Consider the following 72089-nt stretch of genomic DNA (forward strand, 5'->3'; position numbering starts at 1 on the left):
AATTGATTTGAATATAATTAGTAACAATGCAATATAGCTTGGCATAGATCTCAATGTAAGGATTAGATCCAAGTAGGCAATCCCAAATAGTAAACATGGTTGGCTGATGATGGTCATCATCATCATCAGGGGAAAAAAAAACTTCTCAAGCATAATTAGATTCTACTGGCTTAGACCATCCAAATTTACTTTCAGTTGTTTATCTTAACAAATTCCCCTAATTGGAAATGAATCCATAAGATACAATTTTCAGCAAACTATTGCAATTGGCAGGACAAAGCAGTATTGTTTTAGCAACTCAAAAGTTACAGTCGAGAACAGCCCAATCAGATATACTAAAGGAGAAATTAATCAGACAACTCAAATCTGACAGTGCACTTTACCAGAAAACTAAGAATGGAGGTGGAGAAGTATTAAGTATGAAGTAAATGTGTCTGACCTACTTAACTGTTGAAGTTTCAAGTCAGTTGACCATTTTAAAGCATATGCTTATTCTTTCTAGAATACAAAAAACTACCATGTAGAAGAAGTGCATGTGACTGAGGTGTTTTAGAGTAGTTGAATTACTCAGTTGTCTGCCCTAAGATTGGGTTGTGTTGTCAACCTTTAGGCCGGGCAAGTTTAGAATCACATTGGTGGAGCCAAGGCATTTGAGACTAGTCTGTCAGGTTCTCAAAACTTGGAGGGGAGCATATTAAGGTAGTTCAGCTCAGGTACACAGAACAATGGGACTTAGTATAAAATAATGATTTTTATTAAGGATAGCCAACAGTAAGTGCCATTGTTAAGTGATGATAGTAAGCCCATTAGAACGTTAACACAATATGTGGGGTTTCACATTTTCACTTATATCATGTGTGATTTAGTGTTCATAGCAGTGTTGATGTAAGATAATACAAGGATATATGAACATCAAGAGAATTATAAGGACGTTATGTGAACATGATAGAAAGTGAGCATCTTCGACATTATAGTGAGTCATTGTACTCTGTCTTTTTCAGCTCGTGCATAATTAGATCTTCTCCTTCCTACCCATGGTTTTCCCCCAAGTGGCATCTTTGATGATCGTGTTACATTTAGTAGCAATTGGCATTAAAGTTATATCAGCTCCAAACTAATGTGTATTAAAGAGATTATGTGATTTGGCAACAAATTGGTAATTGAGTTATATAAGGTCCAAACAAATTGGTTTTAACATGATTATGAAGTTTGAATCTTTAACAAATTAAATAGTATCATAGTATTACAGCAGCCCTGAGCTATTAAGATCCGTAACACATAATTTTCAAGGCAGCCCATTCTTGTCAAAATGAAATGATCTTTAAAAGCACAAGATTATGAACTAGATTAAGTAAATAGAATAATGCTCTCCAATAATATACACCCTGGAAACGATTCCAATAGTAACTAACTGGTATTGATGTCACAGAGAGCAGTACCAAAAATAACTTACAGCCAGAACGCCAGGGATCATTAAGATCAAGTAAGCAAACAAGAAATCTGGAGCAAAAATACACTTACTCTTTTCTCTTCCCAGCTTAAATCCTCACGCTCGATCCCTTCCTGAGAACCGCGAAGCCATAAAATTGGCTTCTCAAGCCCCAACATAACATAGGCACAGACAAGTGGAGCTCGAACAAATTCTACCAACTAACTTCGTACTGATGCCACAGAAAGCAGTACCAAAAACAACCTGCAACCAGAACGCCTAGGACCATTAAGATCAGGTAACCTAGCAAGAATCTGCAGCAAAAATCCACTTACTCTTTCCTTTTCGCTTTAAACTTTACTCGGAACCCGAGCCCTTCCCGGCTTCGCTCCTCAGGCTCGATCCCTTACTAAGAACGGCGGAGCCAACAAAACATCTACAGAAACCAGCGGAGAGGATCTGGCTGGCGGGCGGGCGGCGAGGGCGTGTCGCAGCGAGCAAGGTTTCAGCTCGGGAGGTGGCGGAGGAAGCGATTGGAGAGGCGACGTCGGATGAGGAGAGCGCAGAAGAGGCGAGATCTGGTCTCGAGGGGACGGCCGGCAGCGAGTCGGCGGCGATCGGGGAGAGAGAGGGAAGGGAGCCGGATCGGAGGGTTAAAAAAAGTGACGTGCTTGTTGGTGAGTAGGAAACTGCGTTGGTTAGTTGGAAGATGAGATGAGACCGGAGGAAGTAACTCGAGTTAGTCGGCAAACTTTTTCGAGTAATTATTTTATAGGCGATGTGGGGGGCGTCCCGAGCACTATACCACACTACGTGTCAAACGCCCATTTCGTAAGGCCCACCATCCGAATAGCGCCAAAGCGTCCCGGTTTTCTTTCTTTGCTGTTTTTAGTAACTAGTAAATAAGGAAAATGGAAAGGGGGGAAGAGAGAATTGGGAACCGGTGGTGGGGAAGATTGGGCAATTTCCTAAATTATTCAGGGCGTTTCTGAATTTGCATAAAATACTTTTGTTTTTTTTTTTTTAATTAAAATGGGACTGCGTCTGCCACCCGATCTACGAAGAGGTTAGGGGAGCTGGGGAGGGGGGCAAAGGGTAGTAACTAGTAAATAAGGAAAATTGTAAGGGGGAAAGGGAGAATTGGGAGAAAGCAGGGAATTATGTAATCATAATTAGTCTTAGCATCGTGACATCAATATATCTACTCCTTTGTGATGCCAGGTGCGGTATCGTTAACTTATATAATTATAAACTGCCACATCAAATTGGCTTTCGGACAGGGGGGCTCGACACTCGGACTCGAGCAACGGCTGGGCACTCGAGGTGCTCGGCCACTCGGCACTTGGAGTGCTCTGGAGTCCAGCACTAAGGTGATCAGGTGCTGGGGGCTGCAGTACTGTTCATGCACTAGCCGTTCGCGCGGGCTATTAGCCACTCAAGCGTTCACCCCAAATCCTTTCAGCTCCTCGGTGCTTAGCTCGGACAATTCAGTAACTCATCATGATATCTCAAGGCGGAATCACGTAGATATATCTTGCTGACTTGAAATGGATTGGATACCGACCGGATCATTCGGAGCTTATGACACTAGATCTAACACAATATGCTATCAAAAATTGCTCATTGAGTGCAACTAAAGTTTGATTACAAATAATGCTTCTTCTTCAGTTACCTATATATCATTCTTGTAAAGCCAGCCAACAGTTGCGTGACCTGGTTAATCTTTATTTGTTTAAAGCCAACCAACTACAAACCAAGAGTACTCTCGCTTTTTAACCTATATGAGTTGTTGTATGGTATAGTGACCCCCCCATTCTATTTTTTGGCTTCCACGCGGCGGATAAGGAATAATTAAACCTTTGGCACTATACCCTACATACATTGCACCCATAAAACAAATAGCTACAATCGAAAGCATAAATCATGGAGATGGAAGGAGATGCATTGTCCACACCCTCTTTTAAAATGGGATGGGTATTATGTTGCTATCTACTAAAGCAACATACCAAATTCACTTGCCTTTTAGTGTTGTATCTCATACATGTTATTATTAGGAAGGGCTTTCGAATTCGAACTATTCCTTAGCTTGTCGAATTCGAACTCTTGATGGGTCCCATCCCTACTTTTGTTACGTCTAAATTCTATTCATTCTTCCTAAAGAAACAAGAAACAAAATAAAATAAAGTTTGTATGAGTTTGTGGAGAAAAAAATAAGTGATAAACCAGCTAGTTTTGGGATTGATCGATCCGACTTTATAGAATTTTTTTACTGGCCAACAAGATAAATCAGAAGTATTCCTGACAATCTTAGTATTTAAAATTTTATATTATAAGTATTTAATTTTTCGAACTCAAAGCGACCAATCTAATTCTATAAGAGTTTCATATATCAGAATAAATAAAAAAATACTCATGGAAATGTATTCAAACTGATAACATTCTTAAAATTATAATCCCACTTAAATAAAATTTCTATAAATACCTAAAATTCAACTCTTAAATGTCAATTAAGCATTTAAAAGATTTTATCATGGGGTCGGAGGCTCATTCCTTTCCTTCTTGTCGATTGTTCAGGTAAGTGGGGTTTTAATTTCATATTTGATTTGGTCAAATTATAAAATCTAAATTTAAAAATTTTGGGATAGTAATTGATTTTGTCAAATTCACACAATGAGAATTCTGGAAGCTTCCTTTTAAAGTTATGTCACGTATATATAAAATAATAATTCTATTAATTTTTTTTTTTATAAATACGTCAATTTATGTCAATCCACACATATTAATATTAGATGCAAATTTTATTAATTTATATTACTTCTATTTCAAATTGAGTCAAATGGAATTATATACGATATTGTTCACTCAAAACACATGTAGATTACTTGAACAAACCAACTGCTACTTTTTTATTCCATTTAATAGTATAAAAATGTCTCAATTGAATAACATTAAAAGAAAATTTTTATTTTACTCCTAACATTTCTACACATTTTAAAAATGTCTTTTTTTAAAAAAAAATTTGAAATCATCGAAATATCAAAAGGACATCATATGCACCTGAGACGTTCGAAAATGATCTGAATGTCCCGAATACATTCATTTCATAGCACCTAGATTACTCTGCCACATATATATATATATATCGTCGACTGCGATTAGCATTAAATAAAAATAAATTGAATCCAGGGGTGTGATAAAATACTTACAGGGAAAAAAAATTAATCTCAAATAAAATAGATATTCTCAAAATCAATTTCTATAAATTGTATTTTAAACTTATGCAATAGTCAAATTAGATAGTAAATTCTCTATATCTGAAATTAACCAAGTAAAATCCAAATACTTAAATTATAAAAAATACACCACTAATCAAAAGCTACACGAATCATTTTAGGTCATTAGACTCTACCCTTTTATATCATTATTCATATTTAAATAAATTTTTATATTATTTATTTTTTTAAAAAAATCTCTATTTAGTTTAATATGCCACTAGAATATTTTTTTTTTTTTGTAATCTGTGTATCTAATTTTTTAATCAATTAATAGTCTAATTATTATACCATTATCCTAGAAACACTATAACATTAATTAATTGATTACTTATATAAAATAGATAACGCTATCTTTTGGCTTACAATCAACCATGGTGGCTGTGTCCAAATGTGCCTCTCCAACTTATTGATTGGTGGACCACAATTGAACAACTGGTCCCTTTTTGCGTTTGATAAAATTGACAAGAGCACCCATTCAGAATTTCCAGCTCGCCGCTTTGGTGTTCTAAATTATTAATTTATAAATAGAGAAAAAAAAACATTTTAGGAAGCAAAATAAAAGGCATTTTAATATTTAATAAATATTTTAGTGGCTATGTTAATAATTATCCATTCGCGCACATCGGAGGACTGGATATATGAGCGGCTCGAACGCGGACCCACCGTCTGTTCATGGAGGGAGCTGCGGGCCCCAGACTCCACTTGGTCACCTGGTGCCTTATCCAATGCATTTACGTATTAAAGGACAAGCAGATAATACCAAACAAATTAATATTACTGAATATACACATCCGTTGGATCTTTTAAAATAAATATAACATTTATTCCAAAATTAAATAGTTTTGACCGAAACAATTATATAATACAATATTTTGATCAGAATTAATACAATGCAAAAAATAGTATAATAATAATATAAGTACGTGATGCATATTCAGTATTATATGATATAATAATTTTAATTAAAATAACTCCAGTATTAAAGGAGGGATCAATGATAAAATTATTATTATGTGATAAAAGATAACGGATTCAAATCTTGAAAATAATATCTGAAATAATATCTGATAAAAAATAAGATAAGATTACCTATAATAAATTTTTCTCTAAGATATGATCGGATCGTATGATGAGAATTTTTTTTACCGAACTATTTTTTATTATTATTATATGATATAGTGTCCAGCATACAGATTAGTTTAAATATATAATCGTTTCTACTAAAATTAGTGTATACTGCACAGGCATGTTGTCAAACAAAATGACAATTCTAGTCAAAGCATTGATAAATAATAAAATGAGAGAAATGAGAATGTAGCTCTCATAAATAACAAAATGAGAGAAAATTAATATGACAGAGAGAGGAAGGTAAAAAAAAATGAAACTTTAGCTTACAAAAAGCTCAATGGAGAGGCAATATTCATGTACACGATCCTAATAGTTGGGATTTATGTGGTTCATGGTGATTATATTAAAGGATGCTAAGTGATCTGAAGATGGTCTGAAAACATAAACTAGTAAATATTTTGACGATAGACATTAGAAAATTTGAGATCAAATTTAAAGAGAAGATTGTTACGCATGTCGATAAAGAAGTATAGTAAAAGAGAGAGATATAAATCATTTTCCCAACCTGGTACTAACAACTCCATGGATATCACTTTGGTATAGCAAGGGTCAGCGTTCTAATAGAAATCGGAAGGATACAGAAACCTACTAGATGAATGGCGAACTATAAGTTCTGCGACTCGGGAGCAAGATTCTCTAAAAAGGCAAGCTCACACGTGCCCAAGAAAGCCTAGTTGGAGACTTTTTATCTCAGCCGGAAATGCAAGTAACAATAACGAATAAGTGAAAGAGAATCAATTGAATTCTAATCTTAGTAGGATCTTAATAGGGAAGGTTCTTACCGTGCAGAAGGAATTGACATCCTATGCAACTTTCACCCTCAACTTAATAGAGAGAACTCCCTTAGCCACCCATAGTTTGATTCAACATGATGAAGATAGTTGTAAGAAGTAATAAGAGAACAAGATCAAGTTGTAGGTTAGAATATTAGAACATTTCAAAATTTAGCACAACAATATTATAGATTAATGATACAATAGTAATGTTGATATTCACATGCATTTACTTTAAGTGATAATGTCATATTACTTCATGAATTCAATTGTAGCAAAAGATGATTATGTTCATTTCAGACGCCCCTTATAGTCAAGGGCGGATCCTCTAGTCCGCAAAGGCGAATCCTCTGGTCGCAATGGCCCCCCACCTGTTAACAGGTGGGGGTCATTGCCTCCCACCAATCTCCTTGTCTTGGTCCAGGAGCGGATCAAGACAAGGGGACCAGAGGATCCAGTCCCCTTATAGTCCGTCCTCAGGTTATGTAAAGAAAGGTAAATCAAATAGTCAACTTATAGCCGACCACCAAGATTACATATTGATAAGATAAGGATTATTATTGATATGAGGAATATGAGGAGGACTCCATGTGGAGGAGAGTGGATCTTTTAGGGTTTTCCCACTTCTCCCCTTTTTAGGGCTTTTTTCTTTCTCAAAAAATAAGGGAATTATGGTCACCAATTGAATCATGCCACGTGTGCCCTTCCATGCATGTGACAGTCTCGCCCTCCCCCTCCCTCTACACGCTTGATCGCCAGCCGCTTCATGGTCCGCGCGAGCAATTGACACCGAGTTCCTCTCCTTCTGTGACGCTATCGTCGGTCGTCACCCTGTCCGAGCAACCCTCAAATTGTCGTGCTTGTTGCCGCCGCAAGCACTAGCGAATTAGCGACGCGCACTACCTTCAAGTAGATCGTTAGTGTTGTCTCTTCCATGCGTTGCATCGCTCGTTCCCTGTTCATTCACCCCATGCATTCGTTGTGAGATGTTGCCACAAGCAACTCCGACCCCGTCGGCAGCTGCTGGTCATCTCTGTTTTCCCCACCCGTACACTGCCAATCCAGTACTCCTCTTAGCCTCGTCGATCTAGATCTCCATTCGGCTCCATCAATCCTGATCCAATGTCCTACTTATTTCCGTTTGACTCCTCCAACACAATGTCTCTCCCAAGCCCAAATATCCAATTGTTCAATAGCATATGAACAAGCATGACACATGGAACAATATGGTTGATATAGCGTGATCCCACGTGATCTTCCACAATACTAGATATGGATGATGTGACCCTCTTATATGGATATGACATGCTATCAAAAGCACATCATTCCTTCTTATAGCCGCAAGATATAAAAGAACGTCTACTCCTGTGAGCCAACATACGTGTATATATTCGTATACATCCATTTCCATTAACCTACTATTATTCATGTACTTTATTCCTCCCCATCGGAGACTGACTTGAGTGTCAAAATAGCTAAGGCAGGGCACCCTTGGCCTTCATTCTAACTCTCCTTCTCTCAAGCTTTGTAGACGCCTTTGGTGGTCCGGTTGCCCCTCTCTTCATCCTCCTTGGTGCATAGTAACTTTGTCAACATAGAAAATAGTTCACTGATGGCTCACCCGATGATCTTAGACAAGAACAATGATCATAAAGTAATATTGGTCGTGTGGATCTCATCCCTTGATCGAAATAATATACTCACACAATTATTTGATCTAGAACCCTGATATGAAAAACACCAAATACACATTCAGTAAGGTTGCATTCATGGTTCGTCAGAACAGAGGTGGAACGCTCGGAACGGGTGTTCTGGCACGGGAACGGCATGAGCCGTGCCAAATTTCTGGTATATAATATTCCAGGCCTCATGGCATCGTCTTCTCCGACGATAGGTCATGGCGGCGGCGTCGTCTTCTCCTACGACATGTCACGGTGGCAGTGGCGATGGCGTTGTATGCCGGAGAGGTGAAAACCAACAGGAGAGAAGTGGTTTGGGCCTTTGGGGTGATGGTGCAGACGTGTGAGGAGAAGGCGGTAAGAAACAAAAACATATGAAATTAATTGAAACCCTAACCTAAGCCAATTAATTCCCAATTTAAATTGACTTAATTATATTTTAACTGAATTATCCTTTAAAAATATTATATAAAATCTATTTTAAATTTTAAAATTTTCTAAACAAATTTTATATATTTAAATTTATTTATTTTACCTTTCATTAACTAATTATTAATCAAATTATTATTCATTTGATTACTAAATTTATTCTAACAAAAATTCCAAATGATAAGATTTAATTATTTTTTTATAAATCCGTGTCGTAACCGCTCCGTGAAATGACATTGGAACTGAAATGACATAGCCCGTGACGACCGTCGCAACCGTTCTGACGAACCATGGTTACATTGCTGGATTAATAATCATGAAAAATGTCTTAATCAACCAAGGTATATTATTGCAGTACCTATAAGAATGAAATGAACAAAAACAAAAATTTTAGGGTTCCGAGAAATTTAATTCAAGGCAGAGCATGGGAATCAACAAGGACGCAACTCACCTGTCTCAGAAGCAAAGGAAGAGAGGCGAGTTGGAGATGATCAATAACAGTACGAGCCATTAAGGAACTGCATCCCAGATTGCTCGTCGCCACTGGAATCATCAATCGGGAGGCAGACTGCAACAAGACGGCGTTGAATCGGGAGATCAGAACAGGAACCTTACAGATGGGAAGAGATGTCGTGAGAAGGCAGTGGATGTGATATGGAACAAGGAAAACGTCACAGGGTGTTAGGTTTGATGAGCTCTAAGCAATCAAACGGTTTAAATATATATATATATATAATACAGATGTTCAAAAATTAATTTTAGAGTGAGACAATCTCTTCTTAATTCGGGTAAGTTTGAAGTATAATTTATGCACAATTAGAGTGAGACAATCTTTTCTAAATTCGGGTAAGTTTGAAGTATTAATTTATGCACAATTAGAGATTGAATATATATATATATATATATAAATCTTGATTTAAGTATATTTGAATCAACACGAGATATTCATGAACATTCAAACAGAATATGATCTGAATTCAATTACTTAGGAAATTTAAATAGGCATTTTCACATAGCACTCTTTGCACTCACTACTACCACATGGTCGAACCTTTGCTTGAGTATTGACATCACTACAAAGAGAAGAAAAGAATCCAATTCTTGAACTTCAACCACTTCATCCTTTCCTTCTCTCCTCTCCTAAACCCTAACAATATAACCAAACCTCCTCCTCCCCAAGAACTTCGACCAAGTTATAATTCAATGGCCACCTTTTGGGCTTTGCTTAAGCACCTCCACTCGCTTGCAGGGTAATCGATCAATGCATGGTCTCCTCAATTTTCTTGGCCTTCTAATCAATATTATCTTCTTCTTGTATAATTCTTTGATCATTTACCATATCGCAGGCCTGCAATTACTCTTCTCTTCCCCTTGTAAGTCCTCTCTCTGTATCTTTGTCGCGTACATTCCTCCCCTCTTTAATTTGCCTACGTGCAGATATTCTTCGATATGCGCCATCGAAAACAAGTCCAACCGTGAGGAAGATGAACAATGGTTGGCCTATTGGATCCTTTACTCCTTCTTGACACTCTTCGAGATGGTAGCTGAACCAATTCTGTACTGGTATAGCATATTTGTCTTCAATATCATATATGCATATCGGTTATCGTTACGAGCATCATCGAATTGACTTCTTTGATCGGGGGATGAAAACTAGGATACCCTTTTGGCACACGGTGAAGATGGTGTTTGTGGCTTGGTTGGTGCTCCCGCAATTAAGGGGTGCATCCTTTGTTTACGAGGAGCTCGTGAAGGGTAAGCTCAAAAAGTATTTCCGTAACTTGGGCTCCGACCGTCTCCATGAACAAAAGGTTACTCAGTTTCTTTACCATTAAGTAATATCAAGCATTCGTATTAGTTTTTAAGATGGTTTTAACGCTCGGAAAGCATCTTTTGTAGGCGGAAGACTAGAACTGAAGTCTAGAAGAAAGGAATCGAAGGACACGAAGATGATTAATTATCTTAATGTCACGAAATAAAGTTGTAAATTAGACTCTTTATGTTCATGAGAAGAGGAACAGGAATACCAAAGAGTTTGGTTTGAGATGTTTAGCAATCAATGTGATCAATTAGTTTAGTGTTGTAAGTGACGGAGTAGTCCTAATTTGTTCAGTTTGGTGAGAATTCAAAGTACTAGGTCACTAACTCGTTAAATTAAATAAATAAATAAATTTAAATTTCTATATATTCAATTTGTTAATGTTTATAAATAAAGATTATGGACTGCTCAATAAATAAATAAATTTTAAATGAATCGCCAGGCGCTTCGCAACCGAGAGCGTTAGAGGAGAAAGGAAAATCTGATCGAGTATGGGAAGCATTTCACCGCTCAATCAAAAAACAAAAGAGAGCATACAGACGATCTTCGAGACAGATCGATCAAGAAAAAAAGGCGCAAGGGACAGATTCGTCAGAACAGATTGATCGAAGACAGAAAACAGGAGAGAGAGAGAGCGCGCGCTCTTCAGAAGATAGAACAGATTAATTTGAAAAACACGCGCGCACGCTGTTCATATATATTTAATTTCGTCTCCTTGTATAGATTAATAACTAGCGCATGAGGTATTGTCATCATGAGATCTGAGGTTCGAATCTTGATAAAATCGAGATAAATGCCTTCTTTATGTGTTAGTCACTGTTCCAAAGGCTAATAGTCATCCGTGATTTACCTCCTCGGTGTTGACTCTGAGACGGATTGACGAGGATGCTGAGGACGAACGTACTTACCTTTTACCACGATGTATATTTAATTTCATTCAAGTTTTAAAAAAGCTTTCTTTGTCTGTTGACGGTTGATTATTGATGTGGTGGGAACAAGAGAGGCCCACGTGACGATTAATGTAAATCTGAATCAGCCCGATTCAAGACATAGCTCAGGTCATGTTGGCCTAGCTCACGGTGAGTTCGAGTCAGGTTGGACGAATTCTTTTGAGTTCAACTTCAGTCAGTCCTATACCAGTCCAACTTAAGTCAAATCAACTAGTCAAGTTAGTCTGAGTGAAGTTCGACTAGCCAGACTTACGATGCAGTCACATAGAAGGCATCAGTTACGAAGAAGGCTGACGAATAAGGCAATAATTACAAAGAAGTCTGTTATAAAAAGAGTGCATGTTACATGTAAATACCGACAATTATAGCTAGAGTCGGAGGTCTTCGCCAGCGTCCTTTAATCACTTTGCTAGATCAGAGCCGACGATGTCTCTGTCCGACTAGAACCAACCCAATGATCGCTTTGCTTGATAGAAGTTGACCCGGCTAAAACCAACCCGATAGAAACTGACCTTAGAAGAACCGTCGAGACGTGCATCCGACTACCTGAAAAACCTCGATTGTGGATATATTGAAGAATCAGCTCATCCTGATTTCGAACCAAATCAATAGTGATAATCATGTACGATAGAATAAAAGTATATAAAATTTGATTCATTCAAGTTTGACTACGATTGAGTCGTGAATAATTAAATAAAATTTTATAAATTTAAATTCAACTCAAAAAAATTATTAAATATATTTAAATTAGACTCAAATTCAATAATTTTGAATATAATTTTTTTAGTCAACCGTAAAAGCTCATCAGTTGATGTGTGCTTCATACATCGTTTTTGGTATGATTTTACCTGCATTTTATTTCGTTGCATGAACATATTTAACATACATTTATTATCCCGTTATTATTTTCATCTTTTTTTAAAAAAAAAAAATATGTTCACGGCATGTTTTGTTGGCAGGACGCGAATTCAAAGCTTAATTAGATTTTTTTTACTACGTTTAATTGAATGTAATGTAATTGAACTAAGACTGCGTTTGGTAGCTTGTAATCTACCTTGTAATGTAATCCAGATTACATTACAAAGTCGATTATTTTGTTTGGTTTGATTTAAAAGTTGTAATGTAATGTAATCTGGATTACAAAAGGTAGTGAAGATTTGTAATCTGGATTACAAAGCAAATGCTATGTAATCCGATTACATTACGAGGTCATTGTTTCACCAAAGTTTAAATGCCGAATATACCCCTAGTCTGTTGTCGACCGCCGGCCGCCACCGGTCGGCGACCTTCGTCGCCGGCCGCCGGTCGCGGGCCGCTGCCGGTCGTTGGTTGCCGATGGTTACCGCAAACTCTGGCAGAGGTGTGGCGACCGCCGATAGAGGTCACAGGATATTTTTGTCATTTTTTAATAATATGAATTACATTCCTTATAAAAAATAATGGACACCAAACAAAAGAATGTAATCACCTTTGTAATCAAAGATTACATACATTACATTACCAAACGTAGTAATGTAATCTTGATTACATTACATTACATTACAAATTTGATTACATTACAAGCTAGATTACATTACACCCAACCAAACGTAGCCTAATTAAATTTGTAATATAATGTAATGTAATCCTGATTATATTATTATATTTGGTAATGTAATATATGTAATCTTTGATTACAAGAGTGATTATATTCTTTTGTTTGGTGTCCATTATTTTTTTATAAGGAATGTAATTCGTATTATTATAAAATGATAAAAATACCGCCGCCGCTGGTGGGCGGCGGCGGCGGGCGACGATGGGCGGCGACAAATTAGGGATATATTTGACATTTAAATTTTTGTTAAACGATGACCTTGTAATGTAATTGGATTACAATGTGTTTGTTTTATAATCCAGATTACAAAACTTCATTACATTTTGTAATCCAGATTACATTACATTACAAGTTAAAAATAAAACCAAACAAATTAATCAGCATTGTAATGTAATTTGGATTACATTATAAGACAGATTACCCCCTACCAAACGCAGCCTTTATGTCTTTTCATTGCATAAGGATATTTGGCATACATTCATTATCTCAGTATTGTTTTAATCTTTTTTGTTTGAAAATATGTTCTTTGTATGTTTTGTTGACCGTACGCGAATTCAGAATTTTATTAGAGCTAAAGATTAAGAAGTCATGAAACAAGAGTCCTCGGCAAGAAACATACTCTGGTCGTGTCCCATGATACACATATTTTTCTCTAGTCGAAATTAGACGTGAAACGGAGTAGCTACAGAGACCACAACCATTAACACGGGCTAGTTATGCCTACAAGCATGATCGTGCCCTTTTATACCAAAGAACTCTTTTGGTCTATCGTCGACATGCCCAGGTCGTGCCCACAGGCACAACCATGTTCGTCGACTTAGCCAGGGACATGCCCAGGCCATGCCTACAAATACTGTCATATTTTGTTGTCGCGCCCCGACAATTCTGGAAAGTTATGATGAATTTGGAATACTTTGGAGGCTATAAAAGGACCAAGGATCATCTATTAGAGGCATCTAGCAATCAAGGGTCCACCCCTCCCTATCAGGGGGTTTCTTGTGATAAGGAATCCTAGGAGAGCATTGTTTCCAATGAACCATTGAGATTCTATTCTCCCGAGAGCTTGAAGTTGATCCTAAGACAATTATCAACACTATGACTAAGCTTTTCTTCTCTCTTCTCTTCGATTTAAGTTGTAAAATGCGTTCCTTCATGTCTTTTTTGTTGTAACTCCATTTCCATGAAGTAATTCTCCTGATTCTATAATGAGGGAGTAGCCTGATGAATTGTTAATATTGGATATAATTATCCCTATTAGATGAGTTTATTTGTAAGTTGTATATGTGAATACGATCTGAACCTTTTAAAGTGATCTAACTTAGACTTATTGGATTCAGTTGTTGGATGTAGACCTTGTATATGTAAAACCTTTAGTCCCGCATCTATTATATGTTGATAATAAATGTTCAGTATATATGGACTTATAGTCTCATATCTATTATTATCTATGGGCTGATAATAGATGTCCATTATATATAGGGTTGGTCCCCAAGGACTTAGGGAATCATCTTGATATAGTTTCTTATTCCCTTAAGTCCCTTGGAAGACCTTCCTTTCCACTGCATCTTCTTCCACAAAAATCAAGCCGACATCACTAAAAATAAAGTTATGACTCTTCAATTAGGTTCCTTGTCTATTATGTTTATGTATTTATTTTTCTTATGTCATATTTAATTGATGAAGCAAATATCCATGTTCATATGTTCTTGCATTTTCTATATGTGAATTTTTATATGATTCTCAGAATCCATGCGGCTTAGGTTTTACAAGAACTATCAATTGGTATCAGAATCAAGGTTCTATTTCATCGCTTTCATTGACAATAAAGTTTAAAATTTTCGATGATTTATTGTTTGTATGGTAGATTAAGTTTTTCTAGCTAGTTAGTATAAATTTTTTATCATCGAAAATCATATAAGAGAAAACTAGAATAGATTTATTTTTTGAGTTTTTCGTGTTTCTACGAACAATACGAAGAATAGCAAAAATCATCACTGTTTAATATAATTTTAGATAAAATTGTGATGGTTCAATCGATTATTTTGATCGAGCAATCGATTGTCGAATTTAAAATTTTGAATAGAAATAATTAAAATTCAAACAATTAACCATCTTAAACTCATTAGTCAACTAATTATTTTTTTTAATACCGTTTCATACTTAAAAAAAAGTTGAAACACTATTAGGGAAAAACGGAAAACTTTGTTGAAACACTAAAAGAATAAAAAATCTTAATTATTCCATGTATAAAAAAACATTACATTAAATATATATAACTTTTTTAATGAAGAAATAATTAAGAAATTAAATAGTATTAAATAATACTATTTAATTGTAAAACTTAAAGAAATTTTTAACTTCATAAGCGAAGGTTTTATATATGATTATATAATCGTATACAATAAATTTTTAAATTGATTCTAATTATCAATCGACTGTCATATATGGCATCAATCGATTGATAAATCTAATTTAGAGTTGTTAAGACTGATTAAGTAATTTATATTCGAATTAAGTTTCTAAAATTTTTTTGAGTCTATTCATACAATGTGCTACTAAGTTGAACTAATATGTTGACCCAAATGAAGACACTTTAGGTAGATTTAGTACATTTTGGGTTGATAAACGTATATCTATGCTAAAAGTAATTGACCCAAAGAAAGGTTACTTTTATGTCAGATATATGCATAAGGTAGCTTACAACTATGGAACAAAATATTATTTTGTTCAGATCATGCACAAAATATATCTCGACCCAAAAGAAGACATATTATATGGCCGATTAAGGTTGTTGTGAGCTATAGTCCAAAATATAACTCATATAAAGTATCATATTATGCGCATAATGGGTCAACCCAAAGGAAGACACATTATGTGATCAATTAAAGTTTGAATTATATTAGAGAGTATCACTAACAAATAATATGTCGTTCCAAAGGAAGACATATTATGTCGTACTTGGTATCTCATAAAGAGCTCATTTATATGCATTTAAAAGTTTATTTTATTTGCATAATTTTATATTACTTATATGTTCTTGGCTTTAGTTAAATCGTGAACTAAAATAAATTTCCCTTTTTAATTTCAGTGCAATTTATAACTGCCAGCATTAATAACATCCCAACACTAACTAATTTGAATTTTATTGAATGGAAAGAATACATAATCGTAGTCTTAGGCCGCATGGACTTAGACTATGCATTAAGAAATGATCGTCCCACACCTCTGACCAGTGCTAGCACTATAGAAAAAAGGGTTGAATTCCAGCTGTGAGAGAAATCAAATCGTATGTATCTGAGTATCATGAAACTTTCCATACCGACACCAATAAAGGGCTCAATAACAGAGGGAGGAGATGCTAGGAGTTTCCTGGACCAATTAGTAGGCCGATTCACCTCAAATGAAAAGGTCGAGACTACCACACTTCTTACGAAGTTGGTAACCATGCAGTACAATTGTAAAAGAAACATAAGGGAGTACATTATGGAGATATCCAATATAGCGACAAGTCTGAAAACATTAAAACTCGATATGTCTGAGGGTATGTTAGTGCATTTCGTCTTGATGTCTCTGCCTGCACGGTTCACTCCTTTTAAGATATCATATAATACTTAAAAAGAAAAGTGGACATTGAAGAGCTCATTGCTTAATGCGTTCAAGAGGAAGGAAGACTAAAGATTGAGACATCTGAGAGCACTCACTTAGCATCTGGTTCTCAAAGTACGAGCAAGAAACGAAAGAGAATCAATAATAAAGGAAAAGGAAAATAAACTGTAGATTCTGGAGATAATGGCCATAAGGAGCACAAGAAGCAGGAGAAGGAATGTGCTTGTTTCTTTTGCAAGAAGAAAGGCCATATAAAGAAAGGTTGCCTCAAGTACGCCAACTGACATGTAAAGAAAGGTAAACTTCTCAACTTTGTTAGTTCGGAAGTCAATTTAGCTATTGTACCCATTGACATTTGGTGGATAGATATGCAGGGTTATTTCAGGAGCCAACTTACGCTTGATGGTGAAAGATACATCTATACAGGAAATGGAAAGAAGGCTAAAATCGAGTCAATTGGTGTTTTTATGCTTTGTTTAGGAACCAATGTCTTTCTGGGTTTAGAAAATACATTTATTGTACCGTCTTTTCGATGAAATTTAATTTCAATTTCTTGTTTGGATAAATTAGGTTATTCTTGTTCATTTAGAAATGAAATTTTCAATATTTTCTTTAATTCAGTGTTGATTAGCAATGGTTCCTTGGTTGATAAGGTTTATAAATTGAACACCTTTACTCCTACAGTTGACAACGTGATAATACATAGCATAGGTATGAACCGTAAATTGACTAACGAGAATTTTTTCATGTTGTGGCATAGACGTTTAGGACATATATCCAAACAACTCCTAGAAAGGTTAATGTCACATGAGATTCTCGATTCCCTTAACATGTCAGACTTTGATGTCTGCATAGAGTGTATCAAGGGGAGGACCACTAACAAAAGGAATAAGGTGGCTAGCCATTGTAGTGATGTTTTAGAGCTAATATATACAAATATTTATTGATCATTCCCTAAGACATCTTAGAATGGAGATTTATTAGCTTCATAGACGACTATTCCAGATTTGGTTATCTGTAACTTATTCATGAAAAATCATAATTTTGGGACATATTCAAAATTTTCAAAGCCGAAGTTGAACTTCAACTAGGTAAGAAAATTAAAGCTGTCCGATCTAACCGGAGGTGAATGTTACGGTCGATATGATGGATTAGGTGAACAACGTCCAGGACCTTTTGTGAATTACTTTACTGAGTGTGGAATTGTGCCTCAGTATACCATGCCTGGTTTACCCAGTCAGAATGTTGTACTTGAGCGTCGCAATCGAACCCTAAAGGACATGATAAGAAGTATGATGACTTTCACTTCTCTACTAGAGTCTTTGTAGAGTGAAACACTCAAGGTTGTAGTTTACTTACTCAATAGAGTACCTAGTAAGACAATAACTAAAATCTCATTTGAGATGTGGACAGGTAGAAAGCCTATCATTAGGTATTTACATGTTTGGGGTTGTTCAGTTGAAGCTAGGCCTTATAGACATAATGAAAGGAAACTTGACTCAAGAACAGTTAGCTGTAATTTTATAGGTTACTCAGAGAAGTCAAGAGGGTATAAATTTTATGATCCCTCTAATAGATCCTTCTTCGAAACAGGAAATGCCAAGTTCATTAAGGACGGTGGGAGTGATAAGGTAAGGGAAATATCTTTTGAGGAATGCATTGGAAATTCTCCTATGGTCATTATTAGTGCGATCAATAGCGACGTGGTTACCATACCGCACATTATGAGCATTACACATCTAGTGAGCGTAGTGAACCATGATATTTCTATGACATCTCCAATGCAATTAGAGGAGTCTACCACTGAAATTGAAATATTACCTCATATTGATGAGCAAGTACCTCAACCACCTCAAACACAAGTGCCTTTAAGGCGATCCACAAGGGAATAGAGAACCACAAATTCTTGTGATTATGTTTATCTCTAAGAGTATGATTTTGGCATTGGGTTTGAGAGTGATCATACATCTTTCTAAGAAGTCAAACAATGCTCTAACCCTAAAAGGTGGATTAACGCCATGCAAGAAGAGTTGAAGTCTATGGTGGACAATGACATTTGGGAACTTGTCGAATTGCCTGAAGGAAAGAAGTCCGTTGGCTGTAAATGGATATTTAAAACGAAGCGAGATTCAAGGGGTAATGTCGAAAAGTATAAGACTCGTCTTGTTCCCGAGGGATTCACTCAGAAATAATACATTGATTACAAGGAGACTTTCTCACTCCCTTAGGGTAATCATGGCACTTATAGCTTATTATGATTTGGAGGTACATCAAATGGACGTAAAGACTGCATTCCTCAATGGAGACATAGAGGAGTCTATATATATGTTGTAACCAGAGAACTTTAAGTCTAAAGACTCCAAGCACCTAGTATGTAGATTAAAGAAATTCATTTATGATTTAAAACAGACATCTCGTCAGTGGTACCGGAAATTTGATCAAGTAGTTACCTTATTTGGATTTAAAGAGAACCCCGTTGATCAGTGCATATATGTCAAGTTCAGTGGGAGCAAGTTTATTATACTTGTTTTGTATGTGGACGATATATTGCTTGTGAGCAATAATAAGGGTATGCTGCATCAAACCAAGTCATTTCTATCTGATAATTTTGAAATGAAAGATCTTGGTAAAACATCCTTTGTTTTATGTATACAGATCTATCATGATCGTTCAAGAGGCATTCTTGGGCTTTCACAACATGCCTATATTGAAAAGGTGCTTATAATGTATGGTATGCAGAACTGTACACCTGGTGACACACCTGTGTAAAGAGGTGACAAGTTCAGCTTGCAGCAGTGTTCACGACTTGAACTTGAAATAAAGGAGATGGAGCAATTCCCATATGCGTCAGCAGTGGGAAGTCTCATGTATGCACAAGTTTGTACTCGACTAAATATAACATTTATAGTTGGAATGTTAACCAGATATGTTAGTAACCCAGAACTGTCACATTGGAAAACGGTAAAGAAAGTGATGCGGTATTTGCAAAGAACTAAAGGACATATGCTCACGTATCGGAGATCAGATCACTTGGAGGTGATTGGATATTCAGACTCTGATTTTGCTAGATGCTTGGATAGCAGAAGGTCCACTTCGGACTATATCTTCATGCTTGCTGAAGGGGCTATATCTTGGAAGAGTGTAAAGTAAACACTAATAGCCACTTCTACTATGAAGGCAGAGTTGATAACATGCTATGAAGCATCCAATCACGGAATTTGACTGTTGAACTTCATCACAATATTGCATATCGTTGATGACATTGATAGGTCATTGAGGATTTACTGTGATAATAAAGTCGCAGAACTTTATGTCAAAAACTACCACAGTTCGTCGAAGCCTAAATACATCGATATTAAGTTTCTAGCGGTTAAAGAAAGAGTTCAGAGTTGTTAGATTATAGTAGAGCACATTAGCACAGATTCCATATTGGCCGATTCACTCACCAAAGGTCTAGTACCTAAGGTGCTTCATGCGCATGTTGTGGATATGGGAGTCCTTCTTATGGAAGAAGAACTCATCTAGTAGGAGTCTGTATTTATTGCTCTATGTTAATTAATGAAAACAAACATTTGTTTTGATTATTGTACGTACTTAAAGTTCAAAACAGTAATAGGAATTTATATATTTGTTTGGCACTCTGACTATGATATCATTATTTACTGTTGCTATTTAATATTTGGTGTTTGTAAATAAGATATAGATTCCTTTTGGAATCATATAGTTTGGATCATGATTTGCTATTGCAGTTTAGCATAAAGTATTTTGCAAATATGATCTAACCTCTTTTGAGGTCATCTTAGGACCAGTTGAAAATTGACATGTATTGATCACATTTCATGTAATTTTCACTCACACATCTACATCTTGATTTATGTCATTAATGTAATTGATATTGTGATTACTGTTGGGGTTTGTTACGATCATATACAGGAGCTATGATCTCTTTAGTCCTATACTAATGAAGTTAATCGATTAGATTGTTTCCAGGGGTATCTTGTATCCATAAAGTTTGATATCAACTAAAGTTTTACTTGTATTCCACATATAACTCACATATAGCACAAGTGAGAGATTATTGGATATCATAATCCCTATTAGGTGGGATAATTTATAAGTTGCATATGTAAATACAATCTAAATCCTTTAAAGTGATCTATTTAGGCTTATTGGGTTTAGTTGTTGGATGTAGACCTTGTATGTATAGAACCTTTAGTCTCGTATCTATTATCATCTATATGTTGATAATAGATGTTCAATATATATATAGACTTATAATCCGCATCTATTATTATCTATGGGCTGATAATAAATGCCCACTATATATAGGGTTGGTCCCCAAGGTTTAGGGAATCATCTTGACATAGTTTCTTGTTCCCCATTAACAAGAAGCTTTACGACGCCGTCATCCCTTAAGCCCCTTGAAGACCTTCCTTTCCGCTGCATTTTCTTCCACAGAAATTAAGCCGACGACGCTAAAGACAAGGATATGACTCTTCAATCAGGTTCCTTGTCTATTATGTTTATGTATTTATTTTTCTTATGTCATGTTTAATTGATAAAACGAAGATCCATGCTCATATGTTCTTATATTTCCTATATATGAATTTTTATACGGTTCTTAGAATCCATGCAGCTTAGGTTTTATAAGAACTATCAGTTAACACTTATTTCATGTTTATTCATATCTTTTTATAGCATGACATATTTGATTTATGATCCGGTTTTAGTATGCATATATGACTGACACTTGTGTGCATTTTCATATTCCACGGGATGTAGGGAAGAACGAAAGGTGAATCTAATTCTCCAACTCTTAAAGTCCGAGACACAAGAGGTTGTTCATGAAAGTAGTTCAAAACATCACGAGGGTACCTTTAGCTATCACAGAGTTTAATGGATTTATCCCGATTCAACATCACAAAGTAATGGAGCACTTAGAAGATTGTGAGATATCATGACAGGTGTCTCCCTGAGGAAGCATAGTAAGGTTATCTTGAAAGTATGCACCGTGTTTGGATAGACACACTAGTATAATTCCAAAAGTCTATATCAGGTACTTCATAATAGACCACCTTCATAATTATTAAATACAAAGGTAAAAGAGTGGATAATATTTAAGGTATCAATAATCATCGTGGAGAAATTGAAATCCTAGAATTGATTCTCAAAATCAATTTTCTCTCACAAACTCTTCTCGATTTCTTAGTTTATTTTCTTTCTTTGACGATTCTCTTGACTTTGATTTGTTTAGATAGTCTATTTTATGATTCTGATTAGTACTCAATTTACAGTCCTATGAGATCGATCATTTATTATTTCACGACAACCGTACACTTGTAAATTTCTCACATCACTAGCCAATTCAATTCTTTTACACTCCAACATCAAACCCCCAGCTTGCACACTATAAAAAGCATTAATATATAAATGTAAATCTACCATAAAGTTAAACAAGCTCATTAATAGATCTTGTTGGATTATTGAAAATGGACACTCTGAACAAACTACCGATGACCTACATGAAGGAACGCATCCTTGGTCTCACAATGGATTGAGCTCCATCCACAAAGATGGTGGTGCCAGTCATGTATCGCGAGTCATCTCCCACCAAGTACATCACCGTGGAAGCAAGGTCATTCTTCGGATCGAGCCATCTCAACAGTGGCATTACATCTGCAGTAGACTTCTCGGCCTTGTCTTTCCCAACTGAACGAGGGTACTCATCGTCCAAGTGCAAACCGCGCGCAACAGCATTGACCCGGATATTGTATTTGCCAACCTCTAAGGCTGATAACTGTAGTGAGATAGATTTAGGAAAAGAAAAACAGAAATAGGAACGAAGACTTTCAGTTTATCCAATTCTTATGTTTGGAGCATATATCACATTTATCACTAGAATATTCAATAGTCATGCACTTGGTTGACAATACAAGCTTCATATGCATTGTACTCTAACAACCATACCCTTCAACACTTCCCAATCTCCTTCCAACCTCCTGTACTACTTTCTAACCTCTTACTACTACAAAGTTATAAAACCATGAGCTGAGTTCATTGCTTGTTTCCATATCAGTTAGTCACGTCGAAGTCATCAAAGGGATAACATTGGTTGCTTCACTTTAACTGATTGCACAACATGAATCATTAAAAGTATTTTGTACAAATTCTCTTGTTCTTATGCCTTATAAAGGACATAAACAAACATGTGTGATACATTGAACAAGATTATAAGTCATAATTCGTATAAGTTGAGATGAGTGTTATGATGAAAACAATTTCATGTTTTTCATGGTAAATACTCAGTTTCAAAGTTGTTCATCTTGATAAATGTTGCACTTTGAGAAGAATGTGGAGCTAAAATATACTTACTCGAACCAATTGTTGCACTGCAGCCAAGCTTGAGCCATAGGCAGCAGCACCTGGATACAAGCCTCTTTCTGCCCCGAGGATCTGGGATATGAAAACAATAGATCCACCTGCTTTCTGATCCCGCATCAGCTTTGCGACTGCTTTTTGTAGAAACCATGGTGCCATAAAATTAATTACGACCGTCTTTTTAAATTCCTGTTCAGTCACATGTAGATATTCTTGCATTTTCCCTGTTCAAAGAGGAAGAATGCATATTTAGCTACAAAAAAGCTCATCTAGTGATCAACCAAAAACAAACCAAACAATAGCTGAAAGTACCCAAAAGAATGAACTTGAGTGGCATCAAGACATCAATTAAAGATAAGAATATTTGTGTAGGGTTCTAAAATAGGATTTCAGCAAACATTTTTTTATTTCATTTGGCTAAAAGAATTTAATGGGTAGATTTGGTTAAAGATTGTGTTGATTTCACAAAGTAAAGATCTGATATAGTTACACCTTAGTTTTTTCTCACACAATAAGTTCCTAGGTTAGCTAAGAAAAGTTATATTAGGTGACTGAGTTACTATTGCCTTCCACTTAAGCTTTTGGGGTAGTGGTTGGGCGCCTTATGAGAGAACTTGCCCATTCTGGCCCAAAATAATTCAATCCAAGCAAAAGAGTAGGCCACTCATCTATGCTTATACACACTCTTAATTAACTCACAACTCGACATGTAAGACTTACGTATATTGCTGCCTAAAATTGGTGTAGAGGACATATGCAAGTGTAGTATTCAACAGTTTGTTCAATTTTCCTCTTTCATTGTTGTTCAGTTCATAGATCTATGTAGGAATGTGACTAAGATTGATAAATTTACCTACAACCTACACTACTAAATTCATCAAAGTAAGCAAGATGAGGATTTTCAAACATCAAGAAAACAAAAAAAATTACAATTTACCAAAGGATGCACTCAAGTTTCTTGAGTGCCCAAAGGGCGTGCCACATTTTGGATTTTATCAAAGGTTGCCTATGTTTGACCCATTTCAGATCTGATACTGCCCAAGCCATTAGCGGACCGACTAGTTAACTTGAAGTGACTTTAGTTGACTAGACACGGCTAAACATATAAAAGAATTTGATAGATATAGAGAGCTGAAAATCAAGAAAAATGAATATGGACAAACTGAGGGGAACCTCAGGAGTGCAAGGGTGCCAATCTAAAACGAATCCTAGTTTTTTAGTGTCATCTAACATTTTTATGTTTTTAGCAAAGAGTGTTTGATAACCCTATAGGGTTTATAATATATAAAATGAGAATAACAAATAGACTCGAGAGAACCCAAGAGTGCAATAATACTCATTTGCCATGGGCTCGAGACCTCTTGTGCCATCAAACACTTTTGACCAAAAGTTTAACAACCCAATATAATTCAAAATCTAGAAAAATGAAAATAAACAAACTTAGGGGAACTCCAAGAGTGCAAAAATGCCCAGGTTGTCTCTTTGAGATGATGAAGAGTCTTGGGTACAGATTTCCTTATACTCATATCTCTTATGGATTAAATGATTTTTTATGTGCAGTGAATTACAACTAAGTTATCATTTTCTCCAGATAAAACAATGATTAGTTCTCTATCTTCAATGCTCAAGCCAAGATGACTTTTGGAGCATTTTCTATGATAGAATGCATTTCAACTACACGCTCTATTTTAGGTTTTCCAAGAAAAAAGTTATATCCTAAAGTTTCATTCCAATAAACTTACACACTTACAATTGACTTGAATTTTAAAATCATAAAATTGGTTTAAAACTTACTTAAAACTTATGGTAGAAACAAGACACTTATAATAGTTTCTCACACATCAGAAATTTCATGGTATAAAAAGAGTGAAAAGGAACATGATATAAAAAGATTCACAATTGTTTTCCATCAATACAAGAGCATTTACTTACCTTCATAGGAATAACAGTTGACAAAGGCATCCAGCTTTCCCAAAATCTTCCACGCAGTACCCACTGCCTTATCAAAGTTATCCTCATGATCTTCGTCTACATTTAAACCAACCACTTTGACATAAGTGGGTTCATTTAAGGATATCATTATATCCTCTGCCATTGTTTGCAATTGACTCTCATTACCCAGCAAAACCAAGCTATTGTCACAGAGCAACAAGTAGGATCAGAAGACATTATTAAGCAGCAAAGTTAGGACTTGAGAAAAATAATCAAGTAGACTTTCTTTACAAAGACTCACCACAAAAAAATTGTCATTTAGCGACGGACTTAGAGACGGAATTATCGTTCCATCTCTAATATAGAGATGGAATTATACTTCCGCCTCTAATTAGAGGCGGAACTATATTTCCATCTCTATTTTGGCCTTTTAGAATTAAAAAATAAATTAATCAGTAAAGGTTAGCGACGGAAATAAATTATCCGTCTCTAAATAGAGATGGACATTTTAATTCCGTCTCTAACTAGAGATGGAATATTTATTCCGTCGCTAATTAGAGACAGAATTAAACGTCCATCGCTAATTAGACATGTGGCCAACAGGATGAGAACTCCGCGATATGACCTAAATCGTGATATTAGCGAATAGTTCCGTCGCTAAGAAGAGACGGAACTATTACTTCTGTAGCTAATTAGAGACGGACCTCTTAGTTCTGTTGCTAATATTGCGATTTAGGGCATATCGTGCCTCCGTCTTCCTCTCCACCGCTCGTGTTTGTGAAACCCTTTAGCGACCGTATCCTCCAGCATGCTCTCTTTAGTGACCTTCCCATCTCCGACATCCGTCTCCTTCGGCGTCCTCTCCTCCGGTGACCTTCCCACCTATCGGCATGATTTCTCTTTTCCTCTTCGATCTCCATTTTACCAATTAAACCCTAATGGCGGCAATCTTGGTCGGCTGCAACCTCGTGGCCACGACTTGCTTGGCCCCGAGCTCATGGCGGCGACCTCCGCCGGCCTGAACCTTTGGCGGCCCTAACCTTAGCTGGCCCCAGGCTTGGCCGACCCCAAGGTTGCGGCAGGGAGCTTGGGTGGCCCTGAGCCGTGTCAGTGACTCTGGCCGGCCTTGAGATCATGGCAACGTGCTTGGGCCAACTCAGGACTCTCTGCCGCTTCATCTTGGCCAGCGCTGCCACTGGATTGGCCGACCCTCTTGGCCACCCTTAGCTGACGACCAAGAATTTGTCGTTTCTAGGTTGTAGAATTATATTCTGGTTGATTTTAATCTAGTTTATCAAGTTGTAAAATTTTAATCTAGTATCATTGCTTTGAAAGGACAACTTCTTAATTGTATACCCAATTTTTTGTATTCATGGTATGGTTTGTGAATACATTGAATCATGTGTGTAGTACCTCTATTGTATTAATTGCATACTTACTAAATAATCAATCTTATGTTTATTAGGATATAATGTACATGAACAAAGATTAGATGTACAATAGATTGGAAAATGAATTTATCCGAAATGAATATTTTGCTAGAGTTGAGAAGTTTGTGAACTTTGCAAAGAGTCATCTAGAATGTATGGATGGTGCCACGTTACGATGTCCGTGTAATCATTCCAAATGTAGAAAGAAAACTTTTCGTGATGAGGATACTGTAAAAGTACATCTTTGTAAAAAAGGATTTCTTCCAAATTACTACAACTGGTATTGTCATGGAGAGCCTTATTTGTCTCACCATATTGGAACTTCGGTTGCTTCTTCATCTGGCACAACTCCTTTAGGGGAATCATTATTTAATGGGAATGCAATGCAATCAATGATTTATGACGCTATGAATGTTATTGATCATTCAAATATAGATGAAAAATCAACAATTGAAGTTCAGCAAATGTATGACATGTTAGCTAGTGAAAGAGAAGTGTGGGAAGGGATTCCGTCTGGTTATTCCCAATTATTAACTAGTGCAAGGTTATTGAATATTAAGGAAGAGCATCATTTTTCAGAAAGATGTTATAATAACATATATCAATTGATGTCTGAGTTACTTCCAGCTAATAATATAATGCCTTATAGTTTCTACAATACAAAAAAATTGGTGAGAGGTTTAGGTTTGTCTGTAGAGAAGATTGATTGTCGCATTAACAATTGTATGATATTTGGGAAAGAATACAGTGAATTGATTGAATGTAGAATTTGTACTCATCCTTGTTATAAGCATAGTAGTCGCATATAAGAGAAGAAAAAGAAAAAGAGTGCATGGAAAATTATGTATTATTTGTCGTTAATTGCTAGACTCCAACGCTTGTACGTATCTACTGCAACAGTAAACTACATGAGATGACATCATGAGCATGTGTACAAAGAAGGTACAATGTGCCATCCTTGTGACTCCCCTGCATGGAAACATCTTGATACAACATTTTCCTCATTTGCAATGGAACCACGAAATGTGAGACTGAGACTTCTGGCAAATGGATTTCAACCATTTGGTCAGTCGGGATAGCAATATTAATCTTGGCAAATTATATTAACACCTTACAACTTACCGCCATGGATGTGTATGAAAAATGAATTCATGTTCCTTACTGTGCTTATTCCAGGGTCAACTAATCCGAAAGAGAAGATAGATATTTTCTTGCAATCTCTGATTGTCGAGTTGAATGAATTATGGAATGTAGGGTCAGTAACTTATGATGTTGTAAGCAAAACTAATTTTAGATTACATGCTACATTATTATGCACAATTAGTGATTTTCCAGCATACTCAATATTGTCGGGATGGAGCACGGTTGGTAAATTAACATGCCCACACTGTATAACAGAGTATGATGTATTTTCATTACCCTACAATGGGAAGGTATCTTGGTTTGATAATCATCATAAATTTTTATTAGTTGGTCATCCTTTCAGGCGAAATAAAAAAATGTCATTAAGAATGTTATAGTCAAAAAACTTCCTCTAACAATCAAGTCAGGTGAAGAAATCCTTGACCAAATAGACAGCTATGATTTTCTACTAATATCTGAGACTAATTCTGATAAGATAAATAAATACATCGTTAGACAGTGCAAGTGTGGTTGAAAGAAAAGGAGTATTTTTTTTAGAGCTGTCATACGTTGAGAAAAATTTCTTTGATAATATTTTTATGATGAATGTGCATGGAAGAACTAAAACACTACAAAATCATGTGAGGAATTAAAAGAACAGAGTTGCATCAGGATGAAACAACCAATAAATTCCCAAAGCCTTGTTATACATTGGACAAAAATTGTAAGCAAGCTTTATATAATTGGTTTAAAGAAATCATGGCTCGATGCGTGGATATGAACAGGCTAAAGATGTTTGGAATGAAGAGTCATGAGACTCATGACTGTCATGTATTCATACAAAGACTTATTCCAGTAGTTTTTCATGACTTATTTCCTCAAAATGTTTGGCAAGCACTCATAGAATTGAGTTTATATTTTATAGATTTGACAGCGAGATGTATTATGATGGATGATATGCTTCGACTAAACATTCCTATCATACTATATAAGCTAGAGCACATTTTTCCACCCAGTTATTTTGATTCAATGGAACATCTACCATTATATTTAGCATACGAGGCACAAATAGCTAGTCCTGCAGTACAGATGGATGTATCCATTCAAACGATTTTTAAGGAAATTAAAGAATAATATTCATAACAAAGCAAGAGTTGAGGGGTCAATCTATAATACTTATCTGGTTAAAGAAACATCCTCTTTCTGCTCCTATTATTTTGTTGATAATGTGAAAACCAGACATCGCAAGTGTCATAGAAATTCTGATGATACTCAGCCAATAGATCAATCTATGCTTTCTATTTTCAAGTTTCCTAGCAAGCCAATGAGAGCATTTGTTTCTAGATGGTTAACTCAACAAGAATACCATGCTGTACGGACATACATATTCTTAAACTATGATGAAATCAAACCCTACATAAAGTAAGTTGACTTCTTTAATCAAGCATTTATCCAATTTAAGTTGTTTTTCGAAAATCCCAATTTTTTTAAAATTACCTTATTTTTTAGTTTGTATGAACAACAACTACAAGTACAAAATCCATCAATTCATGTAAGTGAGATAGCTGAAAAGTTAAAGACGGAATTTGCATTATGGTTTCAAATCTATGTAAGTTAGAGGATAATTTTAATTTCTTACATTCATATTAAATTATCAGAGGCTTATTTTATATCATAACTATTGTTATAGGTGTTCGATCGGAGAATATCTAATGTGCAAGATTCCAGGATAATCAATCTTGCATTTGGACCTCTTCGTAAGATAATAGTGTACTCTGGCTACTATGTTAATGGCTTTAAATTTCACGTGACACAACGAGATTCACGCACACTAACTTTCAATTCGGTTGTTTGTGTGAAAGGATCTATCAACAATAATAATTATGAGTTTGATTATTATGGGAGATTTGAAGAAATCATAGATGTTGAATATCATGCCTTACCCATCAAAAGATATGTGTTATTTAAATGTTCTTGGTATGATCCGACTCCAAAAACAGGTACCAGAATACATCCAAACTATAAGTTAGTTGAGGTAAATGCAAACAAAAGCTTCAACAAGTATGAACCTTTCATTTTCACGGTACAAGCAGGGCAGATTTTCTATCTTGAATATCCCACGAAGAGGAGAGGACCTAGTGAATGGTTAGCAGTTTGTCGAACAAAGTCTCGCTCTACCATAGAAATGTCGAACTCTATCGCAACCCAAAACCATGATGTATTTTAAAATGATGGAGATACATACAGTAGATTCTCATATTCAATCAACATCTCAATTACTTGTAGATGTTAATATACCTTATGAGGAGATAGATGATGGAGAGATGTTCAACAGTGAGAAGCTTATTGAACTAACAGAGTCTAGTGAGAAGGACCTACAAAATGTTAATGTTAATGATTAAAATTCTTATATCTCACTAGTTATACTCTATTATTCATTAATGTTAAGGTAAATTTCTATTTTAGATCTAAATATTCCTGGTTATATCACCAGTCTTACTCTATTAGTTATTATTATTTTTATGATTAAAACTAGTGTGCATGCGTATGTGTTATAATGTAATTGTGCAGATATAGACATGTCTGACGCTGGTGGTGAGATTGTTCTGCAGATTATCGGAGGTTGGTAAACATTGGTGTTATTAGTAATATTCACTGCATCTATTTTTTTAAATATTTCTAATATTTTTATTAGTTAAATGCAGTTTTACCCCAAATGGTCATAGAGTAGCTGCCTACATCACATCCAAATTTAAAGAGCGACTTAGCCTTGTTGGTACTACATGGAAGCGGGTAGACCAGGAAATGAAGCAATTTTATTACGATGAATTTTTCGTAAGTAATTTTAATTATAATGATTTTTTATGTTTTTTATAATAATTTGTGAACAAATTATAGCAGAAAAGATATACTCGGGAGATAGGGCATGAGACGGAATTTTATGACACCTGGAACGCAACTTGTGCCAAACTCTACAAAGACATGCTATACAAATAGGGCTGTAAATGAACCAAGCGTTCGTGAACAAGCTTGGTATTCGGATTGGTAAGAGCTTGTTTATGTTCGTTCAATATACACAAAATTAATTAAACAAACAAACTTGAACAGCTCGTTAAACTAAACAAACAAGCTTGAACGCATATGTGTTCAGCTCGTTAACATTCGTAAATAACGTTCGTGAGCAATGTTCACAAACTATATTCATTAACAAAACTCTTTTCAATATGCTAAATAAATAATAAAATAAAATAAAATAAATAAATAAGTTTAAATTATCAAGCTTAATGACCAATCAAACAACTAAAAGTTTCAAACAATCAAACAAGCTTGAATTGAGAGCTTGATAACATCTAAACGAACTAAGCTCGAACCAAGCTCAAGCCAAGTTTCAAACAAGCTTAAGCTCGTAAAAAATAAACCAAGTCAAGCATGAACAATCATTTCAAAAGCTTAGTTCATTTTCAGCTCAGCTCGGTTACCTTATCAAACAAGCTTGAATACCCCAAAGCTCGGCTTGGCTTGTTTCGTTTACAGCTCTATATACAAAGCAAGACAAAAAGGAATAAAACAATCATATGCACCTGAGAACATTTGGGATGTATGGCGAGCCATCTGGGCTGTAGACAGATGGCAGGAAAATGTAATGATAGCTCGGGCCAATAGAAAGAGTAAGCTGGCTAGCCCTAGTACCGGAGCGACAAAGCATATCGTTGGATCCCGATCGATCGTCGAGCATGCCTTAGATTTGGTGAGTTTACAATTAATAAATTCTATAAGAATTTTATACTTAGATTATAAATGAATTCTAATACCAGGGAAATATTTACATTCTTTAATAATCAGGAACAAGAGCTACAGCGACCTCCTATTTGTTGGGAGATATTTACCAAGACATACAAGTCAAAAGATGACACATTTATAGATAGTCGATGTCGGCACTAGACGTCAGAATATACACTTGAATATATTTAAATATTAAAAATGATTACCTATCATTTTAATAAATATCTAATAAATTTTTTTAATGTAAATAGGAACAAAATGCTGCTAGGGTTGCATAGACGTCTAAACCCAGTTTAGAGGGAGGTGAGGAGCAGACTTTATCCACTGACTAGATAAATGAAATTTATTATGATGTGGTCGGTGGAAGGAAAAAGACCTCCACCCTTTATGGTCTTAGCCCCAGGTGAGAGTCGTATATGATTTGGAGATGGCTCCTAGGGCCAAAGGTTGTCCCAGCACATCATCTAGCGCATCCGGATCATCTGCTAGAGTAGATGCATTAGAGCAAGAAAACACATATTTGAAAACCCGACTCTCGAGCTAGGAGAGAGAATTTCAAGTAGAGCGGCAAGCCCGAATGGATCTTGCGCAAATTGGGCGAGATATGTAGGCCTTCTTGGCTCAGATGAGTGCAACGCCGCATCGTGTTGCCTCTCAGGAGACTCAGGACCCTAATAACCCTCAGGACCCCGATAACCCCCCTATCAGTAGATTGCCATAGGTGTCTTGACGTTTGTTATTTTTTTTTTTTTGCTCCCTAATGAAACCATCTCTAACGCAGCATTATATCTTTTTAGGAACTTTGATATCTATTTTATACAACACCATCATATATCCAAACTAACATTCAGGTATGTATAATAATATCATATTATTAAATTTAATATGTTATTCATAATTGTGTATTAGTTATTTCTTTGTTTTATTAATAATCTATCATATTAAAATTTCTGCAGGATTGATTATTACTCGTTAGTTTTGGATTAGATTTTCTTTGCTAGGAGGTATTGTATTGTGTTTTTAAATGTTCAGATGGTGTAGTGCTTTACATTAAGATGTTGTTGGTGATGTTTGGATATTTACTTTTGTTGTTTGTTTGGATATTTAGTTTTAGTTTTCTGCTTAGATTATTGTTATTAGAGATGTAGTATTATGCTTATGGTTGGATATTTATATTCAGATGTTATTTTATTGTGTTTGTTTAATTGTGAATATATTATACTGTTTGAAAACCATCGTATGTGATGGGTTATATTGATATGAAATGTAAACAGGGATGAATGTAGAAACAGATTGTGTCTGTTGAAAGTTCCTACAATTAGCTACGGAATATTAATATTCCGTCACTACTTTGTTCCAGAATTTACCCAAAAGCACGCTATTTTGCGACGGTATTTATTTTTTCATCACTATCTAAAGACGGAATTTAAATTTCTGTCGCTACTTTTGTCTCATAAATTACTTGAATCACAATATCTTGCGACGAAATAGAAAATTCCATCACTAATCTAGCAAACACATAATTTGTAAACAAAATACATTGCGACTAAATATTTAAAAAAACATCTCTAGTTAGCAACGGGTTATTAAGGTTCCGTCGCTAAAACCAAACTAACACCGTTAACATATATAGCGACGGTTATAATATTCTGTCCCTAAGAGATGGTATTTATGTTCCGTCTCTAATTAGAGACACAATTTAAAATTCCGTCTCTAAATATAATCAGCGACAAAAACCGTAGCTATACTAATAATCTGTCAATATTCAGTTGCTAATCTAGTTTTGTGACAAAAAATTCCTGTCTCTAATGTTATATTTTTTTGTAGTGGCTGTTGGAGGTCATTTGTCCTTTGGGTAAAGCACACCACGCAACATGAAATCCCAAAAATTATAGAAACCGGTGGAGTGAGCTTTAAATCAATGATAAATGATCCAAAACACCAGCAACATTCTCGGGGTTGGAAATACGCAAAACCAAGATAAAACACCAGAATAACTACGTTCCGACCCCTCCAAAATCCTTTCTTTTTCTTCAACTACAGCTTTCGGAAACCCCTTTGTTCAATTCCAAGCTGGCGAAGTTTCCCCATTCGGCCTGATGTAACTTCTCCAAGCAGTCCATCAGGCATCGACAAAATGTACCACGAACCCTAAGGTCCCTGATGCACAGGTCCCAACGGCGTACACGAAAAATCGAAGCGAGTGCCGATCGAAGAAGCAGAGAAGAAATGCGTACCTGCAGCCGGATTTGGCCAAGTGATAGGCGACGCCCATGGAGATGTCGTCTCCGTTGGAGGCCAAGAGCACCCGCTTCCCGGAACCCTCCATCCGATCCCGAATCGCAAAGAAGCGAGGAAGGAGGAGCCGGAGAATGATTCGGTAGGGCTGCAGAGCTGCTACCTTTTATAGTGCGTGATGGTTGGTTACACCACAGCTGCTGACGGCGTCATTCTTTGTTTTTATTCTTGTCATGATCTGGACGTATCATCGCACGTGCGGTTGCTTCCTCTCTTATTATTCTACATAAATATTCCCATGCGGAGCACGGATTTTATTTAAAATATCATATAATAGAATTTGGCAAAATTTATTCAACCGGATAATTAAATTTTCATAATACTTATTCAACTTTCATATTTATTAAAACACAGTTATCCATTGGGCACTAAACTTTCTTATCCATTCATGATAAAATATCTTAAAGTTATATCAATTTTAAAAATTCATAGTTTTTTATATTTAAGCTATGAAATTTACGATGACATAAAGAGTACAATAAATTTGATTTTAGGTATTTCTTAGGTGTTTAACATCATCAACGAGTTTCAAAATTATTTTAAACTAAGATTATTGCACTTTGTGAAGTCTTTTGATTTATAATTATGCTTTCATATCTAGATTCCATGAATTAAATTGAGAGCTATGAACTTTTGAAATCTTCATGATCTCAAGATAATTTAACATAAAGTATTGAAATACTTAAGCTTGTCATATTTACTTGCCAATACTATCAAAGAGTTTCTATAATTTTCTTGACTTATACCATGTTAAAATTTTAAAATTCTAGATACCGTAAAGTCATTAAGGAGTTTTGGCTTTAGGAAACTCATAATCACTTCAAACTAGTATTATTACACTCCTAAAAGCCTCTTAAGTGTAATCATGTTCTCTATGGTTTCAATTGAGAGTTGTGAGATTTTAAAATATCAAAATCTTAAGATGATTTTATACAAGCTCATTAAAGTGCATAAGGTTGTCAGACTTACTCATCAATACAACCAAAGGGTTCCTATGACTCTCTTAGTTCTGACTATGTCAAAATTTTGAAATTCTATATACTATAAGATCATAGTGAGTTTTTAACCAAAACTCACTTATAACCTTAGACACCCAAAAATTTCTTCAACCCAAGTTTATTGTACTCCTTGAATCCTCTTGAATGTAACCACACTCTCATACTTGAATTCTAATATTTAGTGGTGTGGGATTTTAAAATCTTTTCAATCTTGAAATAATTTGACACAAGCTCATTAGAGGATGTGTTATATTCATCATTAATACCACCGATGAATTCTTAACTCCCTTGGTTCAAACATACCAAAATTTTAAAATCTCGAACACCGCTAATGGTTAAGTCAACTTACGATCTTAGGCTTCTCAAAATCTCTTTAAACCAAAATCAATGCACTCCAAGGAGTCTCCTTATTATAACTATGTCCTTATAATCTAGAGTGGGTGTTGTATGATTTTGAATTCTTCACAACTTTGAGATGTTTTGGCACAATCTTATTAGAAGACCTAGGCATGTCATACTTACCAACAATATTGATGCATTTATAGAATTCCCCTAAGTTTAGACTATATCTAGATTTAGAAATTATACATAGTATAGATCCATCAACTAATTTTGATCAAAAGTCGCTCATTGCACCCTTGAATCCTCTTAAGTATAACTATACTCTCAAACCTAAATTCTATAGCCTAAATTGAGAGTAATGATATTTTAAAATCTTCACCATCTTGAGTCATTCAACTCATGCATTAGGATCAGTCAATTGTTGATCCAAATTTGTGATAATCCAACATAAAATTTTTTTAGTCAATTGCCGCGGTCGATTGAAGTTCACAAATAGAGCATAAAAAAAACAAAAAACGATGGAGTAATCAATTGGATATATAACAACCATCTGATGAATGAAAAATAATTCACTACATATAAAGAAGGGGTTTAATAAAAATTGGGCAAAAATCAAAAAGTCCATTTTTTCCAAATTGTCAAAGGTCGTTTTACTTTATTTTTTTTTATCAAAAGGGTACCACATTTAACCAGTTCACCTTGTAAAATAATACAACTATCCTCCACTATAATATTCCGATTATTATCTTTCACTTATATTTTTAACCTAAATCTTAAATCTAGGGTGCATTGTAGTGGTTATGAAAATATAACTATTACAACTACGATTTCATAGCTACTAAGATATGTAAATAGAGTTTAATCAACATTGTCAATTAAAATTGATTATATAGATCAAAGTAAGATTTTTCTATATATTTTCTATCCAAATAAACACACTATCGGTAAAATTCTCAAAAATACAATGAACATAATCAAACATATAGAGAAGTAGAGTGATAAAAAGAAAAAAAAATAGAAAGTAGAATAACTCATCATTTTGTAGCTGCTACACATGTCAGCTATGATTTCAAAGCTACTACAACAATGCCGAACTGGTTTAAAATTTAAATGGGAGATAATAATATTTAAAAATATTAAATAGTATTAGAGGGTAATTGGATAATTACACATGGATGAATAATGAAATAGAAGTATTTTTGATTAAAAAAAAATTAAAATGGGACTCCCATGTTTTGAAAAAAAAATAGGAGACCAGATCTCCTGGTCCACAAAAAAGTGGATAAGGGGATGGTCCACTCCCAACTGCAACCGGATCGTAATTGCAATCCGGCCGTAATTAGTTGCGATCCTTTCATAAATTCATCGTCCTTATTAAATTATAGCTTAGGTCGGAGCGGACGGCCGAAGGACGCCCTCTACTCAGCACTCGACAATCTAGACACTTGCCCACTTCTGGCGGCCTCCGACCGCCCGCTCTGGCCCAAAAATATCTTATTTTTTCAAAATAAGTGCTTCATTTAATAAAATAATAATAATAAAAGTCAAAAGAAAATAAAATTTATTTATCTTAAAAATATCTTTATTTTAATATTGTAGCCTATTATTGTTAGGACCAAAAGTAGCTAGAGGGGGGGGGGGGGGGGGAATAGCTCGTCGCGTTCGCTCGGTGCTCGGCGTTGCTTGTTCCTTCAAAGATGTGCAGCGGAAAATACAGAAACAAACACACAACGCTAACACGGTTAGTTTTACTTGGTATCCACCTCACAAGAGGTGACTAATCCAAGGATCCACACCAACACACACACCCTCCACTAAATAAAACTCTCCTTTATGGTAACTACCAAGGGCGGAGAAGCCCTACAAGACTCAATACAAGAAGAGAGGGAAAGGATACAAGAAATACAAGCTTACAAGCTTACAATGAGTACAAAACCCTAACCCTAGCTTCTCTTCTTGGCTTTGATCCGCCTCTTGACTTGGAGAGCTTCCAAGATCCTTCAAGAACTGGCGATCTGAGCTTTGTGAGCGCTGTGGAGAAGTTGGCGAGAGCTCTGGAGTGAATCGGAGAAGAGATACCGCAGCCATCGAACGCCTGCAGCTATAAACGATGCCAACGGTCGGATCCCGATCGATTCGAATGTTCCCAATCGATCGGGGAGGCTTTGGATCGATCCACGGATCGATCCGTGCCTCGTGCTCGAAAGCGCTGGATCGATCCACGGATCGATCCGGCGCTTATCCGAAGCAGCGCGTCCCAATCGATCCATCGATCGATTGGGACCTCGATCGATCCACGGATCGATCCGAGGCTCTGATTGGACTGGCCGGATCGATCCATCGATCGATCGAGCTTTCGATCCATCGATCGATCCAGACTTGATTTTGTCCAAAACCAAGTCCCAAACCTCCCAAACCAACACCCGGTCAACCTCGACTGTTGGTATGTCATGCCTAGCATCTAGTCACCCTCGACTGCTAGGACTCCCTTACCAAGTGTCCGGTCAATCCTTTGACCCACTGGACTTTTCTCCTTATAGTATCCGGCCAATCCTTTGACCTACTTGGACTTTTCTTTCATGCCAAGTATCCAGTCAATCCTTTGACCTACTTGGACTTCCCAGCACCAGATGTCCGATCATCCTTGATCCATCTGGATTTTCCCTTGCTTGGCTTCACTCACCAGGACTTTCACCTAGCTTCACTCACTAGGGTTTTCCATCTGTCTAGCTTCACTCACTAGGACTTTCACCTGGCTTCACTCACCAGGATTTCCATCTGCCTAGCTTCACTCACTAGGACTTTCACCTGGCTTCACTCACCAGGATTTCCATCTGCCTAGCTTCACTCACTAGGACTTCCTTCTGCCTGGCTTCACTCACCAGGACTTTTCTTCTGCCTGGCTTCACTCACCAGGACTTTTCTTCTGCCTGGCTTCACTCACCAGGACTTTTCTTCTGCCTGGCTTCACTTACCAGGACTTCCATTCTGCCTGGCTTCACTTACCAGGACTTCCATTCTGCCTGGCTTCACTCACCAGGACTTTCATACTGCCTAGCTTCACTCACTAGGTCTTTCATTTTGCCTAACATCCCAGTTAGGACTTCCCAGTCAAGTATCCGGTCAACCTTGACCTACTTGACTCTTCTTCAATCAATATCTTATTGTCAAACATCTAAACCCAAACCAAGACTCGGCTTGGTTACCCAGGTCAACCTTGACCTGAGGGATATTGCACCAACAATTATTATTCTAACTTAATTAATTATATTAAATTAAACATGATTAAAATTATTTATGCTTAGTTAAATTCAATTTTGTGCCATAATAATATTGTAAAACTATTATATAATTGCTCCAATTCAATAGTTTTAAATTTATTTTGATTAAATTAAATGATCTTAATTAAATTCAAATAATTTAAATTAATTTAATAAAAATATTTTAATATAAGAGCATTTTTCACAATGATATTTTTAAGATAAAAAAATATATTAGAATATTATTTTATTTTTTAAATGCCTTTAAACTAAAATAAGATTGGTAAAGTGTGGTGTAATAATACTCAAAAGAGAAATAAAAGACCAGGATTCAAATTTTAAACTACTAAATTTATTCATATGAACGATTGGTAAAGTGTGTGTTATCGCATCAGCTATTTTTATGATAAAATATGGAAAAATTTACCTGCGCTCCAAATTATAATTTAAATTTTGCATCCCTGTATTTTAAAAAAAAAATCTCTCCTAATCAAATATAGGAGATCAATTTAACTAATTATTCTTTATATTTGTTAAATATAAAAATCTAAAAATAAATAATTTCTTTTAAATTTAGCACATTAAATTAAAATCTAATATACTCTTTTTCCACCTCAATTAAATAAAAATATATTAGATTTTTTTAAATGATGCTCAATTTAATAGAAAATATATTACATTCTCTTTAAATAGTATTGAATTTAAGATAAATTATACTAAATGTTAAAAAATCATAATCAATTTGATAAAAATTATACTCGATTATAATTTAAAGTATTAAATTTAAAAAAAATTATACTTATTTTTAAATTTTTTATATTTAAAATATACGAGGAGTAATTAGATAATAATATTTGTACGAAGAAATTGAAATAAACAAATTAATATAATTCATCTTAAATTTAATACTATTTAAAGAGAATGTAATATCTTTTAGTGTTATTTAAAAAAATTTAATATATTTTTATTTAATTGAGATGGAAAAAGAGTATATTAGATTTTAATTTAATCTGCTAAATTTTAAAAAAATTATATATATTTTTAGATTTTTATATTTAACAAATATAAAGAATAATTAGTTAAATTGATCTCCTATATTTGATTAGGAGTGATTTTTTTTTTAAATACAGGATGCAAAATTTAAATTATAATTTGAAGTGCAGGTAAATTTTTCCATATTTTATCATAAAATTTTTAACACACAGCATTCAATTTTCCTTTCCTTTTATCATAAATTCCCAACTTTTTTTTCTCTCTCTGCCCTCGCTTTCTCTTTCCAGATCCATTAACAAATCCGATCGCCTTCCCCCTTTCCACAGCCATGACAATGGCAGAATCGCCGAAGTCGATCGCGTCAGCAGCGCGCTCATCCTCCTCTTCCCTTCTTAAATGGGAGCGGAATCGAAGCAACTTGACGTACAAACCCGGCTGTTCATTGCGCTGCTCATCGATGTGACAGCATCAGAAAGGCAGAGATTTAGTGGGTGGGGAATTCATTGACGCCATTAATTCCTTCTCTCGACAAGTTGGAGAAGCTTGAAGGCCCTTCCGGTCCAAGTAAAGCCCTTCGTGTTGGCAGGCGGCAGCCATGAGGCGTTGCTTAGGGTTTGGCTCCAGGGCGAAGAGGTTCTTCCTTTCTTCTCCGGCCAAGGAGAGGCCTTTGACCTGGGACAATCCCGTGGGGCGATTCGATCTCGATGTCCCGGACTTTGGTACGGTCTCTTCTTAAGCCGATTTGTCGTTCCTCCTTTTTTTTTTTCTTCTCCATTTCTGATACTTGAAGGTAAATGTCAGATTTTGGGGGGATTTTGTGGCTTACTGCATTTGAATAGATCGTTTCCTTTATCGCGGTGGTGTAAATGTGGCAACAATGAAGAACTTGAGTTGTAGAGGAGTCATGGAGGAGTTTAGGGTTTACAGACAACTCTTTACATGCTACTCTTGCTTAAAACCAGCATTCTTAAGACCAAAGAGTTGCTCTTGGAGGATACATGGATATGGGTTGGGATCGATCGGGTGCGTGTTAGACTAGAAGGGAACAAATTCTTTGTTGGATGAATTCATCTATTAAATTGATCTTATTGGACAAGTTCTTTGTTGGCTTCCTTGGATAGGTTTTAAAGTGAGTTTGTTTGGCTTGTCGATAACTTTGGCTAGATAACTTCTCTTTTCTAGTTAAACTCTTTCTTTATTTGCTTGTGTTTGCAATTTTTATTTCCTTCTATTAGATTTTTACTGAACTGGTTCATCACAATTAGTTTGATTTCAATTTGAGGAGGCACTAGAAGTTGCAATATTGAACTTGTTAAGTCAGTCGGTAACTGCTCGCCGGTCATGTATTGAAATTGTTTGTGGAATTGTTAAGCAAGACATCTTTTAAAATATCGGCCTTGGCAACCTAAAGCGTTTCCTCTTTCTACTAATTATGGTTAACCTTGTCCAGTAAAGATTTAGGTCATTCAGTCAACAACTGAAGAATGGCAATGTTCATTATAGATATATCTCATTCAATTTGTATCTATCTAGTTTGGTAAACTGATACATCAAAAATTTCAGTTTGGAACAAGAAAATCGACTTAGCTAAGACAAGTTTAGTTACTGATCTTTCTAAGATGACAACTTTGCATCTTTTACCGTGTCCCCAACAACACTTCAATCTTCTCCCGAAACTAGTCATATTCATAGCACAGCATTCATCTTTTATTGTTACAAACATTCATGGTGGCAAATATAAAGTTCAAAATGTTTAACAACTTTTCGCAATTAACAAATTCGTATATATTCAGCAACAATTTCCAGGAGAAATGATCTCGAACGACTTTTTTTTTAGTGTGATTCATTCTTGTTTGACATCCATGCAGAAGACGGAGAACTATTCTTCGACTCGAAAGTATGGTTAGATTCTGACTGCGAAGATGATTTTTTCAGTGTCAATGGAGGTATTTGGCACTCCATGGGGGTTTTTTTTTCCTGATGCTTCAACATGTTGGGATCATTATCGATACCAATTATTTCATACCCCATTCAATTTGTTATGCAGACTCCACGCCGTCACGAGGAAATACTCCTGACCATCCGGCAAATCAGCAATCAAATCCTGTGCTAGATGATGCCATATTTATCGACAAGCACCTTGACACCAAGTCTGAGCCATCTCCGACGGGAAGAAAGAAACTAAGCGACCTTCTACAGGAAACATCTCGCGGAGAACGAGTAATTGATGCACCAACCGCTGCTGAAGCGAACACGGAGACCAATGGAATGACAGAAGTTGAGAAAGATAGATCAAGAGGATTGTCGAATGGAAATCAATACTTGTCGAGTAATTCTGCTGATGAAGCTGGTGTAACAACGCCTCGTAGAGATAAGAAGAAGAAAGGCAAAACATGGAAGGATGGTCATTGTTGCTTGCCGAGCTTGCAAGTTGAATGATTGTGATGATCCTAACCTCGACATAACTATTACAAAATTGGGCAAATACTCTTACTGATCTTTGCTAGCTATCGTACCAAAATATCCTTTTCCGAAAAGTGAAATGAATTTTGAATGAATCTGATTCTCTTCCCTCTTCTATTCACCTGCCGAAGTAAACAAACATTATTTATAGCTCTCCCTTCCCTTCCTTTCTCTTATCTCTTGTATCCAAGCTATGCGGTCTTTTGTGCTATCCTACGAAAGAGAAAACAAAAATACACGTGGTTTTTGACCACACTTCTCATCCTTTTCCTTCCATTTTCTCTCCTTCCAAGTAAACACAACACACATTCATATTTTTAAAAAAAAAATATGAATCAAAATCTCAACATTGTAAATTAGTAAATATTAGGAAGCATTTTAAAATTTACCACCGAAACAAAACCCCGTTCAAAGAAATTTAAAATTATTTTTAAAAAAAAAAGAAAAAGAAAAAAAAGGGAAAATCAAATATTTCGAGGCCTCATGATCGTAGGATACCTGGCGACGGCGTCCAAGATGTCGGTGTACGAGACCACACCCACCAAGGTGTCGTCCTCCGACTCCGCGTCGACCACCCAGACGTGCGTGGCTCTGTGCGACAGCATCTGAGCCATCACCGCCGCCAGCGAGCTCGTGTCCTTGCACCTCAGCGGCTTGCTCGCCCCCCAACGCATGCTCCTCGGCCTCCCCCCGGCGCCGCCGTTCGACGCATCCTCTGCCCGTGAACTGTCGCCGTCCTCCACGCCCATCCCGAACTGCCCCGCGGACAGGCACCTCAAGGCCCACGCGGCGGCCGGGCAGTCGCATTTCCAAAGCTTGTAGGCCGAGATGTCGCCGAGAATCCTGTGAGTGCCGTCGGGGTTCGTCTCCACCACTGCAATGGCGCAGGGGTCGTTCGGCATCTTGGCGAGGGCTCGCATGGCGGGGGAAGAGGCTTCGATGTGGGAGTAGTGCGGGGAGAAAGCTCCGAGGGAAGAGATGGAGGAGAGCGGAATGGGAGCGAGAGCGCCGAGGTGGCCGATCAGGAACCGTACGACGTCTTCGCGGGAGAGGCAGCAGAACCTGTCGTCGTGGTGCGAAGAAGACGAAGTGGAAGGTCGAGCGTTGTCGCTCGCTTTGGTGGCTATGGATTCTAGGCCGCTTGAGCTTTTGCGCACGAGCAAACATCTAACTCCTGTCTTCATCACCTCAAGAACATCGACTAACCTGGCAGATTGCGAGTATGTGAAGTAAATTGGGAGCATCAAGAACATCGATTGACTGCGAATTCACAAATAAATTCCATAGTTCTACGAGTAAGAAGATACGCCCAAATCCTACAACAAAATCGTGAAGAATCATGTTCTGCCGCAGGTACGAATTTGACATACCAAGAACACTTCAAGGATCCTGGAGATGTAGATAGGGTTCTTGGATCATTCACAGAGACGATTAAATTAGTGAGGAAAATTAAGGTTCTTGGAATTCGATGATTCGTGATCTTTTCTAATCGAAAAAGTGAGGAAAAAACAAGAGGGATTCCTCCATCAAAAAGCCGATCAAATGGATCGGGATCGACGACGAGTGAAAAACAATCAAAAGAGATAATAAATCTGACCTCACGCGGGGATCCACCTCCTTCAGGAGGCTGGGATTGGGCGTGACGACCTCCGAGACCGGCGTCCGCATGGCGCGGTCGTGATCGCCGCCGGTCCTAGCGAGGAAGGCGGCCACCTCCAGCGAGTTGATCATCCCCAAAAACCTATCGGAGCACGGGATCCCGGCTGCATCCTCGGCCGGAGAGCGCTTGCGCCAGACAGGGATCGTGGCCTCGGGGGACGCAGCGATGGCCCAGACGGCGGCCTCCAGCGTCTCCGCCTCCGAGAACTCCACGAGCTCCGGCTTCCCCAGCGTCAGATCGCCCGCTGCATGGTTGTGGAACACGAAGGCCATAAAAATGGCGCTGCCTCTCGCCGGAGGAGGAGGAGGAGGAGGCGATCGGAGTCGAGATGGGGAAAAAAGGAGGGGCTTTCGATTGGCCAAGTTTGTGATGGGGGCATGAAAATAGCAGATAAGAATTAACCGCTCTACCCACAATTTCACTCCATTTTCCGAACGTGGGATCCACCCTTCGTGCCGAAAGGGTGCTCTGGTACAGATGCCGGTGTGGAAACGGCATTCTCGGCGGACGGTTTCGGAGTTGATGATCGTGATGATCATCAATTCAGTTGAGAGTGGTTACCTTTCCCCGTGTGGTAGTTGTGTTACGACGTAGTTGCTGACTTAATTTAATTAAAATTATTATATATAAAATATTATTATAATAAATAATTTTTTAATTTTAATAAAAAATATTTAAATATAATCAAAATAAATTTAAAATTATATTGAAGTATCTAGTAGTTTTTATCAAATTGATAAAAAAAATATTTTTAATATAATAATTTTGATTAAATTAATAGTTGATAGCTCGAATTAGGATATTTTTTAAGATGAAATATATGATTGACATGATTAATAAGTGGGTCTGGTTTAGATCAATCTAAAATTATCCGATTATAATCCGTAAATTCGTTTATAAATATTTTTAGATCAAATTTAGATCAGAATTTGGTTAAAATAAGTATATTTTAATAAAATAAGTTTTTTCAGATCAGATTCATATTAATATTAAGATGAACATAGTTTATGAATAGATTATTTTGGTCGGATTCGAATCAAATATAAATAAACAAATCAGGTTGTTCAGATTGAATAATTTGATTAAAATATTAATTAAATTTAGTTCAGATTTTAATGTTTCAATTACCAATCTGCCCATCTAAATCTGTCACTTTAAATCTGATCCAAATTATCATCCCTATATTTATATATGAGAGTGCTATTTTGCGTTTTTTTTAATGCTCCAAAATAATTAAGTTTAGACATTTGAATTATATATAAAAAAAACATGTAAGCCCTACCGTTCTACAAGGTTTTCTGAATTATGACATGAAATTGCAGAGGTTGTCATTCCTCTTGGGATCAGATTCTCAGGTGTTAAGGATTTCATTATTTGCTCTCTTGACTCCGATGTCCATCTCGAAAGTTCTTGCCTTATCAAACTCACTAAAGATCCCCGGGGCTACTGAAAAAACAACAGTGAGGTTTGTTATCCCAGCACTACTCGGTGCTTGGATGTAGAAGGAGAGTTGTTTGCGGATCGATCTGGTCGTTCCACACACATCCATTGGATGACATTAACATAATTGATGAACTAAACCACATAACTATATTGAATTACGCCCGATCTCGGAATGATGCAGCTCTCTTAATTGGTACCTTACGTTAATGTTGGTCCACATTAGGTCAATTCAAAAGACATGAATAGTCTTGAAATCAAAGTTAGAATTTTCTCTTACTTAAACTTAGCAAGGATACAAGTTAATTAAACATAAACAATTAACATTAAAAAGAATTAACAACTTAGGGAAATGAGTAAGGGATACTGGAGTTTACTTAGAGCATCCACATAAGTTTCTCTATCACTATATCTAAAATTTAGGATAAATAATTCACTTTATTAAATTTAGACAATCAATTTTCACTATACATTACGTCAATTATCCTAAAATTTTCATTATCCTTAATTTTTTATTATTTTATTCTTTTTTTTTTATTATTATTATATTTATGCAATAAGTGGAATGGGAGAGATTGAAAAAATGATTGGAAGGAGAGATTAAAAAAATATTATTTTATTTTTAGGGTAGAGGTTTCATTCCCTAAATTTAGGGAATCACTATTCATCAAATCTAAATTTAGGGAATAAATAAGGTAGTTGATGCAAAGATTTTTTAGCTATCTTATCCAAAATTTAGGGTAAAATCTTTGGATAGGGTAGTCGATGTGGATGCTCTTAGTTACAATCAGAGAGGTTTTAATCCAAGGGAGTTGAAAGCGTATTAAAATTCTCTTTCATTGAAGGTAGAGATACCTCTTATACTCTTTGATAGTTTAGAAAATAACTAGGAAGTTAATACAAAAATTGTTATTGAATTCTTATCTCCAGGGGTCTTTTTATAGCCCCTTGAAAAATCTATCCGTTGCTCAGAAGTGTCTTCAAGATGGTCTAAGACGCATTCAATAAGATAAGTTTTATCCGTCGAAGATAAAACTTTATCTTCAGCTAACTGCTTGAAAGCGCCTTCTATAAGGGTGCCTTCCATAGGTTATGGAAGACACCTTCCACAAGGTAGATCAGCCTTCAATTGGTCTTCTTCTTGTGGCGCCTCCACAGGTGTATTCTTCCGCAGCTTCTCGTCTTTTGGATGCACCGAGTCTGTTGACTCAATTTCCGTGTCATCCTTCTCGTCCGCGGCGTCTTTCACTCTACTTCTTGTGCTCCTAAGTTCTTGCACATTTAAACACAAGATATCAAACACAACATGACCTAACTTAATTCAGTTGACCACATCAAAACTATCATGGGGTACTTTCAATCTTCTTATTTTTAATATGCATCAATCCGAGTTAAAGTTAGGGGTAACCCAAAATAAAGTAATAAGTACTTAGTAAGTGAATTTGTAATTATACAAAGAATTTGCAATTAAGTAAAAAAAAAAACTCTCCATTAACTTACTCCCTATTTCTCGGGGGCGGATCTTCTGGACCTATTTTTCTTGGTCTGCCCCTAGACCACACAACTGGTATAAAACCTCCTTCACGTGGCAAATACGTGCACGCGCTAACACCCAAAAGCCCTCTCTCGACCAAAAGCCCTAGCCTCCCTCCAACTACCTCCACCGTCGCCTGCGGCACCTCCCTCCGACGTTGTGTCCCTCCAGCATCGCTGACCTTCCGCGACGACATCCCTCCCGTGGCCTCCCTCCTGCGGCCTCCTCCTCCAACATCGTCTCCCCTCCTTGCTACGTCGCCGACCTCCAGGGGCCTCCAACAACTTCCCTCACCTCCAGCCGCCTCCCTCCCGCGACCTCCTCCTCCAACGCCGTTTCCCTCCTTGCTGTGTCGCTGACCTCCAACGGCCTCCAGCATCGCACCGACCTCCCTCTTGTGACCTCCAGCCGCCTCCCTCCCGTGGCCTCCAGCGACTTCCCTCAACTCCAACCACCTCCCTCCCTGGATTAGGTAATAGTGGTTGAAAACTTCTCATATCAGTTAGTTGCAAACCTGAATTTTGTTTGCTTGGATGAAGTTGTCTCCCTCCCGTGGCCAATTTAATGGTTTTTTTGATGAAGTTGTCCAAATTATTAATTTACATAAATACAAAAATTATGATGAAACAGATTTAATCTGTTTCCATTTCTCAGTTTCTTTTTTTTTTTGTTACAATTGCTGTTTTTTGAGTTGCTATTTTTTGATGTGCTTTTTTTGAGTGATGTGTTGTTTTCTGTTTCCATTTCTCAGTTTCTTTTTTTTTTGTGTTACAATTGTTGTTTTTTGAGTTGTTGTTTTTTGATGTGCTGTTTTTTGAGTGATGTGCTGTTTTTTTGAGTTGCTGTTGAAAAACTTGTCATTTATTCTTGGTTGTGCTGCTGATCATTCTCAGAAGTAAATCCTTTAAACTATAGTTGATTTAGTTTAAGGTATTACAATTCATGTTAGATGTCCCTTGAGTTGCTATTTTTTAAATATCTTAATTTGATTATTTGATTCATAGGAAGTTTTTTTTTGCATATTGGTGTTGTTTAGGTACAAGGAAAGAAAATCATGGCAGTTGGCTCTTCATCAGTATCATCTTTCAGTCGAAGACGTATAAACGATGAGCAATGTGACACTCCCCACATATTATGTTATTGTGGGTTACGAGCTACTCTCCAAACATCATGGACGGAATCTAATCCAGGAAGGTGATTTTTTTCATGTCCAAAATATAGAGTAAGTTTTCATTATATCTGTTGGATCATGAATTCCATAGAGGGGGGGGGGGGGGGGAATATCGATTAAAAAAAATCTCGTAGAGTAAGCGCGCAGCAGAAAAAGAATAAACGAAAAGAAAGAGTGACACAGTATTTTACTTGGTTCGGAGCCTTTGTCGACTCCTACTCCAAGGCTCGCACACAAGGGTGCTTTCGATGGGCAAATCATTAATAATTCGAAAGATTATTACAAACCAAGTACAGGAATTAATTAGCGAAAAAGAAAGCCGACAATAAATAAAAAAGACAGAAATAGAAATAGCACTTTTGTCGGAGAACTTTCGCAGTGTTGCAGGAGCACAGAGGAGTAGATCTTTCGTTGTTGTAATGACTCCAGCTTTTACCCTCCTTATATAGGAGGTTCGAGGCGCCTGGAACCTCCAGGGCGCCCTGAATATGACGTAGCCGAGCCAACCAGGGCACTCCACGTGGCGAAATGATGTTGCGGATAAAAGTTCACCTCCGGGCGCTCGGACCACTCTTCTCCAGAAAATCCTTCTCCTGCAAGAAAGAGTAAGTCCGAGGCAAAATGCAAATAATATTATCCTACAAAACAAAGTGTTAGCACAGTTTAAAGTTAATAAGCAGAGTATTAGCGAGATTCCGTCTCCTCGAGACTAGAATCTAGTCACGATCTCGACTTAGAGATCCGAAATGGGTCTAAGTCGGATTGACTCCTAATGTTCCCTTCCCGGGAACGCGTTCTCATAGTCACTCCCTCCAGTGACTTACCTTCTCTTACTTGCCAGACGTTCGGTCAGCCCTTCGACCCGTCTGGACTTCGTGCTAGCTATCCGGTCAGTTCGTCGACCTAGATGGACTTAATGCCAAACGTCCGGTCAGCCCGTTGACCTGTTTGGACTTCGTGCCAGACATCAGGTTAGCTCGTCGACCTGTCTGGGCTTCTCCTGCACACTCGGTCAGAGTGTTAGATCACAACAGAACTAACTTAACCTATTTTATCATTCATCAAAACTTGAGTTAGACCGTTAGTGCTAACCGCACCAACAATCTCCCTTTTTTTGATTCAATGACAACCTGATTAAGTTAGTGAAAAAATATGTAAGTAAAAACAAGCATAAGGTTGTTAAGTTTGTTTTTAAATTTTGCTGTTTGTATAACTTAACCACCTAACCCTCCCCCTTTGACATTTATCAAAAAAATATAGAATAAATTGTAATTAAAAATGCAATGTTAATAAAAATCTATAAATGTAAGTCAGATTATTTTGGGGGAGTTTAAGCTTAAGCTTTTAACTTTTATCATTTTCAAAGTAGCTACTTTTTAACTTTAGAAGGATAACTTAATCTTTCGAAAAGAGTTTTGCAATTTGGAAACATAATTTACAAAGATAGCATTTTTTAAGTCAAGTTTTTAAAACTAAGTAACATCAAGTTTTAGTTTGTAAAACTTAACTAAGTAAAATTTATTTTTAATTTTGACTTTGTAACCTTTTAAATAAATTTACAAAAATATATTTTGAAACCCAAGTAGAATATAATTTTCAGAATGAAGAGTCCAATTTTCAAAACCATCTTTTTAAAACTAATTTTAGAAGGTATCATTTGAAAACCCAAGTAGAATACAATTTTCAGAATGAAGAGTCCAATTTTCAAAATCATCTTTTTAAAACTAAGTTTAGAAGGTATCATTTGAAAACCCAAGTAGAGTATAATTTGAAAATAAAGCTAATTTTCAAAAATAATTTTAACTTTCAAAACTAATTTTGAAAAGCTAATTTTTTTTTAAAAAAATATTTTTCAAAGATTAATTTTAAAATAAGCATAAAAATAATTAAACTTCCCCCTGAACCTGACATTACAAAATCTGTCTAACCAGTTAACTACTCACTGACTATTAGAGGATAACAGCTTTCACTTGGTTAGTCAAATTAAGTCTAATCATCATCAGTTAGTGTTTGACTAAAATGAATGACTCACCTTGATTAATATCTATTTGGTATTTAACGCCCTGACTTATATCGATGCACTGAAATAAGCATCTTAAGTTCAGGCAATTTGCCTATACATCTCACTCCTTTCTATGTTCTACAATCACAAACAAGGAAATCCTAGGGTGTTGGTGAGATGCTCAAGTACTAGCCCTAGGGGAACATGCTTTCTAAGAGATTGTTCTAGGCTAAGGCTAAAACTGATTTAAAAATTCTAGAAATGGAAGATTTAAAAAAAAAGATTTTATCCTAGAATTTAAAAATATTATTTTTTGAAAACGGGTTTTGCAATTTTTGTATCCTAGTCTAATAAACAAATCAGACTAAATCATTGTCAAAGTCGAGATATACTTAAGTCGAAGTAACTCAAAATAGTATAAGTCAATGTCAATGTCAATGCCAACATACAATGATCATAATAGAATATACATAGTGATGATGAAGTCTATCGAGATGAGGAGGAGGGGGGTGGCCCGAATCCCAATGAACGTAACATCTTGATCAGCTTTGTGTGATGGGTCCGGGCATCCTCTCGGGAACTAGATAAATCACGTCGAAGGTCGGAGATATCCTGTCTCATGTCTCGTCTCAAGTTGGAGACCTCCTGACGAAGACTCGTCATGGATAGCTCGAGTCCGGCAACTCGATCGCCTAGAGTGCGAGGAGTGGGACGAGGTGCTCGGCCTGGAGGTGGAGGTGGTAAAGAAGCCGGAGCGTCCTCGTCGAATAGTGCGACCATAAACTCATCCTGCTTTGCCTCCTCCTGGGCATCTGGGTCTGGCTGGTGTTGTGCCCCCCTCTGCCAAGATAAGACACCCTCATCATCTATATGGACACCTCCTAGAGAGAAGCTCCTAGGTCCTAAGACGTCGAACTCAATCATGACTCGAATATCACCTCGAGTGACGTTAATACGTAGGGAGGCGAAATATGCCGTCAAAATATGATAATACGGCATATGAACTCGAGAGTTGGTAGTGACTCCAGCTGAGTGGATAATGGTCTGAAAGATATGTAAACTGATATCTATGTCTAATCTATGGCAAAGGACATACAAGAGAAAGGAATGAAATGGACGCATCATCGCTATGTCGCGAGTGGACAGTGGTAAGATACAGAAGACTAAAATCCTATAGAGTACATAATTATGAACTTGAAGGCCAACTGACCTAAACATAGTCACAGTAGGTACTCGCTCTCCTCTAAAAAAATACGAGTAAATCGTATCCAGAGTGATGTGTGAGTAAGGATCACCAAATGGTAAATCCCTAGGAGGGTAACACTGAAAGGGGCACGTAGATGGTCGTAACTCTAAGAAGTCTTGAATAGTGGTAGGAGATAATGTGATATCCATACCAGCTACCCTAGTAGTATAAGTAAGATCATCTACCCTAACTAAGTTATTATAAAATTCAGCACATAAACTTATGTTTACTGAACTTGTACAGTAAACAAGGTTTCGTAAGTTATAATGGTTAATGACCTCTACAGCGGGAAAACAGGAACACAAGAAAAACTCTCTATCTAAGCACTTAGTCCTAATAGGCATATAGATGGTCTACTCAAATCTAATCCTAAGTTCGTCAGTAGGGAACCTAGGGTCAATACTAGCAGTAGAGGGCCCAGCACCAGATCTAGAACGTTTTCTACATTATATAAAAAGACTATACTAAGCAAAAAAAATCAGTGAAGTATTTAAAGGAAACTTAAGAGGAACAAAGAAATTTACCGAGGCATCGTGAGTAAAATTTTTAGAGATGACGACCTCGGTTGATTCGCAGCAGCGTAATAACCGCAAAATGAAATAAAATTTTAATTTTGATCACTCTCGCGGTAAAGTTCCAAAAGAGCCTTGACAAGAGTGAAGAAGATGTGGAGCAAAGGGAGAGGGTGCCCCTGCCCCCTATATATAGGGGACTCTGGGCGCCCGGGCCCTTTTCGAGCGCCCGAGATCAGCTGGGGCAGGGCACCCGGAAGGGAATACCAGGGGCGTTCGCCCCTGGTTTTTGACTTCGTGTTTTTTTTTAAAAGACTTTTTAAAATGATTTTTAAAATTTTAAAAGAATTTTTAAGATATTTTTTAAAATATTTTTTAAAAAGTTTTTAAAAGAATTTTTAAAGTTTTTTAAAAGAATTTTTAAAATAATTTGTAAAGTTTTTAAAAGAATTTAATTTAATTTAATTTAATTTAATTTAACTTAATTTAATTTAACTTAACTTAATTTAATTTAACTTAATTTAATTTAATTTAATTTAATTTAATTTAATAATTTAATTTAATAATTAAATTTTAATTAATTGAGTCTTTAGTCATCTCACCCGATCTACGTTTTCAATCAGGGAATCTTATAATTTTGTGAGATGAATTAGATTCAATTTTAGGGTTTGATTTAACTTTGTGTTAGATTCAGATTTAGTTTTGGGCTCAACAAATAGACATTCTTTGGATAAACTTCTGAGCTATGGTGAGTCACCTGGATATCATTAGAGTAACCATGCTTTCGAGGTTTTCCAAATAGTCTTATCCACTGAACTTAATACAAAACCTTGGTCTAACTGGTTAGGATCTATAAAGGGTAGCTTTGGTTAGTTCCACTTAGCCAAACGCACCAGGTCAAAGCCATATCTTCCTAGACATGCATAGACTAAGCTTCCCAAACGTACTATCATCCAAAACTTCACCAATACCATAGGTCAAGTTAAACTTGGTCCCTTTCTAATTAGTCTTAACTACCCTGCCGGGTAGGTTAGTTTGGGTTACCCTGTCGGGTAGGTTAGTTTTGGAGGTGCCAGCTATTCTGGAGCCTACCTCTGAATTATTGGTCTTTATTTTTGATTTTTAGTTTTTGGTTTATGTCTGCTCTTTTTATAGTTATAATTGAGTTGGTGATATTCTAGGTCTTGGTGGGGTTTAAAATATTTAGATTTTGAATTTGTTGATCTGGGTTTGTATTTTGGTTGTTGAGTTGATTTATTTGATTTTACATAATATATTTTTTCTTTGGGCATGTAGTATTGATTAAGTCCTACTTGTGTGGTTAAGCACGTTTTCGGAACCCAAGCTTTACTTGATTGTTTGTGTTGGGTTATTAACGATTTAAATGTTTTATTCAAACTTGACTTATGGCCAAGCTCGGTTTTGTTGTAGATTGTCTTTTGATTATTTAAAATTAGATCTAAATTCTTAGATCTTTTTGTAAATTTTTCTAAGAGATCTTTTAATTTATTAACTTCTATTTTTAGTGATAAATTTTTCTCCTCAAGTGTTGGGTCTTGAGTTGGATTTGAATTTTTGATTTGTTCCTTGAGGTTTTGATTTTCCTCAAGGAGCAATTTGTTTTCTTTTTCTAAAGTAATTAATTTACTATTCAGGCATGCAATAATTTTAAAGAATTTTCTATTCAAATTAAAGTTTACGTCGTCGGGACCTTCGGAAACAAGTACGGACTCGTGGCTCGATTCAGGTTCGGACCCGTCTTCCGATTCTTCTTCGAGGGCCATTAGTGCGAGGTGGCTATGGTGCTTCTGATCTTCGGTCTCCGATTCGTGTGAGGAATAGTCACCCCAAGTCGCTTTGAGAGCCTTCTTCTTGGATGTCTTTGTCTTGTCGCTCTTCAGTTTCGGCCAGACACTCGTTCTTGTAGTGACCCTTCTTGTTGCATCCGGAGCAGGTCACGTTTCTTGGTTCATTTGGGGAGTTGATCTTTTTTGCATGTCCTTCTTGCTGAAGCTTTTCTTTCTCCTGGTGAACGTTTTCCTTACCAGATTCATCAGGTATTATTCGTCTTCAGAGTCCTGGTCAAACCCATCTTCAACCTCAAGCTTTTTTTTTGTCCTTTCCTTGGATGAACATGCAAACAAAGCTACACCTTTCTTGGCCCTAACGTTAGTTTTCTTATGCAATTCTAATTCGCAAAACAGTTCATCTAATTTTAATTTAGATAAATTTTTAGAAATTTTGTAGGCATCCACGATAGATGACCACAAATTATTGCGCGGTAAAGCGTTTAAAGCATACCTTATTAGATCCCGGTTCTCCATTTGATGGCCTATTGTGTGAAGTTCGTTGAGGATGTCCTTGATCCTTGCATGAAACTGACTCGCTGTCTCTCCTTCCTGCATTTTAATGTTAAATAATCTATTTAACAAAAGATCGCGCTTCGTTACCTTGGTGTCGCTTGTCCCTTCGTGTAGTTCGATCAATTTGTCCCACAATTCCTTCGCGTTCTGGTGCGGTCCTACCTGGTTCAATTCTTCCTTCGTCAGTCCGCATTGAAGTGTGTTGAGTGCTTTGAAATCCATTGACGTTTTTTTCTTCATGTCCGGAGTCCACTGTTCCGAGTCCAGTGGAATTCCATAGTTGTCGACTGGTGCTTTGTAGCCTCTTGTGACGTTGAACCATTAGTCGAAATTCGTTTTCAGGTAGACCTCCATCCGCTTCTTTCAGTACAGAAAATCATCCTCGTTGAACAGGGGAGGACATACTGTGCTGAAGCCTTCAATTTGAGACATCCTGCACACAAGTAAAGAAATAGAAAAAAATCCTAAGACTAGGTCTTGGATTAGTAGTGCGGGATAAGATAGAAATAATTTAAGAACTGAATTAGTGTTGCACAAATTCAGGTTGATTGCAACGAAAAAATTTCCAAAAAGATAATAGTACCAGTTTGGAAAATTACAAAAATCTGAAAACCGAAGAAAAAAGAAAAGAAACTAGTTTCACCCCTAGTCTGATTGGTGGTTGCACCAAATCAGAGCGGTACCTGCTCTGATACCACTTGTTGGATCGTGAATTTGATAGAGGGGGGGGGGTGAATATCGATTAAAAAAATCTCGTAGAGTAAGCGCACAATGGGAAAAGAATAAACAAAAAGAAAGAGTGACACTAGTAGTTTTTTACTTGGTTCGGAGCCTTTGTCGACTCCTACTCCAAGGCCTGCACACAAGGGTACTTTCGATGGCCAATCACTAATAATTTGAAAGATTATTACAAACTAAGTACAGGAATTAATTAGAGAAAATGAAAGCCAACAATAAGTAAAAAAGACAGAAATAGAAATAGCACTTTTGTCGGAGAACTTTCGCAGCGTCGTAGGAGCACAGAGGAGTAGATCTTTCGTTATTGTAATGACTCCAGCCTTTACCCTCCATATATAGGAGGTTTGGGGTGCCTGGAACTTCCAGGGCGCCTTGAATATGACGTAGCCGAGCCAACCAGGGCACTCCACATGGCGAAATGATGTTGCAGATAAAAGTTCACCTCCGGGCGCCCGGACCACTCTTCTGCAGAAAATCCTTCTCCTGCAAGAAAGAGTTAGTTCGAGGCAAAATGCAAATAATATTATCCTGCAAAACAAAGTGTTAGCACAATTTAAAGTTAATAAGCAGAGTATTAGCTAGATTCTGTCTCCTCCAGATCGGAATCTAGTCATGATCTCGACTTAGAGATCCGAAATAGGTCTAAGTCGGATCGACGCCTAATGTTCCCTTCCTGGGAACGCGTTCTCATAGTCACTCCCCTCCAGTGACTTACCTTCTCTTACTTGCCAGACGTTCAGTCGGCCCTTCGGCCCGTCTGGACTTCGTGCCAGCTATCCGGTCAGTCCGTCGACCTAGCTGGACTTCGTGCCAAACACCCGGTTAGCCCGTCGACCCGTTTAGACTTCGTGCCAGACATCAGGTCAGCCCGTCGACCTGTCTGGGCTTCACTTGTACACTCAGTCAGAGTGTTAGATCACAACAGAACTAACTTAACCTATTTTGTCATTCATCAAAACTTGAGTTAGACCGTTAGTACTAACCGCACCAACAATATCAACACGGTATTGTAGTTTTTAAATTATTGAGTTTTGATTAAGTTGATTTGAAATTTAGCAAAAGGGATGTGACTTTTTCTTATGACATGACCCAGAACTATCAGAGAGAAGTAAGACAATTATTACTAAGTTGAAGATAAATAACAAAAAATTAAAATTATAGATCAATGAATTGAAGAAAGGTACTAGTTACGGGGGGTGCAAGTGAATATAATGATGTTCTGGATGATGGGAGCAACAATCATGAAATTATGCAATTGAGTGATGAAATATGTTCATTGAATAGGAAATTTAGAGTTGCTATCGTTGTAGTTGTATGTATTTGGATTGTGATGATGAGTATGTGGTTGATGTAACTTATTTTATGATGTAATTTGATATTGTTATGTAATTCTAAATGGTGTGACGCTTGTGACACTGTATTAATGACATTGACTTCATGGAATGGTCATGGTTCTACTAATTATGATGTGGCTTGTCATTCTTTCAAAGTAGTTCCAATGGAGATAGCTAGTTTTTGCATATTGCTGTAGTTAATGTTGATTTCCTGATTTGAACTCTTGTTTTGTAATCATCCCTTAGTTGACTGTAAAGAAGTATACAATGGAGAGGCTAGTTGATCTACATCAATTGTATTGCTTGAAGAGATCTGATGGTTCAACAAATTTGGATGATTGCAAATGGATTCCAGGGAAGAAAATCTTGTTTGAGTCATCATCCACATCTCAGCTTTCCTCTCATTCATCTTTTCAACTTCCCATAATCAATATATGTCATGGAGTTTAAGGGGCAAACATAACACAAAGGCAGAGTGGACGAAATAGAGAATTGCTGTCCGCTTTGTTAAATGAAAAGAGGGAGTTGGGGTTGATCATGAGAAACTACAGGGAAATAATCAAAGAAGACACATGGATGGATATGACAAATCAGCTTTTGACTTGACAAACTGCAGAGAAATAATCAACTGAGAATACTCTTACGAATAAGACATTTTAGCTAAAAGTCTTAGCTGACTTGCTGTTATTGACTGCAAGGCAAATTACGTTGATGGATCAACCCATAACGGACAGAATGTGGACTACACTGCAAATAAGGTTGGACTTTACAAGATCACTCTGCAACTAAAAGGTTGGAAGGTCTAATATCAAATTCCACTGAATCAGCTGCTAGATGAATTAAAGTTTCCAATCCAGATCTGTGTAACTACTTAATTAAGCTCACCAGATTTGCTTCGAGGAAGCATGTAATTATAATCAGAATTACTTATCATGCATGTTAGAACAAGCCACTGTGCAACGTGGTGTTTCATACTTTAGTTGAAACCCACTTAGCAGATCCACTTCAAATTGAGAGGATCCAAAGCACAAGATTATTGAAGTGATACAAGTAACCTGTTGAAACACACTGAGATATCATAATGTTAAGCTTATTTGACAACCACACCCTTTTCTTTCTTGCTTCTGCACTAAGTTTCTGACCTTGATAAAAACAAACAAAAAATAATAAACAATAAAAGGGAGGGCAGATTAATTCAGGTTGTGAAAGGTGAATTGACTTCATCTACTAATACAAATCTATAGAGTGGAGAAACTGAATGCCAGCCATACACCAAATCTCATCTATTTATCATCATAAAATAATATCATTGCAAGGTCAAATGCATATTCCACATCAATACATTCACACTAAAATCTTGACATTGTTCTTACCAAATTTTTACAAACAAATCAACATGAACTTTAGTGTTAAACTAAAGAAGTAAACTCAAACTAGCTCCATCACTATTTTGATTCTCCATCCATAAGTTTTCACAAAATCCAGCCCATCAAAAATCTCCGGCTTCCAAATTTTACAAAAACCTATAAAATGCACAATACTTGAAATTATAGCATTACATACACACTTTAATCACCAAACCGAAGGAAAAAAGCCACCATACCTTTTGTAGCATTATTCTAGGTAATTTGTCAGAAAATAACCAATATGAGATGGTTGATGCACCTATGACATAATAGTAAAGCATTATCAATGGGGCTTGTATTAAATTAGGCAATTTACTGAAAGATTGTGAACTTGTATTAAAAATAAATACCTGAGAAAGTTATGATGCCAATAATGGTAGGAATTGTGTCTCAGTCATACTAACACTATCAACGGAGCTACCAATTGTTGGCACGAAATTTATAGGCTAAAATAAAAAAATAAAATACAGTTTTAGATAGTTATAACATAACTGTTCTTAGATTAACATAAGTCAAACAAATACTAACTTGTTGATTGATCCGATCACATTGTACGACGACCATGCTAGAAATAGTTTGATCTATACCCTGTCTATACAAAAAAAAGAGACTAATTTAAGTTGTTCAAATTTAACAACAAATAATACCAAATAAATAAAAATTTGAAAGTTATGGATTAGAAACCATTACAATCGTTGAAGCTTGATTTGTTTTACTGGATGCTTTTCTTTTCCTTGAAATCTTCTCTAACCCACCTTTCAACCTTTTACCTGAGACTGTTTTCTTCTTGGTTTTAATTCCTTTCACTCCAGAAAAGTTCCCTTCACCATAATCAAATTTCCAAGATTCTTGGCTCACTTTTGATTGTTGGATATTAGATTCATTAACTTGTAACTTATCATCCACCATCTTACACAAGCTCAACATAACATCTTTAACAACCTTGTAAGTATCATCTCTTTCTGTTGCCTTGGTAACCAACTGAACATTCAACCCACATAAATCTTTGTAATGCATGTTTTGAAGTACTTTTGGATCCAAACTAGCATTGTTAGCCATTGAATCATTAACTCCAAAATATCCAATTTTTGCTTTTCTTGTCCATCTTTTTAGTACATACTGACTCGGGATCTTCATGATATTATTCTACGTAAATATTTTTAGAATATGAGAACACAAAATTCCAGCAAATTCATATTTTCTGTAACTACACTCAATTTTTTCAGACTTCTTATCAAATGTAACTATATGATGGTTTCTCTTTTTGTGAGGAGTAACTTTATATTTAGTAAATGTATCAACATCCTCACAAATTTCAAGACTAGAATTATGAGATAAGCACCACTCTTGTTGAAAACACTTGTATACCTCAGGAGTATAAATTTCACTAGCATGCTTTAAAATCTCAATTGGAAACATTAAATATGGAATAGTTGTACTTGATCTGAAATCAGCTTTTAATTCCTCATATCGACGATCATCAAGGAGTCTTTGGAAGTGATTAAAGAAGTCTAAAAACTTGTGTTTATAAGTGACATGTTTTTTTACAATACTATTCATACTCTCACTTCTTTGGGTTGTAGTCATATCTGCACAAAACATTTGCCGTCCATATACTAAAGCCCATTTTTCCTTTATGTTGTACATACGCCTCAACCAATCATTCTCTTCAAGTGCATACTTGGCCAACATCATGTTCCATGCTGAAATAAAATCTTCTTCTTTATCAAAATCATACACACACAAGGCAAAATCTTTAGCAAAGTCTCTAAACTGAGAAAAAACTCCACTCAAATGTATGACGACATTTTGATAAATGTGCCAAATGCACAAACGATGATGTGTTTCAGGCCATTTAGAAGCTAATGCCTTTGCCATTGTTGCATCTTGATCTGTAAGAATAGTAGTTGATTTTTTCTCACCCATATCTTTAGTTAATGTATTTAACAACCACTCAAAAGTCAAACTAGTTTCATCATACAATAAAGTAGCACCAAAAAGTATTGATTGTTTATGATGATTTACACCCACAAACAACGCAATTGGTCGACCTTCATTGTTTTTTCTGTAGGTTGTGTCAAAGCAAACAACATCTCCAAAATTAGCATAATCAACTCTCATCTTAGCATCAGACCAAAAAATATTAGTAATCAAATCATCTTCATCAACTTGAATAGCATAAAAAAAATTAGGATCATCAAACTGCATTTGCTGCAAATACTCCAATACACCCCCTGTATCCCCAACTCTTATATTTATTGTTCTTTTGGATCGCAAGTAGTTTTTGTAATCCTCAAAAATAAATCCTAAATTCTCCCTCCCACCTACTTGTCTCACCATAAGATCATGAGATGCTTTTGGGGGGATTCTCACATTACTTGCAATCTCAATCTGTTTCGTTATAGAAAAAGATATATTTCTATGACTTCTATATAGGTGAGTTTTGTTTGGACTTGAGAGATAATGGTTATGCTCTTTAACAAATTGCACCACAGTAAACTTACTTTTTTTCTGATCACTAATCTTCATTTTAGCCTCACAACCAAACCTAGTTTCATCACAACTTGCTTTAACATAAAGATGTTGTTTGTCTTTTCCTCTTTTGCCTTGGGCACAATAATAAAAAACTCTATCAAATAATTTACCCGATTTATCATTGTGGATTTTACCTCTCCTTACGCCAAATCCAACTTTTTTAGCATATGCCAAATAAAATTGATATGCATCTTCTTCTGTATCAAATTCCAACCCCATTTATGGTATATCCAAATCTGTTTCAATGTTTAATCCTATAAAATCAAACAAACAAAGAAAAATGTATAAAAAGAAAAATTCGATATATTGAAACTCCATACATTCCCAATATGAATCTTATTACCTTCATCAATAACATCAAAGTCACCTTCCCGACTAGCTTCATTTTCTTCAAAATTCAAATGACAACGACTCGTAGATTCACCCTCTATATTAATTACTTTGATCTCGCGGAAAAAAAAATACAACGAATACACAACACAATTTGGGTATAAAAAAAACAGCGACAAAAGAAACATCTAAAAACAATAATTTTATGTAAAATTTCTGTATGTCCAACTTCTCTATAAACAACGACAAAAGAAACATTGTTCGATGATTTCTACTTGTCCAACTTCTAAAAAAATAGCAACTCAAAAAACAGCACATCACTAAGCTTGGGAACTATTTGGTGCAAAGTTCAAAATCACTAGTAACTGCAACAATTATACTTGTAGAAATCGAGTAGCAACACTACTAGGCAAGGCAACTGCCAATTGTGGAAATCAAGCAGTAGCACTAGGAAATACACAAACTGTTTCAAGTAACAATACTCAAATTGTATATACAAAATCAAATTTTAAATATAGACAATTTAGGTTAAATAGAATTATTGTTGTGCTACTAAATAATGTTCCAAGCAAACAAAATTCAGGTTTGCAACTAACTGATATGAGAAGTTTTCAACCACTAGTACCTAATCCAGGGAGGGAGGTGGCTGGAGGTGAGGGAAGTCGCTGGAGGCCACGGGAGGGAGGCGGTTGGAGGTCGCAGGAGGGAGGTTGGTGCGATGCTGGAGGCCGTTGGAGGTCGGCGACACAACAAGGAGGGAGACGACGTTGAAGGAGGAGACCGTGTAGGTCCCTTTGGAGGCCGGCAAGAGGGGAGAGGTGAATTGCCCTACAAAATAAAACCAAAAACCCTTCTCGGATATTCAACTAACTTAAAAGAACTTGTAATTAAAAAGGCAGAGACTAATTAAAACAGAAAATAGACACAGAGGAATTACTTGGTTTGCAATCAGAGGATTGCTAATCCAAGGCAAAGAAGGCGCACTAATTGATTCTCCTCTGGGCGGAGTAGCCTCTTACAGCGTTGAAAGCACAGAAAGAAATAACACAAATGAAAGCACTGGATTACAAGTAGTTGTATTCAATGTACGGATCAGTACTTTATTTATAGTACTGGTCCGAGCGCCTGGAAGTGGTTCCGGGCGCCCCCGGGGGGATAAATTTTATCCCCCAACGGTCAGATTGCGAAAATCGTGATCCTAGTCAAAATCATGCTCCGGGCGCCTGGAAGCATTCCGGGCGCCCCAGAGCAAAAAGTCAACTGCGATTGACTTTTTGTCCGGGATCACTTCTCCGTTAAGTCCCAGTCTCGGTCCGGGTCTGTTCGCTCAGGCTCCGCTAGCTTGGGTGATCTCGGCCTTCCGGAATAGGGCTCACCCGAACCCATGTTCCGGCCTTCTCCTCGAGCAGCCTTCCTTCCCGGTTTCTCTTCCCTCGAGCGCCGTGCACGCTCTTCTCGTCCACCGGTGTACTCTTCCGCGGACACCTCGTCCCTCGGACGCACCGAGCCCGTCGGCTCTCCCCGTGCCGTCCTTCTCGCTAGCCGCGTCTTTCGCTCGACTTCCTGTGTTCCTAAGCTCCTGCACACTTAGACACAAGGGTTAAACAAACGCAGGACCTAACTTAGCTTGTTTGATCACATCAAAACACCTTGGGGTTCCAACAATCTCCCCCTTTTTGATGTGAGCAACCCAAGTTAAGTTAGGGTAACCATATGAAATAAAAACAATTTATATTAAAATAAGTCCAAATATTTTTCAATTGAAAAATTATAGTACCTCCCCTTAGACTTAACATACTTCTCTCCCTTTGATCACATTAAAATTGGGGTTATAAACAAGTCTAAGGTAAATTCAAACATGAACTTTTAAGTGTAAAATAATGTCTAAGTAAAGACACTCTTCAGAATTTTTCGTTTGAAAAAATATTTTTCAGATAAGAGCAGTCATAAAACAAAATAAAAAAATATAAGTTTAAAACTTATCTCAGCATTCCCCAAAAAAAATTTTCTAATTTTTTAAAAAAATTCTAAGTGAATATTCATAAAAAAAACAATTCTAAGTCAATTTTTTTGAAAATTTCTAAGATAATAAAAAATTTCTAAGTTAAGTTAGAAAGTTTTTAAATATTTTCTAACACAAATTAAATAACTCTTTTAAAGCATTAAGTAATTTAAATTAATGCTTTTTCAGTTAGTCAATTAAACTTTTCATTTCGATAGTTGACTTCCAGGTCGTGGCGAGGCACTAGCCCTTCTTGGTTATTGGAGCAACAACCACTTCCTTAGACAAAGCCTCATAAAGAAATTAGTCGTTTAATTTCCTTGCTGAAAATGCTAAGTCTAAATTTTAAATTAAACAGGTTTTTGGAACCCAGTAGAGGTTCCTATCTATAGGGTTAACCAAGTATTTCCTAGGTACATAGATTTTTGATATATTTCTAATTTGACTTTGATGAAATCTATAATACCAATTTAAACTTCTATAATTTCTAAAAGTAGAAATATTTGAACTTTTATATTTTTTCAATCTTTCTATTTCTTCTTTTAGTTTTTCATTTTCAATTTTCAATTTATCAAAATCCTCTATAAGACATGATTTTGCTAAAATTCTTTTTGTTTCCAAAATTTCATTTTTTAATTTGATATTTTCATTTTCTAATTTATACATGGATTTAGTCATTGCCTTAATGCCAGAATAAAGTTGATCAGGGGGTAAGAGACATACCTCACTTACCATGTCGGACTTGAAGCCTGAATCTCCCCCTGCTTCACTGCTTTCATCCGAGGTCGCTCCCCCTTCATCGATGCTAGGTTCTGATATACTTTGTCTATCGTAGCTTGCCATTAGTGCTATCCCGGCATATTCTTGAGCTTCTGATTCGGATGAAGAAGTGTCGTCCCAAGTTGCTTTTAGGTTGTGTTTCTTGGGAGACTTCCTTTTGGCCTTTTTGAGTTCTGGGCAGTCTTCTCTTAGGTGTCCCTCCTTCTGACACTGGTAGCACTGCACCTTTCTTCCACCTTTTTGATTCCTTTTATTCTGTATTTTAAATTTATTAGATCTAAAAAACTTTTTAAAATTTCTTACCATGTATGTTTCTTGATCGTCTTCGGAGTCTGACTCGAGTTCATCCTTCTGGGTTGCGTTCAGCGCCATAGTCTGGGTTGTATCCTTTGTCGTTCCTGCATACCTGGTTTCATGCAATTCAAGAGTAAAAAACAACTCTTCTAAAGTGCTTACCTCCAGGTCTTTTGAGATATAGTAGGCGTCGACGATTGATGTCCATTCCGAAGTTCTTGGAAACGCGTTGAGCGCGTAGCGTATAGTGTCCCGGTTTGTTACCGTTTCACCGAGGTTCTTGAGATCAGTAACTAGTTCTTTTACCTTTGCGTGTAAACCAGCTACTTTCTCACCTTTCTCCAGACGGATGTTCATCAGTTTGTTGCGGAGGATGTCCCTTCTAGCGAGCTTTGCTTCGGACGTGCCTTCGTGGAGTTCCAAGAACTTCTCCCAAAGTTCTTTAGCAGATAAATAGTTTCCGATGCGGTTGACCTCTTGAGGCGGTAACACGCTCAGCAGGTGATGTTCCGCACGGCTGTTTGCTACCGACTCATTCTGCTCCTTCTTTGTCCAATCGCTCTCTTCTTTTTCTTTTCCATCTTTATCTATTGGAGCTACAAAACCATATTTCATGATAAACCGAATTTCAAAATCTGTTTTTAGGAATACCTCCATACGACGCTTCCAGTCTACGAAGTTTCCCTCGAATTTTGGTGGAACAATGCTTGGTCCGGCCATCGTTGTTGCTTCGATCGGCGGTTAGTCCTCCTGAAGCGCCTCGCTCTGATACCACTTGTAGGTCCCTTTGGAGGCCGGCAAGAGGGGAGGGGTGAATTGCCCTACAAAATAAAACCAAAAACCCTTCTCGGATATTCAACTAACTTAAAAGAACTTGTAATTAAAAAGGCAGAGACTAATTAAAATAGAAAATAGACACAGAGGAATTACTTGGTTTGCAATCAGAGAATTGCTAATCCAAGGCAAAGAAGGCGCACTAATTGATTCTCCTCTGGGCGGAGTAGCCTCTTACAGCGTTGAAAGCACAGAAAGAAATAGCACAAATGAAAGCACTGGATTACAAGTAGTTGTATTCAATGTACGGATCAGTACTTTATTTATAGTACTGGTCCGGGCGCCTGGAAGTGGTTCCGGGCGCCCCCGGGGGGATAAATTTTATCCCCCAACGGTCAGATTGCGAAAATCACGATCCTGGTCAAAATCATGCTCCGGGTGCCCGGAAGCATTCCGGGCGCCCGGAATGGTTCCGGGCGCCCCTGAGCAAAAAGTCAACTGCGGTTGACTTTTTGTCCGGGATCACTTCTCCGTTAAGTCCTAGTCTCGGTCCGGGTCTGTTCGCTCCGGCTCCACTAGCTTGGATGATCTCGGCCTTCCGGAATAGGGCTCACCCGAACCCATGTTCCGGCCTTCTCCTCGAGCAGCCTTCCTTCCCGGTTTCTCGTCCCTCGAGCGCCGCGCACGCTCTTCTCGTCCACCGGTGTACTCTTCCGCGGACACCTCGTCCCTCGGACGCACCGAGCCCGTCGGCTCTCTCCCCGTGCCGTCCTTCTCGCTAGCCGCGTCTTCCGCTCGACTTCCTGTGTTCCTAAGCTCCTGCACACTTAGACACAAGGGTTAAACAAACGCATGACCTAACTTAGCTTGTTTGATCACATCAAAACACCTTGGGGTTCCAACAATCTCCCCCTTTTTGATGTGAGCAACCCAAGTTAAGTTAGGGTAACCATATGAAATAAAAACAATTTATATTAAAATAAGTCCAAATATTTTTCAATTGAAAATTATAGTACCTCCCCCTAGACTTAACATACTTCTCCTCCTTTGATCACATTAAAATTGGGGTTATAAACAAGTCTAAGGTAAATTCAAACATGAACTTTTAAGTGTAAAATAATGTCTAAGTAAAGACACTCTTCAGAATTTTTCGTTTGAAAAAATATTTTTCAGATAAGAGCAGTCATAAAACAAAATAAAAACATATAAGTTTAAAACTTATCTCAGCATTCCCAAAAAAATTTTTTCTAATTTTTTAAAAAAATTCTAAGTGAATATTCATAAAAAAAACAATTCTAAGTCAATTTTTTTGAAAATTTCTAAGATAATAAAAAATTTCTAAGTTAAGTTAGAAAGTTTTTATATATTTTCTAACACAAATTAAATAACTCTTTTAAAGCATTAAGTAATTTAAATTAATGCTTTTTCAGTTAGTCAATTAAACTTTTCATTTCGATAGTTGACTTCCAGGTCGTGGTGAGGCACTAGGCCTTCTTGGTTATTGGAGCAACAACCACTTCCTTAGACAAAGCCTCATAAAGAAATTAGTCGTTTAATTTCCTTGCTGAAAATGCTAAGTCTAAATTTTAAATTAAACAGGTTTTTGGAACCCAGTAGAGGTTCCTACCTATAGGGTTAACCAAGTATTTCCTAGGTACATAGATTTTTGATATATTTCTAATTTGACTTTGATGAAATCTATAATACCAATTTAAACCTCTATAATTTCTAAAAGTAGAAATATTTGAACTTTTATATTTTTTCAATCTTTCTATTTCTTCTTTTAGTTTTTCATTTTCAATTTTCAATTTATCAAAATCCTCTATAAGACATGATTTTGCTAAAATTCTTTTTGTTTCCAAAATTTCATTTTTTAATTTGATATTTTTATTTTCTAATTTATACATGGATTTAGTCATTGCCTTAATGCCAGAATAAAGTTGATCAGGGGGTAAAAGGCATACCTCACTTACCATGTCGGACTTGAAGCCTGAATCTCCCCCTGCTTCATTGCTTTCATCCGAGGTCGCTCCCCCTTCATCGATGCTAGGTTCTGATATACTTTGTCTATCGTAGCTTGCCATTAGTGCTATCCCGGCATATTCTTGAGCTTCTGATTCGGATGAAGAAGTGTCGTCCCAAGTTGCTTTTAGGTTGTGTTTCTTGGGAGACTTCCTTTTGACCTTTTTGAGTTCTGGGCAGTCTTCTCTTAGGTGTCCCTCCTTCTGACACTGGTAGCACTGCACCTTTCTTCCACCTTTTTGATTCCTTTTATTCTGCATTTTAAATTTATTAGATCTAAAAAACTTTTTAAAATTTCTTACCATGTATGCTTCTTGATCGTCTTCGGAGTCTGACTCGAGTTCATCCTTCTGGGTTGCGTTCAGCGCCATAGTCTGGGTTGTATCCTTTGTCGTTCCTGCATACCTAGTTTCATGCAATTCAAGAGTAGAAAACAACTCTTCTAAAGTGCTTACCTCCAGGTCTTTTGAGATGTAGTAGGCGTCGACGATTGATGTCCATTCCGGAGTTCTTGGAAACGCGTTGAGCGCGTAGCGTATAGTGTCCCGGTTTGTTACCGTTTCACCGAGGTTCTTGAGATCAGTAACTAGTTCTTTTACCTTTGCGTGTAAACCAGCTACTTTCTCACCTTTCTCCAGACGGATGTTCATCAGTTTGTTGCGGAGGATGTCCCTTCTAGCGAGCTTTGCTTCGGACGTGCCTTCGTGGAGTTCCAAGAACTTCTCCCAAAGTTCTTTAGCAGATAAATAGTTTCCGATGCGGTTGACCTCTTGAGGCGGTAACACGCTCAGCAGGTGATGTTCCGCACGGCTGTTTGCTACCGACTCATTCTGCTCCTTCTTTGTCCAATCGCTCTCTTCTTTTTCTTTTCCATCTTTATCTATTGGAGCTACAAAACCATATTTCATGATAAACCGAATTTCAAAATCTGTTTTTAGGAATACCTCCATACGACGCTTCCAGTCTGCGAAGTTTCCCTCGAATTTTGGTGGAACAATGCTTGGTCCGGCCATCGTTGTTGCTTCGATCGGCGGTTAGTCCTCCTGAAGCGTCTCACTCTGATACCACTTGTAGGTCCCTTTGGAGGCCGGCAAGAGGGGAGGGGTGAATTGCCCTACAAAATAAAACCAAAAACCCTTCTCGGATATTCAACTAACTTAAAAGAACTTGTAATTAAAAAGGCAGAGACTAATTAAATTAGAAAATAGACACAGAGGAATTACTTGGTTTGCAATCAGAGGATTGCTAATCCAAGGCAAAGAAGGCGCACTAATTGATTCTCCTCTGGGCGGAGTAGCCTCTTACAGCGTTGAAAGCACAGAAAGAAATAACACAAATGAAAGCACTGGATTACAAGTAGTTGTATTCAATGTACGGATCAGTACTTTATTTATAGTAGTGGTCCGGGCGCCTGGAAGTGGTTTCGGGCGCCCCCGGGGGGATAAATTTTATCCCCCAACGGTCAGATTGCGAAAATCACGATCCTGGTCAAAATCATGCTCCGGGCGCCCGGAATGGTTCCGGGCGCCCCGGAGCAAAAAGTCAACTGCAGTTGACTTTTTGTCCGGGATCACTTCTCCGTTAAGTCCCAGTCTCGGTCCGGGTCTGTTCGCTCCGGCTCCGCTAGCTTGGGTGATCTCGGCCTTCCGGAATAGGGCTCACCCGAACCCATGCTCCGACCTTCTCCTCGAGCAGCCTTCCTTCCCGGTTTCTCGTCCCTCGAGCGCCGCGCACGCTCTTCTCGTCCACCGGTGTACTCTTCCGCGGACACCTCGTCCCTCGGACGCACCGAGCCCGTCGGCTCTCTCCCCGTGCCGTCCTTCTCGCTAGCCGCGTCTTCCGCTCGACTTCCTGTGTTCCTAAGCTCCTGCACACTTAGACACAAGGGTTAAACAAACGCAGGACCTAACTTAGCTTGTTTGATCACATCAAAACACCTTGGGGTTCCAACAGACCGCGCGAGGGAGGCGGTTGGAGGTGAGGGAAGTCGCTGGAGGCCACGGGAGGGAGGCGGCTGGAGGTCGCAGGAGGGAGGTCGGCGCGATGCTGGAGGCCGCTGGAGGTCGGCGACATAGTAGGGAGGGAGACGACGTCGAAGGAGGAGGCCGCGGGAGGGAGGCGGCTGAAGGTGAGGGAAGTCGTTGGAGGCCCCTGGAGGTCGGTGACGCAGCAGGGAGGGAGACGACGTTGGTGGAGGAGGCCACGGGAGGGATGTCGCCGTGAAAGGTCGGCGATGCTGGAGGGACACAATGTCGGACGGAGGTGCCGCAGGCGACGATGGAAGCAGCTGGAGGGAGGCTAGTGCTTTTGGTCGAGAGAGGGCTTTTGGGCGTTGGTGCGTGCACGTGTTTGCCACGTGAGGGAGGTTTTATACCAGTTGTGTGGTCCATGGGTGGACAAGGAAAAATGGGTCTAGAAGATCCGTCCCCTTCTCCTTCCCTTCTGACCCCATAAAAAAAATTAGAAAAAATATAAATAAAGTTAGAAAATTTTGAAAAAAAATTCTAGGGGGTTTTGAACAAAATTAATATCAAACTAACATTTTTCAAAAATAATTTTAAAAAACTTCTCAATTTTACTAATTAGTTTTCTATTCTGACACAAATAATTAACGTCAACCGGAATAATATTTTTGAGTATGAATATTAGTTGTAACAATTTAATGCTTAAAAATAGAAGATAATTTTTAAAAATCTTGATAATTTTAAAAAATCTTGATAATTTTTCTGAACATGTAAAATTTAATGTTTATCCATAGAAAAATTAAAGTTTTTAAAAATAATGTTCTATAATTTTTAATAACACAAAATTTATTTTTGATAAAAAATTATAATAATTCAGATAATATTTGAAAAATATAATTTTTTTTTTTTATTATGATAGAGAATATCATGTTTTATCATAGAACAATAAAAGTTTTCAAAAATAAGTATGGAAAATATTTTAAATTTTTAAAATACAATTTTTGTTAATAAATTCATATAAAATAACTTAGCAACCAAAAAATGTCAAGATTTTTTTATTTGTTGATAATATTTCTATTTTGCACAAATAAAATTTTGAATAGAAAATATAACTAGAAAGTTGATGAAATAATTAAATTTGCCAAAAAAATAAATTAAGTAAATTAATTTATTGAACTAAGCGATTTTGGTATCCAAAATAAATTATTTCTACTGGATTGATCAAAAATTTTCATGGTATATAATTTTTAGAGATTTTCCTAATTTGACCATTATGAAATCATAAATATCAGTTTAGTGATTTAGAAAATCTAAAATTATTTTGTGGAGCATATGAATTTGAACCTGCAAGATTTCTTTTCCATTTTAATTTTTCTATTTCTTCTTTTAATTTCTCATTTTTAATTTTTATTTTATCAAAATCCTCTAATAAGCATGAATGTGATAAAATTGCTTTTAACTCTAAAATTTTCTTTTTTAAAATTATTATTATTTTTTATTTTAATTTGTATAATGATTTAGACATGCACTTAATACCTTCGTAAAGTTGATTGGGAGTAAGTAAGCATACCTCACTTATGATGTCAGTTTTGAAGTTTGACTCTCCCTCTTCACTACTGCTTTCCTTTGAAGTAGCTCCCCCTTCGTCAATGCTCTCCTCTTGGTGACTTGTCATCAATGTTAGTCCGACATACTCTTCAACTTCAGACTCTGATGATTACTCGACCCATGTTGCTTTTAAGGTTTTGTGCTTCAATTTGGTTGGCTCTTTCTTCTTCTCCTTCATCTTCAACTTTGGGCAATCATCCTTGATGTGCCTTCTTCATTACAGTTGTAGCATCAAATTCGTCTTTTGTTCCAAGTAGACTTTTTAGGCTGAGACTTATTAATTTATTAGTTTTAAAGAATTTTGAGAATTTTCTAACCACATAAGTCTTTTCATCTTCGTCGTAAGAAGTGTCGGTGTCTGACTCGATCCTTCTCATGTTCAGGGTGACTTCGTTGTTTGGCTCCTTGTTCTTTTTAATCCCTGCACATTTAGATTCTTGTACTTCAAAGGTAGAAAACATATTTTCTAAACTACTTACCTCTAGATCCTTGTGTTGAAACCCTAAGGTTGTTTTGATGTGATCAACAAATTAAGTTAGGTCCTGTGGTGTTTTAACCTTGTGTCTAAGTGTGCAGGATCTTAGGAGCACAGGGAGTCGAGCAAAAGACGCAGCTAGCAAGAAGGACGACACGAAAGAGAGCCGACGGGCTCAGTGCGTCTGAGGTATGAGGTGCTGCGGAAGAGTACGCGGGCGGATGAGAAGGAGGCGTGTGGCGTTTCCGAGGGACGAGAAGCCGGAGCGAAAGGTTGCTCGAGAAGGCTGAAATTGGGTTCGGGTGAGCCTTATTTCGGTTGGCTAAAATCACCCAAGCGAGTGGAGCCGGAGCGGAAGACCCGGATCGAGGCGAGCATCACCGGAGTAGAGGGCCCGGACCAAAAGTCAACTGTGTTGACTTTAGTGGTTCGAGTGCCCGGAATCAAGTTTTGACCGGATCACGGTCAAACATGATTCGTTGCTGTAACGCCCGAAAATTCTCAAAACTATATTAGAATTATGGTACGATTTTTCTGGAATTATTAGATATTTTTCCGGAATTTTCCGAGTAGCGGAAGTAGCAAAAATAAATATAAGCGTAAAACGGCCTAGGCGGGAATCGAACCCGAGACCTATGGTTTAGTGGACAAGGCCAATAACCAGTTGACCCAGCAGGGCTGTGTTGAAAGAAAGGAGAATCAAATATATTTATATTTGAGTTGGGTTCATTAAACCACTTAATATAAATATCAACTTAAGTTGGGTTTGGTTTAAGAAAGGGGTTCGGCACTTATCCTCACGGCAACCTTTCTCTCCCTCTCCCGTTTCCTTCTCTCGGCGCAGCAAACCAAAGCAAGGGAACACCTAGGGTTTCCTTCCTAGGACCGTGTGTGCACTTTCCGGCGGCAACACCAGCACGAAGTCGGTTCTTCTCCGCGAGAGGAACGCGAGGACGTAAGCGGGTCGTCGAGGGGAGCAGTTTTCCGGAAAACCTAGCGGATAGAATCGTAAGAAAACCTTACGATTGAGGTAAGAAACCCCTCACCTGCAGTATAATAGCTCCGTTTGGATTTTCTATGCATTAGATTAGTAATATGCAGATTTTGTTGACATGTAGGGTGTTTTAACCCTCCTCTCAGATTTAGGGATTTAGTTAGCACCTTTAGATGGGCCGAACACGTTTATTCTCCTTCAGTTGGAGGTCATAGACGCTGTTGGGTGCCTAGAGGTGATTTCCCTAAGGGAAAGGAGGGTTTAGGCACACCAAGTGTTCGATAAAATGACTAGACCAGCTAAAATGCAACTTAGGCATTTTAAACAGCGTAGATAAATGCATTAGAAGCATTTAGATCAGTAAATCAGTTTATTCTAGCTTATATGGGACTAGATGTCCAAATGGGTGGGCTCCCACAGTCGCCTCTAGGTTCAGACAACCTAGTTCTAGGTTCAGATAACCTAGATTCAGCTAATTAGCATATCAGTATTTTACTTTCAGCAGCGGCACTGTACTGGATTAGATATCCATTGGGTTGGACTCCCACAGTCGTCCCTAGGTTCAGATAACCTAGTAAACCCTGCTAAATTCGGAACTTGCAACCCCGGGTCTAGTAGGGATGCGCGCACAGCAAGTACAGTTGCCAGGGCCCTACAGCAGCATGTTTAGTATTTTCACTTACTATGTACTAGTTTTCAAAACTCAAAACAGTTATATCAGTTGAGTTGATTGCAGCTTTGTTTTAGTTCAGCTTAGCTCAGCATTATGCTTCAGTTTAGTTTTCCATGTTAGCTCTATGTTCAGCTTATGTTATGCCATGCTTTGTATGATACCATGCCATGCCATGTTTGCATATTCAGTATGTTTTTCAAATAACATGATTTAAAATCATATTCGCATCGTATGCATGATTTAGTGAGGTAGATGGTTTCTTACTAAGCGTTAAGCTTACAGATACTATTTTCCTTATACTGCAGATACAGGTAAAAGGAAAGTGGACTAGTGGAGGCTGGAGGGCGATGCTACGATGATGTGTGTGTGCAAGGGGTCTGGAATAAAGATCCTTGGGATCTAAACACTTTTGTTTCAGTTTTAGCACTTAATATGTCTAGTTGTACTTTTAGACTTGTTACTAATTGTTCTAGCTGAGTAACTATGTCTTGTTTAGCTTAACATGCTTAGAACATTGGTACTTTCATGCTAGAATGTTATTACATGTTGTT

The 72089-nt window shown here is 37.0% G+C and overlaps 5 protein-coding genes across 6 annotated transcripts in view; 2 read left to right on the top strand and 3 right to left on the bottom strand.

Moving 5' to 3' along the window:
* Window positions 1-2171, bottom strand: part of LOC122043030 (probable histidine kinase 3) — a 12592-nt gene extending 10421 nt beyond the window's left edge. For both annotated transcript variants that reach the window (XM_042603471.1, XM_042603470.1), the window contains exons 1-2: window positions 1765-2171; window positions 1522-1693 (exon numbers count right to left, since the gene is read on the bottom strand). The gene's annotated coding sequence lies outside the window, so the exon portion shown is untranslated. The remainder of the gene's footprint in view (window positions 1-1521; window positions 1694-1764) is intronic.
* Window positions 2172-9828: 7657 nt separating this feature from the next.
* On the top strand, window positions 9829-10898 carry LOC122040246 (protein HVA22-like). Its single transcript, XM_042599580.1, has 5 exons — window positions 9829-9963; window positions 10060-10086; window positions 10151-10276; window positions 10371-10524; window positions 10613-10898. Exons 1-5 carry the CDS (start codon window positions 9917-9919, stop codon window positions 10622-10624), a joined length of 366 nt encoding a protein of 121 aa, XP_042455514.1. The 5' UTR covers window positions 9829-9916; the 3' UTR covers window positions 10625-10898.
* An 11071-nt stretch (window positions 10899-21969) lies between these two features.
* LOC122043031 (3-oxoacyl-[acyl-carrier-protein] reductase FabG-like) lies at window positions 21970-33725 on the bottom strand. Its single transcript, XM_042603473.1, has 4 exons — window positions 33565-33725; window positions 24993-25192; window positions 23055-23284; window positions 21970-22479 (listed from the first exon to the last, which is right to left on the bottom strand). The coding sequence occupies exons 1-4, from the start codon at window positions 33654-33656 to the stop codon at window positions 22201-22203; spliced, it is 801 nt and encodes a 266-aa protein (XP_042459407.1). The 5' UTR covers window positions 33657-33725; the 3' UTR covers window positions 21970-22200.
* A 5723-nt stretch (window positions 33726-39448) lies between these two features.
* LOC122043033 (uncharacterized protein At3g27210-like) lies at window positions 39449-41776 on the top strand. The gene is made up of 3 exons (XM_042603475.1): window positions 39449-39937; window positions 41087-41164; window positions 41266-41776. The coding sequence occupies exons 1-3, from the start codon at window positions 39814-39816 to the stop codon at window positions 41655-41657; spliced, it is 594 nt and encodes a 197-aa protein (XP_042459409.1). The 5' UTR covers window positions 39449-39813; the 3' UTR covers window positions 41658-41776.
* Window positions 41777-42012: 236 nt separating this feature from the next.
* Window positions 42013-43883, bottom strand: LOC122043032 (CBS domain-containing protein CBSX6-like). The gene is made up of 2 exons (XM_042603474.1): window positions 43279-43883; window positions 42013-42887 (listed from the first exon to the last, which is right to left on the bottom strand). The coding sequence occupies exons 1-2, from the start codon at window positions 43878-43880 to the stop codon at window positions 42146-42148; spliced, it is 1344 nt and encodes a 447-aa protein (XP_042459408.1). The 5' UTR covers window positions 43881-43883; the 3' UTR covers window positions 42013-42145.
* Window positions 43884-72089: the final 28206 nt, after the last annotated feature.

Source organism: Zingiber officinale, chromosome 2A (genome assembly GCF_018446385.1).
Source record: "Zingiber officinale cultivar Zhangliang chromosome 2A, Zo_v1.1, whole genome shotgun sequence".
Classification (NCBI taxonomy): Eukaryota; Viridiplantae; Streptophyta; class Magnoliopsida; order Zingiberales; family Zingiberaceae; genus Zingiber; species Zingiber officinale.

Excerpts from the sequence above, each read along its gene's own strand:
- LOC122040246 (XM_042599580.1), top strand. The coding sequence starts at position 9,917 with ATGGCCACCTTTTGGGCTTTGCTTAAGCACCTCCACTCGCTTGCAGG. Across the intron at positions 10,087-10,150 it reads ATTACTCTTCTCTTCCCCTT|ATATTCTTCGATATGCGCCA; the intron begins GTAAGTCCTCTC and ends GCCTACGTGCAG. Across the intron at positions 10,277-10,370 it reads GCTGAACCAATTCTGTACTG|GATACCCTTTTGGCACACGG; the intron begins GTATAGCATATT and ends GATGAAAACTAG.
- LOC122043031 (XM_042603473.1), bottom strand. The coding sequence starts at position 33,656 with ATGGAGGGTTCCGGGAAGCGGGTGCTCTTGGCCTCCAACGGAGACGAC. Across the intron at positions 25,193-33,564 it reads TTGGCCAAATCCGGCTGCAG|CTTGGTTTTGCTGGGTAATG; the intron begins GTACGCATTTCT and ends CTGTGACAATAG. Across the intron at positions 22,480-23,054 it reads CAGTGCAACAATTGGTTCGA|TTATCAGCCTTAGAGGTTGG; the intron begins GTAAGTATATTT and ends ATCTCACTACAG.
- LOC122043033 (XM_042603475.1), top strand. The coding sequence starts at position 39,814 with ATGAGGCGTTGCTTAGGGTTTGGCTCCAGGGCGAAGAGGTTCTTCCTT. Across the intron at positions 39,938-41,086 it reads TCTCGATGTCCCGGACTTTG|AAGACGGAGAACTATTCTTC; the intron begins GTACGGTCTCTT and ends ACATCCATGCAG. Across the intron at positions 41,165-41,265 it reads TTTTTTCAGTGTCAATGGAG|ACTCCACGCCGTCACGAGGA; the intron begins GTATTTGGCACT and ends TTTGTTATGCAG.
- LOC122043032 (XM_042603474.1), bottom strand. The coding sequence starts at position 43,880 with ATGATCATCACGATCATCAACTCCGAAACCGTCCGCCGAGAATGCCGT. Across the intron at positions 42,888-43,278 it reads GAGGTGGATCCCCGCGTGAG|GTTAGTCGATGTTCTTGAGG; the intron begins GTCAGATTTATT and ends GCAATCTGCCAG.